The sequence below is a fragment of the Larimichthys crocea genome, chromosome I (assembly GCF_000972845.2).
Source record: "Larimichthys crocea isolate SSNF chromosome I, L_crocea_2.0, whole genome shotgun sequence".
Lineage (NCBI taxonomy): Eukaryota > Metazoa > Chordata > Actinopteri > Sciaenidae > Larimichthys > Larimichthys crocea.
In genome coordinates this window covers 12,799,191-12,869,532 of record NC_040011.1, presented here as the reverse complement: position 1 = coordinate 12,869,532, position 70,342 = coordinate 12,799,191, and the positions used below count along the sequence as shown (strand labels likewise).

General features: G+C 43.5%; 5 protein-coding genes across 6 annotated transcripts; 1 reads left to right on the top strand and 4 right to left on the bottom strand.

The window, feature by feature from the left end:
• Positions 1–13,631: 13,631 nt before the first annotated feature.
• Positions 13,632–31,607, bottom strand: arhgef37 (Rho guanine nucleotide exchange factor (GEF) 37). The gene is made up of 14 exons (XM_027277746.1): positions 31,491–31,607; positions 28,542–29,029; positions 26,989–27,118; positions 26,108–26,255; positions 25,822–26,021; positions 25,546–25,676; positions 24,451–24,555; positions 23,425–23,538; positions 23,075–23,244; positions 22,821–22,968; positions 22,578–22,706; positions 21,304–21,499; positions 20,760–20,929; positions 13,632–17,517 (listed from the first exon to the last, which is right to left on the bottom strand). Exons 2-14 carry the CDS (start codon positions 29,016–29,018, stop codon positions 17,311–17,313), a joined length of 2,325 nt encoding a protein of 774 aa, XP_027133547.1. The 5' UTR covers positions 29,019–29,029; positions 31,491–31,607; the 3' UTR covers positions 13,632–17,310.
• Positions 31,608–36,732: 5,125 nt separating this feature from the next.
• Positions 36,733–45,616, top strand: elp1 (elongator acetyltransferase complex subunit 1). Its single transcript, XM_019255274.2, has 36 exons — positions 36,733–36,865; positions 38,124–38,289; positions 38,371–38,523; positions 38,645–38,726; positions 38,791–38,871; positions 38,966–39,051; positions 39,135–39,325; positions 39,470–39,593; positions 39,712–39,805; positions 39,885–40,115; positions 40,198–40,368; positions 40,464–40,542; positions 40,631–40,786; positions 40,870–40,976; positions 41,065–41,168; positions 41,258–41,311; positions 41,409–41,514; positions 41,591–41,706; positions 41,784–41,857; positions 41,955–42,033; positions 42,213–42,292; positions 42,384–42,521; positions 42,655–42,740; positions 42,840–42,988; positions 43,076–43,199; positions 43,292–43,389; positions 43,473–43,674; positions 43,804–43,865; positions 43,949–44,011; positions 44,118–44,178; positions 44,300–44,413; positions 44,556–44,655; positions 44,747–44,874; positions 45,024–45,175; positions 45,274–45,352; positions 45,478–45,616. The coding sequence occupies exons 2-36, from the start codon at positions 38,140–38,142 to the stop codon at positions 45,543–45,545; spliced, it is 3,942 nt and encodes a 1,313-aa protein (XP_019110819.2). The 5' UTR covers positions 36,733–36,865; positions 38,124–38,139; the 3' UTR covers positions 45,546–45,616.
• An 80-nt stretch (positions 45,617–45,696) lies between these two features.
• LOC104937787 (probable carboxypeptidase X1) lies at positions 45,697–62,526 on the bottom strand. 2 transcript variants are annotated; one of them, XM_027277738.1, is made up of 15 exons: positions 62,138–62,526; positions 60,972–61,127; positions 57,947–58,056; positions 57,708–57,847; positions 57,518–57,602; positions 51,608–51,767; positions 51,418–51,509; positions 50,577–50,700; positions 48,076–48,272; positions 47,790–47,969; positions 47,483–47,680; positions 47,296–47,392; positions 46,822–46,961; positions 46,649–46,751; positions 45,697–46,567 (listed from the first exon to the last, which is right to left on the bottom strand). In XM_027277738.1, the coding sequence occupies exons 1-15, from the start codon at positions 62,463–62,465 to the stop codon at positions 46,263–46,265; spliced, it is 2,415 nt and encodes an 804-aa protein (XP_027133539.1). In that variant the 5' UTR covers positions 62,466–62,526; the 3' UTR covers positions 45,697–46,262. The 2 variants fall into 2 exon arrangements, with proteins under 2 accessions (XP_027133539.1, XP_019110820.1); XM_019255275.2 differs by lacking the exon at positions 60,972–61,127.
• Positions 52,588–56,009, bottom strand: LOC109137364 (uncharacterized). Its single transcript, XM_019255276.2, has 3 exons — positions 55,656–56,009; positions 55,021–55,229; positions 52,588–54,554 (listed from the first exon to the last, which is right to left on the bottom strand). The coding sequence occupies exons 1-3, from the start codon at positions 55,878–55,880 to the stop codon at positions 52,982–52,984; spliced, it is 2,007 nt and encodes a 668-aa protein (XP_019110821.2). The 5' UTR covers positions 55,881–56,009; the 3' UTR covers positions 52,588–52,981.
• Positions 62,527–63,185: 659 nt separating the features above from the next.
• On the bottom strand, positions 63,186–69,125 carry smu1a (SMU1 DNA replication regulator and spliceosomal factor a). The gene is made up of 12 exons (XM_019255183.2): positions 68,992–69,125; positions 68,075–68,285; positions 66,940–67,092; positions 66,609–66,719; positions 66,394–66,522; positions 66,186–66,305; positions 65,976–66,092; positions 65,678–65,805; positions 65,440–65,566; positions 65,177–65,344; positions 64,819–64,971; positions 63,186–64,100 (listed from the first exon to the last, which is right to left on the bottom strand). The coding sequence occupies exons 1-12, from the start codon at positions 69,015–69,017 to the stop codon at positions 64,002–64,004; spliced, it is 1,542 nt and encodes a 513-aa protein (XP_019110728.1). The 5' UTR covers positions 69,018–69,125; the 3' UTR covers positions 63,186–64,001.
• Positions 69,126–70,342: the final 1,217 nt, after the last annotated feature.

The following is a 70,342-nucleotide window of genomic DNA, read 5'->3' as shown; positions in this document are numbered from 1 at the left end:
TGATAAACTGTGCATAAGAAAACAACAACAACAAACAGCTGACTTTTGCTTATCCGACGTGGAGGAAGTAAAATGACCCAGAAGTATTAAAGCCATGATAAGAGCTGTGGTGGTAAGGAAAGGAGCTTTAGTGCTTCCTTATCTCCTTTAGCATAGGATACACTGGACCACCAGTGTAAAAAAAAAAAAAGTCTCACACAGTTTGTGCCCACGTTTAAAGAACTGGTGGCACAGAAAAAGTGTTACTTTTCACACTGACTCGGACAGAACAAATCCTTTGTGCATAGTTCAAATGTTCCTTGTGGATTTACTACCTTTTTCATTTGGAGTTCGAATTTTTGGAAATACACTGCGACTGTTTCGGACCCTGGAAACATTGGACATTTGGTGAGTGGACCTTTTCAGTTTCTAATTGAGTACCCCCTGATCTTAGATGTGAGTTTTGTAGTCCATCTTCTGGACATTGCAGTTTTACCACAGATCGAGATGAATTCATCACATCTCTACTTGACCTCATGACATTTTACATTGTAAGAGAGTTTAGGAAAGGACTTTTCCCTCAACAGGAAACACAAAGAACAGCTTCCTACATAAACCATCGATCTGCACCAGTTCAGCCGCCGACTCTGCATGTGGATCCTATTCGTGGCGTCGCCCTGCTTGAACTGCGACACAAACCAAAATAAAATGGCGTGTTAACATTTGATATGAGCCCATCAACAAAACAAAGTGAAGTTTTAAAAAGTTGAATTCAGGTCGGTTTCAAAAACAGACTTCTGTGAACCGAGCCCAAGTAAACAATACACAACGAGTATAAATAAAGTAAGACTGCCGACACTGTGACGCAGTGCAGTTATTTTTAATATTCATTCAGTTATATTAAATAACATAACAAGCTCAGACTGTATTTAGTTTCCTGCATATTTTAAACGAGCTCCCGTCCAGCTGTGCTCACCGTCTGTGTAATGTAACACACACGCGATGAAATGGTTAATGAAGAGTGACAGTTCGTAAGATGTGTGTGTGTGTGTGTGTGTGCAGAGAGGGAGACGCGGTAGAGAATTTATGTGTGTGTACGTCTCTGTATCCCAGTGTGTCAGCAGGACACTCCAGATTTAATGACAACAATAATCTGATACGAGTGTGAGAGCATGCAGGTCTAAATATAAACTGCATCACATCATCTGGCTGTCATGTTTTCTCAAGTGTGTGTGTGTGTGTGTGTTTGAAGCACTGTGGATCAGTTTACTGAGAACGTGTGTGTATTATTATTTTCTAACCTTTATTTACCCTCGGGGAGTCACGCGACAGCGCTGTATTTTTATATTCACGCAGTCATTAAAAAAAGAATTACACACTGCGCCTTTTGGTTCGACGTCTTCTGGCCTCCCCACACTTTCCCGACCTCCTGCATGACACTGAGGGAACTCTCCCATGAATTTAAGTTCTACCTATAGAGTTATAAACTGCAAAGACCGTTAACTTTTAAGATCGCAGACACGGAGAGGACGCCATGCAAGCCCGGGAATCTCCTGGATTTCATCCTCGTGGTTACGGTGTGATCAGGAGTTTGAATCATTTTAACTTTGCTTCTATGAAATGAAGTTTGTGTCTGAGAGAGCGTGTCAGTTTGGTGTGGCAGATGCTTCTAAATTCAGTTACGATACCCATGAGCCCTTTTGCTGCACTCGCTATGCAGAAGAAGCCGGTGTTGGATCAGAGCTGAAGCAGATCTGCAGGTCTCTCTGCCATCGTGGACTCACAGTAGTTTTACTGATTTATTCTATTCTAGATCTCTTCTGTGAGGGTCCGGCTGCCATGACGTACATCGTCGAGGTACAGCAGTCCAGTAACAAAACTCAAACAGACTTCTGTGTGTCTGTTCTTGGAGGTCCAGCATGCTGCTGTTTTAACAAGGAGAGAGCGATTAGACAACGAGCTCCAGCCGTGTCAATCAGCTCACCTGACACTCCTGCAGCTGAATGCCAAACCAGCCCGCCTCCAACCACCCTCACCTGTAAATATCACAGTCTTTTTTACCAAAATGCTCCCTGAATTAACTCCTGAAATAAGTTTTGCACCTCTTATGAAATCTATAATATTTTCTAACGTCTGTTTAACTGATCAGAGTGTTTCGTGATCCAAGGAAGTGACGGACACCTCGGTCAAAAGTATCAATACGGAGATACCTGGCTTCTTTGTCACAGGAGACAGATTGATTATACAAATAAACACTGTGGTTTCTTTTCTTTGTGTGTTGTGCAAATAAATTCGTAGCCTTCAATCTGCTGCATCCACACTCTGCGATCAATGTCACAGATATAACAACTGCTGAAGTGTGGCACTTTAAAACTTGGCCACACACACACACAATACATTGACCTACTGTACAGAAATAAAGTGGAGGTTAGAAGCACCGACCTCATTTCACTATGTTTATATATGTCACTTTTTAACATGACACCACCCGTGTGACCACACCAAAAGGCAAAACAAACACACTACAGCTGCTGTGAACGTCTACAGCTGTGACCTTATGGAGGAGATCAAGCTAAAATCTTCATGGTCAAATTATATTTAATGTATTAAGTCTGTGGCATCATCAGCCTCACAAATGTGGAGTTTAAACCAAACAGCAACCTCCACGTTTGTGAAGTGAAGTGCCAGAAACTGCAGTCCCTCAAACGCCCACAAAACACAACAGTCTCCATAAGCTCCCATATTAAAACTCAACCACTTATATTATAGTAAGTAAAGTTATGTGTAAATAAGAGAGTGGCTGCTTTGATTGACAGGTGGGCGCTGCTACAGGTGGCTTATTCGAGCAACCAGGTGCATCAAGGATACGAAGTTCATGTCTGTGACGAGTCATACTGTCTCCACTTTGTGCATTTGTCAGATCAGAATCACTTTTCTGTGAACACGTTTGTAAATTTGTTGCAGAAAATGATGTGCTCCTGTCAGAGGTCTGAAAATCTAAATTCTTCAGTTTGTTCAGTTGATTATAACAGATCTTTTTTTTTGCTGTAAAAATGTTCACTTGTCAAGCGCAGGCGTGAGTAACAGCATTAACTAATCACGGCTGTTTTCAGTGTTTAAGTGTCGGGTGCTGAACGTGCCGGCTCATTGACAAAAGGGTGCCATCGTTAGTGTTATTACACCTGTGCGAGGTTCAAACGTCTGCTGTGAGAAAAGAAACAGCGGAAAGGAATCGAGAAAGGAGCCGTGTGATTTAAACTGCCAGGTGACTCACAGAGCTGTCAGTCATCGCAGACACAGTCTTGAAAATAGGTTTGACCAGCCAATCCGCTGTGTGTGAGTCAAACGTCTTTAAATTGAGTCAAGTTCATTTTAAAGGTGCAATGTGTTTAAAAACTGACAAATTATCAACCAAACCGAAGAAGAGTTTGGACATTATGTCAATGACATGTATGTGTTGTGTTGCAGAGATATCTACTGACGTTACCTGACTTGTAATACCACTTTGTACCTCAAGAGGCGACAGTATACCTCAGACTTCAGTCGGTGATTTTTAGACTAATAAATTAACAAAATACACTCGCAAAATGTCAAGAGAGGAAATAAATTTGACACCTGTTTTACTTAGTAGAGCAGGAGACGTTCACCCGTCCACATCCAGACTGCAAATGAAGTGTGCACGCATGAAGCCGCCGCTGACTGATCCCAGAGGAAAATTAATTTTGTGGTTTTTAAACATATTTAGGGTGCTCCTTACTCACTTTTGTCTCTCCCATTACAAATACATGCATGTGGCCGATTATGCGCGTTAGGCAATGATGTCATTTAGCGACTTCTACAGACGGCCAATAGCTACTTTCCTTACTGAGAAGCTGGCAACTGGAGCTTGTCCCAGCTGACTTTGGGCGAGAGGCGGCGTACACCCTGGAGAGGTCGCCGGCTCATGGCAGGACCAGGTGTTACTAATGATACTATTCCATTCAGGTCAAACGGAGCACGCTGGTCCATGGTCGGTTCAGGCTCAGCTGCAATAAATGGAATGGAGCTGTAATTATTATTGTTGTAAACACCTGTGTTACTATTCAAACACAGACACACATGCTCTACTTTCACTTTCAAGCACAGCAGACTCCTTCACAACTATCGTCAACCGGCCTCTTTTCATTTAGGATTTTCACTGGGAAGCTGCTAAGCCCGGTTCTGGCTGCGTCCTTTGCCCGGCGTCAACTCACACCAGGTGCGTGTTGGCCGTGTAACGGCAAGCGTAGCGAACCGGCCGTATTCACGCGAGAATCCTGCACGTACGCGAGACCCCGTGATAAACTGTGCATAAAGAAAACAACAACAACAAACAGCTGACTTTGCTTCTCCGACGTGGAGGAGATTATAAAAAGCATCTGTTGTGTCATAAATGATTGTGTGTTGTTCCACTTCAACAATTAGTCTCTCGTTGAGACCCTTTGATCGATCTTTGATCACCTGGTGCCACCGGTCATGACGTAACGTTGATGTGAAGTTGTGATAAGCTACATGAACTGTGTATTGTGTTTTATTTTGAAAGGGGGCGGAAGTTTATTATGTTGATGCGCCCTGTGTGAGTGCTCTGATTGACTAGACTGGCAGCTATCTGCTCCGGTGACCACGCCGCAGCCGTTACGCGGCGCATACGCCTCCGGTATGAGCGGGCCTTTACAGTTCTTACACGTTGCACCTTTAAAATAAAGTCTGCACTATATTAAAAAAAGGGGGACAAAGTCTAAAGTCCCATTTCTCTGCACATTTGGAGGATTCTTTGAAAACGGGGACAGACATTTGCATTCCATAATGACATCTTCATTTTTCAAAGGATCCAGCCCCTGAAATCTTTTTTTACCGTTTCTGCAAGCTCATATGAACACACACACACACACACACTTCCTCTCACAACCTCAAACTGATTCATCCTGCAGAGTATGAGGAAGAAAATCAGACCAAACACGGTGTGATACACAGATGATTTATTCATGATAAAATGTGCGTGATCTTTAATTTCTGGTGACACAGATGTGACAGAAAGGAAATATTAATGTGTGTGTGGTGTGTGTGTGTGTGTGTGTCATGTCAGCCCCTCTCCATCTCCTCGGGGGGTTTGACTTTGGCTGCTCCTAATTTCAGACATCAGCTGTCACCTCAAACACACACACACACACACACACACACACTTGCACCTTGCTCTCACAAGTGTGTTGTGACGTTGTGAGAGAGTTTTGCCAAACCAGTGTGTGTGTGTGTGTGTGTCTGGCTTTCCTCTTTAACTATAAATCATGACATTCAGTAAATAAGGCAGTGACTGTGCAATGCACACACACTTCGTGTCACACACACACACACACACTTCTTGCATGCAGAGGCGCAGATGGCTTGCTCTCACCCCGAGGCTGCCATTAGCAACATGAACAGTTTGGTTGACCATCGTCGCTCTGAACACACACACACACACACACACACACACACACAGGCAGCTTCTGAACCAGGATTAAGATAACACATGCTGGTGGAATGAAGATTACAAACTACCGCCTTTAAACACACACAGGAACACTGATGTTATCAGCGTTACGTATGCCGTTATTCCTGACGTTTACTGGTATGATCGCCTGAAAATATGATTTGTTTTGATGTTTTGCCGCCTTACCCCCAAATTCCACCAAACTAATTAAGTACGTAGCACAGGGGTCCCCAAACTTTTTTCGGTGCGGGCCACATCAACTTTCAGTGATGGGGGGCCGGGGTCAGTCTATAACCGGAAATGATATCAGTCCCACCAGGATTTCACGGGCCTTTTTTGAAATAGTTGCGGCCTAAAATCCCTGATGTTGCATGAGGTTTTCCAAAAAATTGCGGTGAAAGTTGCGGTGCTTTTTACAATTTTGTTGCATGAGGAAGTGAAAGTTGCGATTCGACAGTCGCGGAGAGGGCGCAGCGAGCACTAAGTCCACGGCCCCGGGAAGCGGCGAGGTCCGGGCAGGAGGGCGCTGTAAAGCTCGTGACGCCGTGAGCCACCTTCGCCCCCGAGCTTTTCCAAACCGACCCAGAGCCGGTCGCGGCGCACCGCCGCGGAGGAAATGCGCCCGCGGAGGCCAGCCAGCGCTGGGGAGAGGTCCCACGAGGGGATCCTCCCGCACCGTGTGGCCGTCCCTGACCCGCCGAGTTGAATCCCCCGGGCAGACTGCGCGGAAGTTGATCATGAGCAAAGTCACGTCGGAATATACCATTGTGTGAGGGGATGAAAATTAGCTAGTACTGTAAATAGTTCGTAAATAAGGTAGATTTTAATTAGAATGCCAAGCTTAATCATTAAGTGTGGATGTTAAAAAGCAGATGTACCTTACAAAGAATAAAACATCATAAACAGGAATTTCTATCCTTTTTTTTACAATTTAATTTGAACAGTTTTTTGTTAGAGACTTCAAATCCAACATGTTATAACATGAACTGTAAAGTGAAATACATCAGACGCAGTTTTATTTGAGATGTCAAGTTTACATCTGTGATTTTTTATTTCAGATGGTACAATGTTTTTTTCAGCATATTGAGCTTGAAGGATAAACGGAGTTCCCGGAGAAAACCCACATTCACAGGAAGATGTTACAATGATAATGGGGATATTTAGATGGTCCAATGTTTTTTTTTCAGCATATTGAGCTGAAGGATAAACCGGAGTTCCCGGAGAAAACCCATGCATTCACAGGAAGATGTTACAATGATGATTGTGATATTTCAGAAGGTCCAATGTTTTTTTTCAGCATATGAGCTTGAAGGAATAAACCGGAGCTCCCGGAGAAAACCTGCAGCAGACACAGGGAGAGGCTCCACGTGCTGTCCGATGACCTTCTGATGTTACACAATCACACCTGGAATACTGATGGCATTGGTCCATCGTCTAAATCGGGATGAGTACGATCAAGACAAGGCAGGCGAGCAAACCTGCAGTGAAAGCAAAGACGCGGAGTGCATCCTTCCACCAGCTGCGGGAAGTGGCATTCTCCGCAAGCTGGGCAGAGAAGTTTTTGATGTTAGCCTGCAAACATTGGACGATGGCTGTGTCCACTACTGGATCCTCTAATGAAATTACAGTCTCCAGCAGCCGCTTGCTGCCAAACTTCTTCTGCAGGTCTTTCATTAAGATTTGCTCACTTTCTTGACGTTCTTGATGTCCGCGCAAAGCCTTCAGGAACAGCCAGTCCCTCCATCGTCTGGTTGATGAGGCTCTTTATGTGGGCGATCACCATCTCCTGGCTGCGATTCTTCAGAGTGTTGCACTTGTTCATCACCCTTGCGGTCAGAATAGCGACAAAACAGGCGGAGCTGCTTCTCACTTGCTGACTCGGTTGTAGGCTCACAGCCAGAGGCAGAAGGATCCACAGGCTCCGTGTTTGCCTTCAGCGTTCAGTCACATCTGCAGAGTCGTCGTCCTTCTCTGGGATACGGGATTCTGATGAAGTCTCCGTCATATCTCCAGTGTTGGTCTCCTTCTCTGCGACACTTGGTTCTGCTGAAATGTCCATGGTGTGTCCAGAGTCGACCTCCTTCTCGGTGACACTTGATCTCGTCAAGCTTTCCATGGTATTGGCTGGATTGATCTTGTTCTCCGCGATACTTGATTCGGCTGAGTTTTCCATCGTATTCGGTGGGTCAGTTTCTTTTTGGATTCTGTGTCTTTCGTAACAGAGTCTTGTAAAGAGTGAGAGTGGTGTGCTGCTGAGCCTGAGGCTATGACCTAGTAAACTTTGTGCCTTTGATGTTTCAAGATTCTGTTCTAGAACACGCCCACAAACAGGCGTATGCAAATGAGGTGTTTTTGTGGCCGTTTCCATGGTTACCGCTCATTGATTCTGAAGGCAGCATCTTTGTTTACTAGAGCTGAAGATGTTTGGATCGGTGTTACAGAGACTCTGTTGCATGTTTCAGTCATGCTCAGTGTTTCCCGTGCTGCACGCTCAGATTTTCCTTTTGGATATTTTATCATGTGCTGCTCTTTTAAAATGTTTTAATGAGCACTCTCGACAGTGCCCAGAACACCTGCAGTGGTATCATTGGTATCTAGAACACACACACACACACACATGCACACACACACAGGAAACCAGACACAGAAACAGAACAGAGAATCCAGTGGATTTTCAAAATAAAATACGCGGTGCAAACTGCCGGTCGTCAAAACAGACAAAAGCGAAACTAATTAACTACTTAGCATATTTACACATGTAGAAGCAAATTTAGAAGAACATAAACCAGAAAAATGACCAAATCCACTCGAGACAGGCTGCTGAAGTCAAAATAATTCAAATTAAAATGTCCAGTTTGGCAGCAGAAATAAACATGTTTACATAGTTTACAGTTTTGGTCTCTACAGATAATTTACCCGTTTGTGACAACTGTGCGGGGCGTGATTATCTATTTTTCTAAACTCGTTAACCTGTTAACTAACCCCTTAAATGAAATCAAATCAAGTTTATTTGTATAGCCCTTTACAATAGCCAGATGGTACCCAAAGTGCTTTACAACAAAGCCATAGAAACAAAAACATAACAGGTACAAAGATAGATAAATACAGTCAAATGAAAAAACAATTAAAATACTTATATTTAGATTAGACGGGAGGCGGCAGAAGCATACATCCAACAGTGTCGCATATTTTCAGCATTACTCATGTCCAGTCTTCATATTGTCACTGAGCGTGACTGAGAATCAGAATTTGTCAATTTTATGACTTGGGGATGATTACACCCTACTTTGTTGTTGTTTTTGCTACATTATGATTATTTTATTATACCATGTATATTCATGTAAATCCATGTTGTTTTCTTGTATATTGTTTTGTTTTTGTCTTTTCTCTTTTCATCATTCACCATATTGATTTTAGAGGGATTTGTTATTTGGAGCTCTGCCCATCCCGATCTCTCCAAACTGTTTTTATTTTTCACCCCCATTTCTTTTTAAGTGGATCATTTTTCTAATCGATTGTCTTTCCCCAGACACCGAAAGCTCAAATTTATGACCGAAAACAGAAATAAATGAAACACAAACTGTGCTCCTTGAGGTGTCAGGTGTGGATGCAGTTCCCCTGCCTCCCTCTGGGGGGCACTGTGATCTGCAGGTCTATTTTTAACTCGGTCTCAGAGAGCGGATGAGCTATTTATAGCCTGAGATGTGTTCACTGTTACACTGCTGAGGCTCAGCCACACACACACACACACACAGAGGCATGTGCATCCCTACGCACACTGGAAGGCACACACAAAACCAATTTAAACACACACACACACACACACACAGTCATTCAGAGGGTATCAGATGCCTGAAGGTGTTCTTCTGCATCAAACCACAGCGGACAGAAAAAAAAGCTTAGCTGACACATTAATGAGCAGCACACACACACACACACACACACACATGTGAGTGGACACATATGTCGAGTGCAGATGTTAAATGCACACAGGAAATGACTCACAACTACACACACACACACACAATCATATGATATTTATGCATGTATATGTCCATTTTTAACCCGACAGACACAAAACACGCGTCCACGCCCGTGCCAGCTTCGCTCGCAGCACGCCTCGCCGTGCCTCCGCACAAACACAGAGGCAGCGTTTGTTCACTAAGTGCCACTCTAAAAGCCCCCAGACCAGCTCTCCAGTTCACACTCCAGTGCCCGCCGAAGCCGGCTAATGCTCCCTGTGGAGATGCTCTGCACACTGACACACACTCACACACACTCACACACACTTACACACACTCACACACACTGAAACACACTGACACACACTCATCTGCTCAGATTCCACAAGCAACGCCAGCCTTAAACACAACAGACAGAACACACTCAGCGGTTAGCGGGCTGTACTGGAGGTTAGAGCCATTAACAACAACACAAACACACTTGTTAGATGATTTTAAATATAGATATTTATTCCTGGTTCTGGTTGTTGTCAAATCTTCATAAAATGTTGCCACATACTTCAAATATAAGTGGTACTAGTGGCTCTACGAGCAATGTTTTGTCCATGTTTGGTTTGTACGTGATGCTCTCCCAGCTTGTGTCACAGTTCAAGCTGAGCAGGAACATTCCAACATGAGGAATATGATTTTTTACCGAAGTCTCTATAAAATCGAATTACAGAACTCCGGGAAGTTGGAGATACAAAATTGACTTTTTCTTCTGATGTGAAATTGATGCTGTCCGTCATAATTCCGCCGCTCGTCACCGTTGAACTCTTGGCCACAAAACCCTGATGGAAAATCCTGGAAAAATCAGAGAGGTGTGCGCCGCTCGCTGCACAATCTGCCCAAGAGACTGCCGCCGCTCTCTCAAGAAAATAATTGCCTCGCCCGGCAAAATGTTACACTTGCACATTTGACAGTCGGTCGCGGAAACACGTCAAGAAATGCAGCAAATGCAGGAGCACAAGGCTCGAGCAGGGGGGAGGTGGTCCGTCGATGTAAACGTGGACGACAAGTCACACGTTTACAACGCAGGTTTGAAAATGAGCTGAAGTTACATGAAGCGATTTCTGCCAGTCTTTATGTGTTAAAGTGATAGTTTGGATTTATTTGACGAAGGTACTTTTCTATAGTCAGACTGAATATAGTCTTAGTTTGGAGGAGCAGGCAGGAGTACCAGCATGGAAGCGAACACTGTGCAGACGGGCAGCTGCAAAATGTGCCCTAAAATAAATAAATATAAGTGTAGGTGAATACTACATTTAGAATATTGTCACTGCTTCACCTCGCCATCCTTCTTCTAATGAGAAGCTGAAGCAGTTAAAGCGTTCTCTCTGAAGCCACCAGTCTGTGAAAGTGTTGGTCTACCTCTGCCATGAACCACAGAACAAACACAATCACACAAATAAATGATCAATGCATCGGTGGACCGGCAGCTCCTGCGTTCTGCGAGGTAAAAGGATTGTTTTTGTGAATGAAGTCTGGTGACTTTGAGGAACTTTGAGTCAGTTTCCTATCGGAAGGCTGTCTGACGGCGAGGTAAAGTGTGTGTGTTGGACGCCCCCCATCAACAGGAGTGTGTTGCTTAGCTCCCATGCTGCTTTTCCTGTCTGCTGGTGGAGGTGTGCCGCCGTCGGAGACGTCTAGAGTTCACAAATCAACACATTTTATCACCAAGGCTTAAATTTAAAAGAAAAACAATTGACCTTAAAGTGTCCGTCTTCATAGAAGAAGAGCCTCTCTTACTGTAGATACAAAGGGCAATGAAAACACCAACAATTCTTACATTCAGGCTTTTATACACTAATAAATATATTATTCCATTCCTGCAAAGAAATACTCCACACACACTCTAAATTCTACACACTGGACCTTTAATGTCAGTCCAAACGTCTTCCTGCGGTTCAGCAAACTCCTGGACGTCCCGCTGCTCGCAGAGACAAACTGCTGCTTCAGTCTCCGTCCCCTCCTGTTTGTGTTTTCGTGCCATTAATACTTGTCGTCTTGTGTTTTTCTCCCTTTCAGTACGAATCAATACGAGGGAGTTATTTCAACCCGTCTCTCTGTCAGTAACTGATAAATAAAGTGAACAGAAGTCATGCTAATAACAGACAAACGAGCCATTAGTCGTGGCTGTGTGTGTTCGCTGTGATGACGCCTCGGGGGAGGTGAAAACACAACTCACCAAGAAAATACAAAAACACATAGTATGTGGGGGATATATTTTAAAATAATCCCTGTCACTGTTTTTTTTAAACTTCTCTGGGAAATATCTGCTGCTGAGCTGCTTTACATTCACACAGCAGGTGATGGGTACACTGAAGGCAACGCTGAACTCAGCCCAAACAGAAACAAAGCTGAACACAGACAGCATATAAGTGTGTGTGTGTGTGTCTGTGTGTGTGAATGCTCACTGCAGCTTTCTATTTTGCACTCCACTGCGCCGAAGGTGTATGAAGATGAAAGAGGAGCGTATGAGCGCTTCACCTGCTGCTCCGGAAAACAAAAAAAAAAAGGAAAAAACCCCAAAATGACTCAGGAGTCTGGGAGAAAATGGGAATTTAAGAATTGTTTTATTACGCTGCTGTGGAGAAAAATAAGACAGGGGGTGAGGATGGGTGTGATTCTCAATCAATCCCAGGAATGAGATGAAAAGTTGAGGACAGAAGCGTGAACAGAGACAATAAAACAGAGAGAGAGAGGAGACGCAACCGGGAAACGTTTTCAGCTTGAGCCGAGGATGATGTAGTGACAGCTGCTGTGCAAAGAATTCACACCGCAGGGTCTGAAATGTGCGAGGAGGTTTTGTTTACACTGCAAACACGTTCGGTGGGTAAGAATCTGACAGAAGCAGAACTGCTCGACTGACACAGCTCGCTGTCGCCACGCTGCTGCTTATAGAGTAGAGCTGCACACATTAATCCATCAATCAATGGGTTTAAATGGATCACTTCAGGTCCTAAAGGTGAATATTTTATTAGTCCTTTAGTACAATACATAAAATTCATTGTATTGAAGGTACTTTAATATTTAAAATTTTAACATTTTCTGTCAGCGTTCTACTCTGAATCTTTTTGGGTTGTGGACAAAACAATTATTGCAGGGACAATAATTAATTAATTGAGAAAATGACTGATTATTGGTTCAGGAAGAAAGTTCAGAGTCCGTGGAGAGCGTAACAAAGAGGGAGGACCACACAGGAACCAAAAATCATTTATTAAATTGTGTTATGTCAGCACTCAGTGGTGAGCGTGGCTGTCGGACGCTGTGAAACTTAAACATGAACTAAAGCTTCACCAGACACAACCAAAACCAAAAGTGGGCGTCTGGAAAGCAGCAGCCTTCCAGGAGGGATAAAGAACGAGGGGCAAGACGCACAACGCAACATCTCTAACAGCCGTCAGACTGAAGGTGAAAGTTTGTCCTCCATAGTATCTGGAAGTTTTCATGTTTATGGAGGATCTTTGATTAAAAAAAGAAATAAATAAAGAATTCAAGACTTAACTTTATTTCAAATTGTGTATTTAGCTGGAGAAGATTGGACTGGACTCTTGGGATGTCCGCAGACTTGCAGATTTAGAATAATTGGCGCTGCAGAAATCGCCCATAGGTGTGAAGGTTTGAATGGTTGCATCAGTCATGTTGATTGACTGGTGACCTGTTATCCAGCCTCTGGCCCAATGTCAGCTGGGATCGCTGCCAGCTCTGCAAGATCCTTCAGGATACGCAGGTATAGCTAACAGATGAACATTTCTGAAAGTAGACAGAACCTGAACAGATCTCAGATCAACTCCACGTCCTCAAACTGAGCTCTGGTAGACGACATAAAGTCAGCTGAGACATGCTGTCTTTAAGTTTTACAGGTAAAACTTCTGAGGTTTGTGCAGTAACCATGTGCAGCTGTGTGACTTTTATTTTGCATTGTAGCATTTCTGGAACTGAGATAAACTCCCCCCATGGGGAAGATTAAAATACGTTCTATTTAATTCTATTTTAAGTGATCAAACCAGCAGATTAATACAAAAAATAATCAGTCAGCTCCAGGATGAGCATGGCAACCCGAACAAGCGGAATTAAAAACAGGAAACTGACGTCAGAGCTGTCGAGTTCCTGTTTGAACACCTGACCTACAAAGAAGTGACTCGAGAACACTCAACAGGTTTTCTGTTTAGGTTTATTGAAGCCTACGACCTCACACGCATGTGTGTGAGTGTGTGTGTGTGAGTTCAACATCATAACTTTGGCAACACTTCAAACACTTCATGATTCATGTCAGGTCGTAGCTTTAAGCTCCTGTGGCACCAAAATAAGTTAAAAGCATCGATATGACTAAACAAGAGTTACAAAACAATAAATTACATAAGAGAGGCGCTGTGAGAGCAGATCATCATCATCAGCAGGTTAGACACGTCACACTTCTTCACATGTTGGTCCGACAGCGGGTTATTTAAAAACAATATGAACAGAATGTACAGGGCTGCGTTCAAGGCCGAGCTCTAATACTGACACAGGTAAACACACTTTCCAGTTTCCACAGTGAAATATGCATCAAACCAACCGAGGTCTCTTCCTCCCTCTAGTGGTGGAGAGTTAGAAAAAATGTTTTGGCACACACACACACACACATTCATACACACACTTTTCTGTACAGGACATCATCTCACCTGGAAGGACGATGACGTGACAGTTCATCCTACATCATACACATGGACGTTTATTAGAAACATATTGCTTCTTTTTCAGGAGTGGGAGGTGAAATTTTTTTTTAAAAAGTATGTCACATTTTTTTGGCCACGTTTTCTCAGGGAATAAAAAAAAAATACTTTAATCAAACTGATCCAGAATCCTCACGCTGTTCGTTTGGTCATTAACGGATCCCGAAATCCAACTTTTAATGTCATTCGATGTTTGAATTGTTTCTTCCCGTCCTAAACTGACCTTTGAGAAGACGTGAGAGCAGCTTAAATGTTGTCAGGTTGGGGAATTTCCTTATTTTTCAACCTCGAGGACATTTGGTATTTTGCTATATTAGTAATATCTCAAACACACACACACAGTCGTCACACTCCTCCTGTCCCTCCTGCTGCTCTGCTCCGTCCTGACATTCAGACGGATGGGAACAGCTAAGCTCCAGCTGAGCATCTCTGAATCCCTCGGCCCTCCTCCGCTTCACATCCACAGCAGCTGATACAGCACAAACAAAAAAAACACAAAGGCTCCGTTTTATGGAAAAACATTCTCGCGTCACGTGGAGTTCACCTCCAGGACCGTCGTATGCAGCCAACGTTAAGTAGTTTTTCATTTGTAGAAAATGTCAAATTTCTTTGTTATGAAAGATTCAAATTCTCTAAAAGCAGATAAATATTATTTAAATCTAAATATGAGTTTAATGACTAAACAGGGAACATGTTCGTATGTCGAGCTGAATCTCCATATTTCACATTTCTAATCTTATTCTTGATTTGTCTCACTGTGCATCCTTCATGTCGCCTTGTTTTATCCATGCATCCCTCCTTCCTCCTTTATTGCTGCCTCCTCGCTTCCTTTCATGATTTTTTTTGTTCCCTTCACGTGGTTTCAGAGGATTTACATAAATGAAAATGATGATGTGTGATTATGAAGGGGGCATCTGGCTCGTTCTGAAGTATTTTTTGCTCAGCTGTGATTGGAGCATTAAAAGAAAGGGGGTGGGGTTTAGTTGTATAAATGAAAAAAAAGAGTTTGTGTAGTTTTGATTTATGAATATCGGTCGTGGGCCAAGCAGTGACGAATGATATTCATTAGTGTTTTAATTTATGTTAAATCATTGTGGAATAAAAGCACCAGAGTCAGGACTTGATACTTGATGGTGACACCTGATGATACTCTGGTCTTTTCACCGTTAGATGATGTTTGAGTATCTGTAAATACATACAGCGTATACAACAAACTCCTGGAGAAGTGCTGGTATGTATACAGGATGGGTAAATTATTTAACGTGACGAGATAGGAAGATGTTTTGGGAGTTATTTTCTTCTTCCTGCATATTTCAAGACGCGCTGCCTTTAAAAGCTGAACGCGTTTTGAGTCTATAGACGAGACGAAGAATTCTTCCTCCTGTCAAACCGCCGAGTCGTAAAAAGACAACAAAACAGCGAAGCAGCAAACGTTCACTAAACTGAAACAAACCCTGTCGCTAAACGTTTTCACAGTCCAGCCGACTTGACGAAACGCCACGACGAGGAGACGACGCGACCTGCATTGATTGGGAGGTTGCCGTGGCAACAGGCTTCATCATCAGGCAGCCTGTGAATACAGAAGTAGGTCGCCTTTAGTCATGTCTATATCGTTTCATTCTGAAAGCCACGATTAAAAATGTTTCTGAGATCTTTCCCACTGAGAGAAGGAAACAGCAGCGAACGGGAGGACGAGAGCGAGAGCGAATTTAAAATCAGCTCATGGTTACAGAGAGAAAAGAGACATCCACACTAACAGGATGACTCTGCTGAGTCTCCTGCCTGTCTGCCTGATAGTCCTCCCGTTTTACCTCCCAACACTCTCAGTGCTTCTCCCTGTTCCTTCCTCTGTCTTTACATCTCCCCTCCTCCCTCCTCTCTCCTCCCTCTCTCCGTCTTGGCCCTGGAGACATTTTACATTTACATCACATTACACAGTCTGAGATGATGAGAGCGCTGTGTACCTGTCAGTCTCGATACAGTGCTGCTCCTGCCTCCAGGTGAGGAGGAGGAGGAGGAGACTCGACACACACACACACACACACACACACACACACACACACACACACTCACCTGCCAGCTCGATTTCACGTCAAACAGATGCACACGCACACTTTTTGCTCTTGTTTTCGCTCTCTGTGCATCAAAGTGTTTGGGGTTAGCTCACTAACACGTGGACACGTCGACAAGAACATGCAGTCTCTTCATCGCTGAGGATCATGGGATATGGAGTCCCTCTTCTCGTACAGCTCTGATGATCCCCATGAGGAGCCTTCAGAGCTATTCACCCGTTGTCTCTGATGCTTTGTATCAGCGTCCTTCAGATCACAAAGTTTCTGTCACTGCTTTGAGCTTCATCACCGGAGCTGCAGCTTCCTTCGTTTTTCCAGTGTGTCTTATTAACAGCAGAGCAGAAAACACCGTCACCACAGCTTATCCTCGACTTCTACAGGTTGTGTTGACCCGTTTTTTCTGGCTTTGCTTCATTGAAACTCCTCAACACAAATGTTCCCGCAGCTTCTTCTCCTTCGAGTCACTGTTTTCATGTTCAGATAGAGTTTTGCAGTCAGGCGTCAGTGTTTTTAAAGCTTGAATTTGGTTTGTCCACATCATTAAATCTCCTCGCTCTGCAAAGCTACATTCATAGTGTGGGAAATCATCTTTTTCATTGATTAGAGTTAGTGCAGAAGAGGCCTACAAGCTGCCCGATGAGCCCTTACTTATATAAGGTTATAATCTTTCCTGATCAGGATCTAAGGTGCTGCATGTTGTAACGATTGTAAAGCCCGTTGAGGCGAATTTGTGATTCTAAAATTTCTGTGATTAGACTTGACCTTTTACTTTCTCTCCACACTGGTTTGCACAGGAGGTGGGTGTTAGTAAAGGTTACATTTAAAAAATTCAAGCAGTAAAATTAATTTTAAAAAAAAGAGTTTCAAGCTTTTGTATTTCATGGCTCTGCTTAAAAACACTGAGTTTGACTCTGCAGATTAAGCTGACTGAAGGTCACCTGTAGATGCATGCCACTGTTGGAGAAGCAGGTGCAGCTTCATTGCAATAAATACTGCTGTAAGCCTTCTAAAAGACGTCGCCGTCCTTCCTTCCTTCCTTCGTGTCCTCCCTTCTAGAATGTGCCAATTGGCCCAGTCCTCATCGGCATGATTGTGAGGTAGTTGGAGGGCACGTAGCCTCTCTGCCCGCCTCTCGCCTCCACTAGACTCCACTCGGGGTTCCCTCGCTTGTCGTGGGCCTCCAGAACGCGGACCGGCTCGCCGGCCCGGACAGACACTTCGTGGTTTCCTCTGGCTGTGAAGTCGTAGGCTGCGATCACCTGGAAGACAACGGATCAGTTTCAACATGAAATATCTTGTTTTTATGCTGTATTCAACTGATAACCGTTTGGAAATGATTTGTAAATTATTTATATTTCACAGGGTCCCAAACTTTTTTCTCCGAACCCTGCGGCTCTCGTCTGATGAAGGTGTAACTTCTCTCTCTCCTCGTGTTTCTGGACTTCTGGATTTATCTGAGCCAAGACTTCCTCTGTGGTCTGATTATCAACTTCATGTGCAAGAATGATGAGAAAGAGACATTTCTGCTCATTTCTATAAACACATTTACAAATGACTGCAGATAAATAAATGAAAAATCTAAAATAATCATCATCAGACGATAGCCGATAGGTTCCAAGACGTGTTTCTCTTCATGATTTAAAAGGAAAACCAAGGTGAGCAGATTATCAGTGAGGTTCATTAAAAATACAAGAACTGATTCTGTTTTATGTCTTTAGGACTTGTTTTTCTTTTTGCTGTGGTTCTGAAAGAGGTATCAAGTATATTTTTAAATATTTGTATTGTATAAAAGTTTAATTTCTAGTACTATGACATATTTGTATTGTATAAAAGTTTAATTTCTAGTACTATGACAGCTTTAGTCTATACGTCAGAACACTTCTGATGCCAAAATCAAGCTTACAGATTCTGCATTCATACACATGAATGACTTAAGCTGATATACTTAATATTTCTGAACCAGGATCTCCAGTTTTTGGATGAAATAACATGTAAGGTCAAGTAAAAATTAAGACATTGAGAAGAAAATTAAGAAGCTGCAGATGATCTTCCAACGTGTGAGACATATTTAATCAGCACTAAAGTGAATCTAAGTATCGTTTCAGACTCTGTATTGGCAGATGACCGATTTTAAATGAAAAAAAAAAACTTGGTTCATCCTGAAATAATTCAGCTACACATTGAAAATTCACAGCACGCACGAGTCACACTAACAGCCACAAATCATTGTAATATTCTCTGAAAAGGTTAAGCCCACTAGTTATGTCTTGACAAATCCCATCTCATCACCACACACACACACACACACACACACACACACACACAGAATGAAGATTTCCTAATGAGCCCTGTGTTGGTATGACAGAGCTAATAGCTGAGTTTATCCGGCTGCTCGGTGTCATTAACAAAGCGTCCACCTCAGCTCAGCTCTGCCCTGACGTCTGCACCAATCAGCATGCGGTTAGCATTTTGCCAGGCGGAGACATGCAAGAGGAAACATGTTAAAAAAAAAAAAGTAAAGTGACCATCAGCTGCAGAGTGATTCATGTTAAAGGAGCTGAGCGGATATTTGCTGACGAACGAGGTGAGAGGAGTGCGGCGTGGCTAAACGGCGCCTCTCTGTGTTCATACACCGTCATGACAACGTGGTCATGGTGGAGCCACAGAGGTGTGAACTGAGACTAGAAGATATCGATGGGATTATCATTTTATTGTTTTCCAGGATGTCTACAAGCTGAACGCCAAGCGTGAGGAAATGAGAGATCTAAAGTGTAAATAACTCTTTGAGACTATGGAAGGACAGATCATTTTACCTTCCAGTGTCAGTGTAACAGTAATCTGAGTATTGAAGATGCCACCACAGAGTCACAGAAACTTTTTGGACCTCGACGACTTCGACCCTTCTCGTAGAGGACGTCTGTGTCCGAACAGTTTATCGCCGAGGTGAACAGGCAAATATTTCTACGCTCCCACCATCTCAACATTAAACGTCGAGATATTTATGTGACACGACGACGTATCACAAAATGGTTTATGATACAAAATCAATATATCTTGTTAAGCACTAAAAATATTTGTCAAGGACTTGAAGCCGCTGCCTTCAAAATGCTGGATTCTGATTGGTCGACAGCAGGACACTCTCTAATTTAAAATCAACTGGATTTTTTTTTTATTTTCTACTAAGACAATTGAATGCACCTGTCAGAGAGAGTGGCAGTCAGGCTTCACAGGTCGACAGCGATACATCATCTCTGCATTATTGAGGACAGGACCTGTGTGTGTGTGTGTGTGTGTGTGTGTGTGTGTGTGTGTGTGTGTTTTGTATATTAACAGACTCGGGGTCACGGGGGATGGACGTAGGGAGGAGGGGGCATGAAAACATGAAAACACGCCTCTGTAACGTCACTGGAGCAATAACTCACTTTAACGGCCAGTGAGGAGGCACAACACACACACACACACACACACACACACACACACACACACACACACACACACACACACACACACACACACACACTCTACCTAATGCAATCCTGCTTTCTCATCCACTCTCCTAAATCTCCCTCTGTCTCTCTTTCTCGTACACATGAACATAAACCATCACAAATTTACAAGCCCTGACACTCCCCGCTCACATGTACATGTTACAAATGTAAATCAATCTCACAACACACAGACACAGACACACACACACACACACACACACACACACACACACACACACACACTATCTCAGCCTGCAGTGTCGTGTCGCATAAATTTACTCTTAACCTTTCACACCGTAATCCACTGACAAGGTTAAACAGCTAATTATGGACCTTTCCATTAATAACACACACACACACACACACACACACACACACACACACACACACACACACACTTCAGTCTCCTCTACACTTAACCATGAGAGGATTTTCTCTGTCTCAACACACACACACACACACACTTCAGTCTCCTCTACACTTAAACATGAGAGGATTTTCTCTGTCTCAACACACACACACACACACTCTGCCCATAACTTCCACTCGCCTCACCCAAACCTCACCAACTTTTCATACGTTTAAGGACGCGGCTTTTGTCCTCAGGTGGACCAGCCCGCGTCCAATTAACCGCTCGCAGTCAGACGTGTGACAGACGGACGCTTCCGTAGCAGAACGCTGTCACATCGATCAGTTCGAGCTTCAGACACACGCCCGAGTCTGCGGCGTTTAATTTAGGAGACGAAAACAGGCGCTCGCACTCGGAGTCTGATGTCAGATAATTTAAAGTCAAAGGAGGGAGCTGAGGTCGGTGTCACAGCCAGTCTACCTCTCGTGAAGGGCCTGTGGTCACTCGCTGAAGTCCCTAACAAGAGAATTAACACCAGTGCTGACGGTCAAACTTTTGTTTCACATAACTTTTGGAGCGGTGCGAGTATGAACTCGTTTCATTAACATGCAGATTTATGCAGAAAGCTGCTCCAGCATCTATTTAGATGTAAACAGTCAGATACCTGGAAACACGGCTGGCTCACGACCTTCATTGGTCGGCTTTCCGGGGTGTAGGAGTGTCTTCTGATTCCTGTCTTGCCCTCAGGTGGGCTCAGGTGTGGCGAGGGGGGCGGTTCCTCTGTTGGCTGGTGGTAGCGCAGCAGCTTGGAGGCGGGAGCGTAGCCTCTTCTACCTGCACGCAACACACACACATAAACAAGGTGGTTAACGTTACCATATTATTATATATTCTGATTATTTCCACTATCGGTTTTCTTTTGGATTCATTTGTTTTGTCCGTTCAATGTTCATCCTCTCTTTACTTATTACTCCTTCCTTACATATCTAAATCCTCATGTCTGTTTCTTAGTTGCAATAGCAACAAACACCCAAATGATGGCGCCAAAGAGCTAGAGTTAAAGTTTCACTGGAAACAAAATAAAAATAAAAATATATTCTACAGCACAAGCTGCAGCATGTATCGCCCCTGAAAGCTGAATGAATGAACTTAAACATATGTGACATATATAAACAAATAAAAATGACTGATCGTCTTCTCGTTCGTACCTCCTGCGTCCACCAGCCACCTCCGTTTGTCTCCACGGGTGTCCGCCTCACTGATAACGGCCACCAGCTCCCCTTTGGCCAGGTTCAGATCCAGGTCCCGGCTGCCCACCACCGCCCCCATCACCTGGTAGATCTTTCCAGAACCGTGCTTACCTGTGAGCTGCTTCAGGCGGCGCTGAGAGGATGGACTCAGGGGCTGACAAAATGAAACACGAGTTGAAATGTTAAAGAGGACAAAAACAGGCCTGAGCTGAATAGAAAATGATAAATTCATCATACATAGATACTTTATGGATCCCGAGGGGAAAACTTTGGACATTTAAGCATGTGTTTGGCTGTTTACCAGAGACTTGGACTGGTCAAACCAGTTTACTTCAAGCTGAAAATCAAACTTTGACAAATTTATATTTCTTTGTTTCTTTCTCTGTGGACTTATGTATTAATCTGTTGTCACGTCTCGAGCTAGAGTTTTAGAACCCAGGATTTTACAGACATGAATACAATGGTTGCTATGCTGCGTCACAGATTTATTGACAAAATCGAGGAAATCAATCAAGTCTCACCGCATTTGACCGTGTCACTGAATATTTGAACGGAGCGGAAAAAGATTAAGAAAGTAGCCAAACAAGAAACATTTATCATTCCTCTCATACTCAAGAGTGCTATGATATGTCAGTAATAAATATTGTATTTTATATATATACATATACTTTTGTATTCAGTCCATAAAGGAAGCTTTCTCTCTGGTATGAATATAAATGTTGTTTCATAGATTAAAGACTTATATCTTGTGATCAACGCAGAGGTGAACAATGAATCCCTCTTTTGTGTCTGTGTGCAGTTTTTAAAGCAGTTCAAACTGAAGAATATCCATGAGGTCACGGCTGAACATCAGCTACTGCTTAGGACATTTTGTCCTGCGCCTTCCACGACATGTTTGTGTTTTGTGCTCGACATGTTAATGAGCGTTAAGCAGCTCAAGTTTCTTGAGCACCTGTCGTACCTGTTGTAAAGAAAGCTGATGGAGTTCAGGTGTCCGATGGCAGTTTGAAGTTTCTTTAAATAACATTGTTCATTTAAGGTCTGCTGATCAACACATCTGACTTATCTTTGACTTATAAAACCAGCTGTGTGTATTTCATCAGCTGGTTTTATTCATTTTGATTATTCATTGCTTGCTAATTATTAGAGTGAGGCATCATCAGAGGACTGAACACGTCAGGAGGCAACAAAAATATGACGAGAGGATTGTTTTCCTTTTTAAATGTACCAACCTGGACGACGGGCCCGGTGAACGTGTCCTCTACGCTTCGACACAAAGTCTCCAGCCTCCTCGCTCCTTCCAGCACCGCAGACTCAGCCCAGCTCCAGAACGGACGGGGGTCCAGAGAGCTGTGAGGAAGCTGGAAGACGACAGCAAAGAAAAACAGACGCACAGAGGAAGAAACAAATAAAATCTTTCAAATAAAAGGTATATACTAAGTTTGTTTAACTCTTATTGGATAATACATCATTACCTGTTGTGCAAAGCTCTGGAACAGTTGCTCCATCTCTGAGGAGAGATCTTTATGCAGACAGCTGAACGTCCCCAACATGCTCCAGATCATCTGCAGAGCCAAACCGTTAAACTGAGGAAGCTCGTTGAGGAGCAACGTGTTGATTGTCCTGTGAGGAGAGGAGAGGAGAGGAGAGGAGAGGAGAGGAGAGCTTTGCATTAGCTCTGACTTTAACACAACTTTAAAACAACCTCTCCCTCCGTCTCTGTCTCTACCTGTACGTGTTGGCCACAGCTTGTTCGTCGTAGTTCAGACTGGATTTGTCACAGATCAGCTCGTAGTCCAGCAGCTTGTCCAGACGTTTCCTGATCAGGTTCCTCGGGCCCACCAGGAGGTCTCGGAGCGCACACAGTGGCTTGTGAATTAACGTCCTCATCCTCTTCTCCTACATGGAGGTACAGATGATTCTCCTGGTTAATGCAGACTGACCTTTCTCTTACTTCCGTGCAGTTAATGAGTACAAATCTACCTCTACTGCTCACTGTGATTTCTACTGAGGTGCTGCTGCTTTAACTTAAGTAAAGACCTGTACTTATATCTGATGGAAAATGTCGAGTCGACTCACGAATGCGGGAAGAATCCACTGTCTGAGCGCAGTGGTGATCTCCTTGTAGCATATCGGTGCCTTCTCTCCGTCCATGTCGAAGTCAAACTCCTCTGTCTTGCAAGCCAGGAAACCCTGCACACCAACAAAGAAGAAGGAGCTCAGGTCTCGTCTGACGTCAGCTCATTTTTAAAAGATTCTAATTGGTTGCCCCGTCCTAATTAGAGGTCATTAAGTGATGTTGTTTTGTGAACATACATAGAAACGGTCTTTCCTGGCCTGACAAGAAGAAGACAGAGCTGATCCTTGTCGGGAACAGAAAGTGGAAAAACTTTTTAAACAGGATAATTTCGGAGTGGAAACAGACACTGCTGTGTTCGACCTCAGGGACTTAAGGAGCCTCTGAGGTTACACAGTGTGACTCATGAACATGTACAAGAATAAATTCAACTTTGTTCCACTTATTCAACTTCTCCACTGGAGACCAGTTCTCGTCTTTGAGGAACATATATTTCCTCTCTTCAACCTTCGTTTAAGACCTAACTCCACCTTGTTCCGCTTAAGTTTGAGAGTTAGACACCGAGGCGGTTTGTCTGAGACGTGTCGGCATGTGAAACAAGACAAACGAATAAGAAACGTTCACAAACCGAAACTAAGATGTGTTTGAAACACGGAAGCAGAAGAAGCACTAACACTCAAACATCTCTGTGATATTACACCACTGTCACGCCAGTCGCTTCCTAAAACAGAGAGAGGGATATGAGCAGCAGTTTGTAGATGATGATGATGATGATGACATGATAATCTACAGTGTGAAAACATTTGTTTTCTGATGAGCAGCGTGCAGCGACACTGAAGAAATCTGAGGTAAGTTCTCTAAACTGTCCAACAACAAAACATCAGAGCTGCCCAGAGAAACCGCTTCAGTTCATGATTCATTTAAAAACGTCACCTGACCTGATCTCTTGATCCACAACACGCAGAAAGAAAACACAGTCAACAGCAACGTGTTAAACAATAGTTGAATATCATTATTTAGTGTCAGACCTGGAGGTGGTGCAGGTATATCTCCACGTTGTCAAGAAGCTGCAGGATCCCGTGCTCCAGGACATAAAAGAAACCTTCCAGGGCGTCGAACTCCTCGTCCACCAGCTGGAGAACAACAGAAAAGTGTCATACAATGAGATGCATTCTTACCCTTTATGTTATTTCACGGGGCTTTGATCAGCAGGTTGTAATTACTCTCATTACTCTATCTTTAGCCTTTATTTTATTGGTTTTTATTAGGATTTATTTAAGGACAGACAGTACATCTATTCTGTAGATGCTTCACATTCTGTTACCGGCTTTAGTTGTCAAATGTCGGCTTTCTTTCTGGATCAGCACCTGTGGAATGTTGCTATACATAATTTAAGAACCTACAATTTGATATAATCACTATAATCACCTCAGAATGCCCCTAAACTCTGCTGCCCATGTGCAGTCGTGCAACACGAGTCAACATTGTTTCTCTGTTTGAGCTTTACCACTTTCCTACAAAGTCGTTTTCGGTGATACGCGCATTAGAAAAGGTGCTACTGCTCCACTCTGTTCTCTAAGCCTGAGCTTGCACTTGTTAAATTATAGAAAACAGCTTTAAATGTGAGATAAACACACAGATAAGTGTGATGTGCTATATTCGAGGTCTATACGATGCAGCTGCAGCCTACAGACTACATGAGGAATATAGAGAGATCAAAAGACAGAGTAGAAAGATGTAATCCAGTCTATAACTATTCAAAATAAAGCCACAGGAGACGTGTGAGGATGCTCGTGGAGGTGAACGCATTGTTCAGACCTGACTACTGTAACCATGGCAGCAGGCCAGAGCAAACAGCGGGTTCAATAAACAATCATATCAGAGGTTTTCTGTGCAGTTTCATAGCTGCTCAGATGAATTATTAACCACTGTCTTGCTGCTGGAAGGTGTGTGTGTTACCTTGAGGTATAACCATGCCTGAACCTTCCTGTAACAAGCTGCTTCTCTGGTTCTTGTGGGTCAGGTTCTCCTTTCTAATGCCTAACTCGAAACTGTCGGTCAGGGTCAGGTATTGGTCTGATCCCGTGCTGCACTTGAAGGTGTTGTTTGAACTTCTGTCCTACCTTAGTTGCCATGCCGGTCTCGTGTTTGATGTACTGGCTGATCCTCGCCGTCTTCTTCGCGATGCTGTGGGTGTTGAGGCGGTTGATTTTGTCCTTTATGCTCAAGGTTTCTGTCTTCTTGTATTTGTCGGCTGCAATCACAATATAAGGTACAGTGAATTATAGAAGCACTCCTCGGCCTGTCGACCACACTGGGGATTAAATCTCTGATGTGTCAGTGAATCGCTGCACTAATGAGATCACAGAGGACTCGATAAGGTCGGTAACACGTCTTACCGACTTCTCTGAAGCGTTTGTACTCATTGATGCGACAGTTCAAGGCGATGGAGGTGTGAGCGGTCTGCTCCAGGAGTGAATAATCCGGGTGAGTCTTGTCCGTGTGTTTCTGGATGGTCTGCAGGAGGAGGGGGTAGCGGGCGATCCGCTGCACCGGCATCACCAAGAAGAAACTCAGAGAGGTGGCGTTGACTTCAGGCCTGGAGAGACGAAGGCAACAATGGACAGGACTTCAGGACTGAAATCAAACAGCTGTGTCGAACGACAGGCGATGACAGAAACCTACGCTGAGCTTTTGATGATTCTAACGATGTCGTTCCAAAGCGCCTCCTTCTGTTTGTAGCTGTTCTCCAACACCGTAATGTTGTTGTAGTTGGCCAGGTACTCCCTGTAGGCTGTTTCAATGTCTGACGACAGGCTGAGGAATGAATCACCTGTCAGGAGAGCAAAAAAATATCAGAAACATTACCACAAATTGAACCATTTTCTACCATTATTCATGTTTTAATGACTTCATAATTCTTCACTCTGTGGCATCAGTAAAAGAAAATCTCTCTCCTACCTCCAACTTATCCAAAACTCTAGACTTTATTTCACTGATTCCTTCCTTACACAGGCTGCCCGATGCTTTCAGAAATGACGTCAGGTTATTTTAATGACTTACAAAGCCCTGAGTTATTTATCATTTCTTTTATTGCCCTTTGTCCCTTCCCACTCCCTGAGATCCTCGGATGTGTCGTTTGTTTGTTCCAAGGTCCAGAGGCGACAGAGTCTTTGCAGTTTGAGCTCTGACGCTGTCATAAACTGCAGGACAGTCACTTAAAAGGTGTGAGGGGGAAATATGTTTAGAGTTCTCTTAATTTGGTTGAAATGTCAAAAATTCAGACACATTGCAAGAACATTTCCAGGTACACAACTGTGACTATAGACTCTGGTATGTGTGCATTAGTTTGCAGATGCACCCTAGTCCAGAGATCTAGCTGCATCTTCTCGTGAAGTGAAAACCACATCTGACAAGAAACCATGTGAACATTTTATTTGTTTCCTGTCAGTAAGTTTGGTCAGAGCAATTCAACCTCAAAGGAGGAAACCAGCAACAATTCTAACACAGGACAGCCCCGGTGTATAAGGTGAGAGATTTGAGACTCATCCGTCTAAGCCCCTTACAGAGTGTCTGCAGGAAGCGAGGGTCTCCGGGCTTAACCTGCTTCTGGTCCAGCAGGCTGATGAGTCGACCTGACACGTCGATCACGTCGTCTATGTAGAGAAACATGCTGTCCAGGTCGGCTGGAGGCGGCTGTGGCGAGACGAACACATACACAGATTAATAAACCTGAACACAACAGACCTGTGACAGGCGTCATTAATATCAGCATTGTGTGATTCAGTCACACATTTAAATGATGAAATGTTTATCTTGTGTAGCACACTCGTGTGTGTGTCTGCTCCCCGACGAGACAAATGCTAATTCACGGCCAATGAAGACGCGTTTTGTTCGGCTCCATTCTATTCTAATGAGCGAGTGGGCGCCGCTGGGAGAGCGAACAATCAGCACATTGCCACAGAAAACAAACCGACATCTTTCCCGTCTCACAATGGCGCCGTTCATTCACAGATTTATTCCACTTCTCCGCCGTCCTGACGTCCAAGATTTTTTAATTTTCACCTTCTCCGGTGTCACATAACGCAGATCTGCTCCTTAATGTCTCTGTCATCAAACATTCACATATTCAACAGTTCATATTTTTTCCCTGAACGGGTCATCAGCCCATAATTTAGCTCCTCCACTCCTTTCTGTTTTCATTTCATTCTCTCTCGCTTCATCTGCCGTGTTATCGTCTTCATGCTCACCCACGGCTCATAAAGCCAGATTCCATTATGTTCTACGAGGCCTCATTTCATTACCACATCAATAATAAATGATTCTTTTCCGGTAATAAACAATACCTCCAATGCAATGAAAAGCAAATGATAATAATCCAGCACGCATCCTCTGCATGGTAACTATCTCTGCGGTGATGCTGCAGTGTCAACTCAACATGTAGTGATTACTTTTTACTTTATTGAAGCTGCCGTCGCTCCTCCAGCACTAAACTAAGTCTACGTGTTTCCTGACGCTGTTAGAGGTTTGTTTACTTCACTGTCGCACTGTACACGAGGCCGAGCTTTCTTTTTGTGATGGTAACACAGCCGATCTCAACTTTCAGACTCTTTCTGAGCAAAAATCATGTAGGCGTGAGGCACATCAGTCTGGAGACTGTAACTAACAATTACTTTCATTATATGATTATGAATGAAGTAAAGTAAGAACGGTAAGAGCAGTTACATTTAGACATCGTGAAGAAAATGGCTTTCAATCATCTGTTAGAAAACTAAAGTAACCCTAACCTGAGTTTAAAAAGATGCAAGCAAATCATTTGTTTCCTGAAATAGTCACAACATGCTGCCACTGTCAGTCACTTTATACGTAAAATAAACCTTTTAATTTTAGGTTTTGATGTCGGGATGCAAGAATTTTATTCATTCAATACGTGCATCAAACAAAAATGTTAAATATTGCTAAGCAGTAGATCTCAAAATGTAAAAGTTGCTGCCTTTATTTGTTTATTATTGTGCGGTTCATCTAATGTTCGACCTCCACGATGGGCTTTCACAGATGAAGTGATACTGTGAAGAACTGTTAGGTGCAGCCATGACAGTGCCACTGAACTCATTCGTACCTGTAGTTTCTGCAGACTGCTCCTGATGGTCACCGTGCTCACTTGCAGCAGTCGAAGGTAGTTCCTCTCAGACTGGACCAGCTCCTCTATGGCCATCAGCTGCCGCTGAGCTGCCCTCTCTTTAGCCGCCGCTTCCTCCTCTTCAGACTTCTTTTTGGCCTCCTCTGCCTCCTCTGCCAACCTCTCCTCCGAAATCGAGCTCCCATCTGAGAAACTGTCCCGTGAGGAGAGTCTTGAATTTGTATCTTCAAGTTCTGAGGTGTCGGCCGGCGCCTCCACAAACACAGACACGGCCGACTCCTCCTCTGTGTCGAACGTCTCTTCTCCAAACTGATCTTTGTCTGCGCTCCTGTCCATTTTCTCCTGGAGCTTCTCTTTTATTGGTTCTTTCTTGGCGAGGGGAGACAGAGCAGATGAGGCCGGTTTAGGGAGAGGCAGCGTGAAGGAGGAGGGCTGAGGCCTCCTGGGTACCTCCATGTTAGAGATCACTGTCAAAGACAAACATGGATTAGAGTGTTTTCATGTTTAAACGCTATTTTTGCACTTACAGGTCATATGTTTTCATGAGCAACAGGTTATTATGTCGTCGTCATAGTCACTGTTGTTGACATTGATGAGCTTAGAGTATATAGAGCTGAGTAAGATAAGATAAGGAGGTGGAAACAGATGAACCCATCCGTTTTTCTACTGCAAAGCAGACCCAACTTAACAGGCTATGAGTCTGCTGCCATTACTGACCGTCTCTGCTATCAGACTGAAGGGAAACTGCTGCGTCGTGTCAGATTTCTCCATTTCAGTGTGGACCAGATGGGACCACACTGGATGTGCAATAATACCGGATGACAAGAAAGGGTCACACAACTGTGGCGACTGTGATATCAGCTGAATGAGCCACTTTAGCATCGACCGCAGACTTTAAAAAGTCAAAATAGGTCACCCGTAGTTCAGATCTGAGCCAAAAACTGAAAGAAAACGAGTTGTGTTGAGTGAAAAGAGTCAGAAACTGTTTTAAAGATTGTAGGAGCTTGACAAACATACTACATATTACATAAACCTTTTGAAATGTATGTGTAATAAGTGTTGTAACAAGCTGTTTACAAGTTAGTTATTGTCATAAAAACTTCCCTTTTCTACTTTCTTCTATTCTTCTACAGATGACAAAAGTGAAGAGAAGAGTTCAACATCTGGCGCCAGAATTCTCCTCCACAGGAAAATTCCAGGCAGATAGTATTCCTGCTTTTGATTCGAGGTTTAATCGCTTGCCAGCGAAGTGCACTCACATGAAGACATCCTTCGTAAAAGCAGCAGACAGTTTGTTTTATTCTGTTTGCTTCACACAAACGTGCAGACAGGGTGCATGTATTGTGGGTCCTCTGAGCTGGAACACCAGGAGGCTGGCAAGCTGCTTACAGAGCGACTGATGCTGACACCGCCGTGACAATTAGCCACTACGTGGTCCAGCTGAACAGACGTCTGCGGCTTCAGACTCGAAATGACTGAATGTTTTATTTGGGACTGATTCAATTATGATATCTGTGTGAGGAGTTACTCATGACAACATCAGCAACGAGGCACAGAGTTTCCTCCATGCATATTTTCCAATATGTTGCCAGAGTTTCAGGGTTATACCAAAACAACACCTCTGTGACACTTTACTTTGAAAATCTGTCTGCACTCTTTATTCCCTGTGCTCTGTTCTACAGACACGCTTCAGTCAGCGCAGAGAATATGATACTGTACCACCATCTGTGAAATCTCACCTCCAGCTGCACCCTGCAATCATAAAACTGTTTTGTCTTTCACTGTCTGTGTCTGTATCTATTTTTAAATCACTGTACTTTTAAATGATACATTAAATCAGCTCTAAAGATTCCGTGTTATTGAAAAAATATTCTCTTATTTCTCATACAGTCAAGAAAAAATATGATTTAGACAAAATCATCTTCTCAAACAGTATGTAGGATTTTAAATACCAAAAAGTGGATAAACTCTAATTAAATAAATATAATTCTGATTTACAAAGCTACACCTGTGAAATACTTTAGAGTAGCTGATTATGTCCGGATTAGGAGGATCTGAGGGAAAGGTCTTTTTAAATAGTTTCATTCTTGTTTCAGTCTCCTTGTGTTTTTATTATATTCAGCCACATTTCGCTTAAACTAATGCTGACACAGCAGTCCTGCAATAATTCATACACTGTGCAGTTTTCATTTTAGATGTGTCGACTCAACTTGCGGTCAACACTGACACAGGAAAATATTTTCCACAATCTTTAACTTACTCTTCAGTCTTAAGTCTGTGCATGGCTGCATTCGGTTGCATCGTATCGTTCAGGTATCCATAACCTGCGTGTTTGTGTGTCTGACCTAATCTCACCACACAGATTTATCTTTTCCCTCCAACAAAAGGTTTAGCTGCAGCATATGGTGGCCCAGAGATGGGGATAAGTGAGATTTACAACCGAGGAGCTGCGTGTCAAACCTCAACATGTTTTAAATAGAACTGAAAACCTGCTTGATCAGAAAGTTCCTTATTTAAATCTGAATTTTGACGTGAACTGTTTTGTTTAGGAAAGCTTGTGTTCATTCAGATTTTAACATTTAAAAACTGACTTCAGTCTGAAATACTCTAAAAGTTAAGACATGCAGAGCAGCATTTTGCTACTGAAACTCAAATATCACATTGCAGCTACCTATGAGCTCTTCAGAAACCTTTACAACAATGACGGCTCACAAACACACAGCAAAGCAGGAGACTCCAAATCCAAACCTGACGCAAAAAACTTTCTTTACACCCCAAAACAAGTGTGTCAGAGCTCCAGATGAGACATCTGCTGCCCACAAGATGAACCAAAACCACGGCAAACATCACCCTCCTGACGACAGCGGCGTGTTTTCCAGTGACAGAGTACCATCAAGAAACATTTGCATGACCTCAGGCTATCATTACCTTGTGCAGAGTCTCTGATCCAGCTCCGGGGGAACCTCGATCTCTCCTCTCCTTGTTGTGCTCTGTCCCAAGTGAAGCAGAGATCTGCTGCAGAGACGCTGCTGCATTGAAAAACACACACACACACACACACGCTGGTGTAACTTTCTCCAGTGACTCACACACATCAGGCTGCTGCTGCTGGGCCTCATGTGGCAGGAGTGTGTGAGTGTTTATTCGTGAGTGTGTGTGTGCGTGCGTGAGAGAAAACTACAGTGCATGAGTGTGTTAGGAAAGGGGGGATGGGAGTGGAAAGGGAGGGTGGGCTGTTTTGTAGAGGAAAAAGAGGGGAGGGGTGAGGAATACACACACACACACACACACACACACACACACACACACTCATGCTGCTGAATAAGCTGATTGACTGCAGCAGCTGGTGGGAAGAGGAAGTGGCACTCACCCAGACAGTTGCCGATTGGCTGGCAAGTCTTTCACAGTGAAACGAAGGGCCAATCAGACGACACCTGGAGAGGGTTCATGAAACACTAAATGGACCAATGAGGGCGGAGCGCTGAAGTGATTGAAGTTTTTCCTCTCACAGGAAACAAAAGCACGGCGGGACGGCCCATCCTCTTCCAATTGCAAAGGGATTGTCTGCACTTTCTGTTGAAAGGACACACAAAAGAAAAGAGATTTACAGCTCAGTCCTTTGGATGTTTTCAGTCGGAAATAAAAGATTCACGTGGGGCGTAGATTATTTCAAACAAATCGAACAATTAAAGGAGGCGCATGTCCACAGAGGAGCAACTAGTTAAAGTTAAGAGGACCGTGTACTGTGAGAATCACAACTTTCATTCAATACTAAAGGACGAGTTCACCCAAAAATTCACCTTTGATTTTGTTTTGCATGTTGGCTTCTTCTGCCTCCCGCCTAATCTATAAATCGACAAAGACGTGGATCATTGGCCTTGGTATGGATGAGGCTGATATGATGGGAACGCGTCAGACTGAAGTTTATCTCTGAAGATGAACATGTTGCCTGCAGGCCGATAATATCCCGCTTTCATGACGTGAGACTCATGTGAATACATTCAAACTGAGGTTGAACTTTTGAGCAAGTATTAGGCGGTCAGTTTCACACCGTCACATGATCAGTCTGTTATCTCTCACAATAAACCCTCCTTAAACAAAGAACATCTGTTGTTTCACGCAGTGCCGACAGGAGATGTTACTGCAGATCCACAGAGCAGGGTGGAGATTTAACACTGACAGCACGGATGGAATCTTCTGTCATCTCTGTTTTATTAGAAAAGAGACAGATGTCAACACCGGACCTGTCGATGAAGCGATATTGGGTTTTATGAAGGTTAATTGATCCGAACCATGAGTATTATCAATGTTTCCTCACGTACAGCTGACTCAACAGAACATCCGTTCATGATTTCTCAAAGAAACGAAAGAAAAACGGGAAAATGATGCGAGACAATGAAGGAATTTGTTGCAGTCAGTCAGGAATGAGGGAGGCAAGCAGATAATCCGGTTCATTAGATCGGCACGTCAGGGAGGAATGCTGCAGGACGGGATTCTTTTATCAGCTGACTTGTGTTGACAACTTAAGGTGTGTTGCAGGGAGACTAAAGTTTCTGCAAAGTGACGATAGACTTCAGGCATTTGTCTTCGTGGTGACCTGTTAGAGCCGAAACCTGCCTTACCAAAAAGAAAAATTCATAGCTGTAGGACTTTTCCCCAGGGATTTTTTAAAAGGAACTCCACCTCATAGAACAAGGTTTGAATTAAGTTCTGGGGACAAGTGCTGAACATTTCACAGCACTCTATTGCACCATTTTTAAAAGTCTGCAGCTGCAAACCAGTTTGTTTTTTGCTCCCGGTGGTTCGACAGGTCAACACAGAGTTACAGAGGTAACATGTAAAGGGGACTAATTTGCCTAATCTTCACTCTGCAGGTCCACCTTGGTGGAAGTAACAAAACCTGACGTCCTGTAAACTGAAACAGACGAACACGTCGGAAACTTGTTGAGAAAATAATTAAGTTATTTAGATTTCACTGATCTCATACTGTACGCTGCATTCCAGAAAATTTCTGCGGGTGGAGCGCATGTTGACATAATTAGAATAAATTACTTGCATAACGCCTCTGGCGTCATTTCTGATTTAGTATGATCTGTTAACCAAAGTGGGAATGTCATTACAGTCATGAAGTGTCAGAGCTGGGTGGAGTCATTATTAGATAGTAAGAAGGCTAAACATAGAGTCATTTTTACAGGAACTGCAGGGTTGGTCCAGTTCCTGTAGTACATGCACGTCTTCCCAAACTACACAGCTTTACTTTGGTATTGGTGTGTACTGTGATACAAGCTGCAGGATAAATATTAAGATCTTCCTGCTGCAGGCTTTGTGACAGAAACTGCTGAGGGAGGATGACTTGAAACGAAAGCAGCGATGATTGCATCCTGTCTGTCAGCACCCTCACTCTCAAATACTGAGTGAAGAACTATGTTAGGATGACTGTTCATGACAGCAGATTAAAGGTGCAATCACACCTTTACTCCAGTTTCTGCTGGTCTGAACCAGAGGGGGTGTTATGTTGTTTGGTTTGGCTTGTTTCACGCTGTGAACTCACAAGCTGCTTCATATATTACAGTTTTAATAACTTGGTATCGCAGCACAGGGCAGATTTTTATATACTTTTATTTTATTTTGTTAAATTTTGTTCATATAATTCCACTTTCTCCTTTTATTCTGATTCTGTTTTACTCAATTTTCTATCTTATCTTCCCTCTTGAGCACTGTTATTGCAAGCACATGCTCCTGATGCAGAGCCTGTTATAAAAATTAAAAATACTAGGGTGCAGATGTCTTAACTCATACAGATAGTGTGTGTCTGTCCTGTCTTGCATACCTCCCTCAGTTGACCTCTGATTCACTGAGGCTGGCAGGGAGGGACAATTATAAATTAGTGGTACTTTGGACAGGAGAGACAGGCTAGGGTAGTACCATGTGGATATAAAATATAGTGCTTATTATTGAGCAGAAAACCAACTAAAGGAATGTTATGATATTATCTGTATCAGTGGGGAGGTGTCCGAGACAGCCCATTGTTGAACAATGTATAAAAACCAACTGTTAGAGCTCCTTCTTGTACAAGAATATTAAATTCAACCTAAACTTTGATACTCTGAATCCAGTCCTCTTTATTTAAAGGGAGCCGACCTATCTTTCTTGCCATTGCATGCAACTGTTGACCCGGTGTTAACCTACATATAACAAGTGAAACTGAAAACGTAAGTTTACTGTGACGTGTGCTAGAAGATAAACAACACTTTACAGTTAATCCTTAAAGACGTCCTATACTAAAAATAACTCTGACGAGGTGAGTTATGCAAGAACTGAGTGTGACTTTAAAGTGTGTGTTTTTCCACTTCATGGCTGACCTGTGATGTGTTAGAAACTGTAGTATTACCTATGTGTGTTAGGTTTCTTCTCCTGGCGTAGTTCCACTCAGCAGCAGCAGCAGGTGGAGGACGAAACATCACGGCAACCTGTTTGTAATCACCGGAGAACTGAAAGAAATGAAATGCAGACAGACTAAACATCAGCGAAGCATTGGATGTGTTTATGTCTGGGTCTTGATAAGAACACCAGCGATCTCTCAGCTGTCTTTCCTGTCTGTCTCACTGGAGTTAGCAGATTTCACAATAAGACAACAATACTACACAATAAAATAACACTCTAAAAAACTACAAATACAATAATTTATGTCTGATTTCACATGTATGTATTCTATAAACTCAAATAAATATAATTTATAAGTAAATCTGACACACACTCATATGTTTATGTGCTCCATGTGCAACAGGTAAACACATTACAGTCACATGTGAAGGACACCTGATTGACAGGTGTCCCCATGAGACACCTGATTGACAGGTGTCCCCATGAGACACCTGATTGACAGGTGTCCCCATGAGACACCTGAGCGTCCAGGCCTGACAGCATGTGTTCATGTTTGGGGTACAAACACACACACACCCATGCAGCATGGAGCTGACTGAGAGCAGACGGGGGCGTAACCCAAACATGACGAGACATTTTTAAAATCATGTTTATGTCCTCGTGTTCTCACCTGGAGCCTTCATGGACACGTCCGTCAATGCGTTTTTAAATATATTTATATATAATAAAGCCTCGTTTGTTTTAAGGTAGAGGAATAACGCGCTGTGTGTGTGTGTGTGTGTGTGTGCTGCCTGTGTCTGCATAACGACAGCACACACCGACAAACACAGGTGACATCAAACCTTTACCTGTCCGCCGCCGTCCTCTCCTCGCGCCTTTAATCCCGCCGTGACGACGCCGTGCTCGGTGTTTCTGCCGCTGAACTCTCGCTCACCTGCAGTCAGCTCTGTCAGCTCTGTCACACCGTCAACCTCCCGGTAATAACGACTAACGTGACGCCCGGGGAATGTTTTACAAAATAAAAGTCTCAGAAAAGCGACAACGTCTGCGTGGTTTTCAGAGTAAAAGCACGAAAATGGTCACGCTCGAGATAACGTGGTTTACCACGTGACACTATATAAACATATATTAAAATAGATCTATAGCACAGTAAACATATTAAAATAGACCTATAGCACAGTAAACATATTAAAATAGACCTATAGCACAGTAAACATATATTAAAATAGACCTATAGCACAGTAAATATATATTAAAATAGACATATAGAACAGTAAACATATATTAAAATAGACATATAGCACAGTAAACATATATTAAAATAGACCTATAGCACAGTAAACATATTAAACTAGACATATAGCACAGTAAACATATTAAAATAGACCTATAGCACAGTAAACATATTAAAATAGACCTATAACACAGTAAATATATGTAAAACAATGTCCTAAACAACCGTGCAGAACTAATAATGCTGTTGTTTGATATTCCATATCAAGTATATTTGAAATTAATATTTATATATTACACATATGCATAATAAAAATAAGCACCTAGTTTTGAAGTTAGGTTTTAAAGTGATAGTGTTTCTGTCATACACTCCATTTATACATGTTTTAGGCATAAAAAAGTACATTTAAGTATTAATTAATGAGCCTATAAAAGCTAAATATATTTGAGGTTCAGCTCCTCTCTCTGCAGCTCACACAGATTAGTTAATAATCGACAGATTTCAGGTAAAGTTTGAAGTTTGGACACATTTCATTTGGTGTTTCCTCCACGGCGCCAGGGGGCGACGCCGCCGCCGCCGTTACCTTTACGTAAGTGCGTCATAGGTGAGAGGTCAGGAGCGTGACAGCGCCACATGCGTGATGTTGTGTTGTTGATGTTTGGACATTTGGACATTTGTCTCCTCGGTGAGTTTTTGCACTTTTCTGTCTTTTCTTTTAAATAATAAATCCGGTTCGGTTCTTTTAACGAGCAGACCCCTGGTTCCATTTTCGGACACACTGCAGCTGACTCTGCAGGCGTGAGTGACTAAACCTGCAGAGTGCAAGGGAATAAAGAGCTGATTTACTTCAACTTTAAAGATACAGTTGTTGTCGGTTTATGTTGCTTAAATTCAGACTTTTGGAGGATTCATGGCTCGTAAAGAGACGAAGCTTTAAGAGTCTAAATACTCCAATTAGCGTTAATTAGAAATAAAACAGATACAGAACTTTAACCTTCCTGAGGCAGGTTTATAAATATTGTATATAACATATAAAAGTGATGATCACCTCTTTTATTGAATTTTAAAGTGTTTTTAATCAACTTTGTTACACCTGTGCTGTTACCCGGTCAAAGGAAATGAATGGGGATCCAGGTATGTCTCAGAAGTGGAAGACAACACACCTGAGGAGACATTCCAGTCCAAGAGTGGACAGGGTCTTACAGACATTAATATGTGATGGAAAGCCAAAACAGAACAGATTGAGACAAACGTCATTTTACCTTAAGAGCAGTCACAGTAAAACAGACACTAAACACTAAATTAAAGGGCAGAAGAATGACACGAAACAAGAGAGACACATGTGTGAGTCCCAGCTCCTTTCACAGGTGTTACCAATGATACTGATTTAAGGTTCCGTTCCATTCAGCTCAGAGTCCATGCTGCAATAAATGGAACAGAACCTTTAATTGGTGTCATTGGAAACAATACCTGTTATGGAATTTTCTATCCTTAGGTAACACAAGGTCACATGTGGGCCTTGAAGTCCTCTGCAGTATTAGTTGTTTGGCTTTGACTGGGTGCCAGTCTATCCCAACACTGTGTCCAGCGTCAAAGAGACCTGTTGCTGCCTTCATAGACATAATAGATAGCTGGCCATGGACCAATCTGTGTCTCCAGACTAGAATTTGCTGACAATAACATAAAGTATTTGTGTTGTTATCTTTGGGTTTAAAGTCGATCCACCAGCTCGAGTTCAGCAGAACGTGAGACCGACTCAGGCACTTCTGATGAACTTTGAGAGTGTCTCTAATTCTCCTTGATCAAGCATCAATAAATAATACAGCATAAGACATCATCAGACATCATTCCTGACCTCACCACTGACCTTTGACTTCAGCAACTTCTCCACGACTATCCTGAAGGTGTATCAGTCAGTAGTTGTAGTCTGTGTTTTCTTTCAGTCTGTCCTGAGGTGAAATGCGGAACCTGAAGCTGCTGAAGAGCCTGCGGAGCTCAGAGCTGCAAGGTCCGGGCTCCCCGCAGTGTTTGGCCGTGCGGGCTGACACCGGCTCGCTGCTCGTCGCTTCTCACTACTCCATCACAGAGTATGACCCACGGACAGGCCAGGTGAGCTGCTGTTGACGTGCTGTTCTTGCCCCTTTTTGAACCGAATAGTTGACTCAGTCATCAACAACTGTTGTTCTGCAGGTGGTCAGTGAGGCCTCGTTGACAGCGGAGGGTTTCCTTCCAGAGGACGGCAGCGGAGTGGTGGTCGGGCTGCAGGACCTGGCTGAACTCGAGTCGGCGTGTTTGGCCACAGCTGGCGGCGATGTCGTCCTCTTCAACCTCAACACCTGTCAGGTTAGAAACACGGAGAAGTTTGGATGTCTGGACTTGGGAGTTTAACATGTTATAGTTAACGTTAGGATACAGTGCAAAGGGAATGCAGAGTGTTAATGAGGTGTGTGATCACGTTCTGCAGTTGGAGTGTGTTGGCAGTGTGGACAGCGGTCTGACCTCCATGAGCTGGAGTCCTGATGAAGAGCTTGTCGTCCTCACTACTGGTCAGTATGTTACGAAACCGTGAAGTTTAAAAATGAAAACATTTCTAATAATTTGTGTCCACAGGCCAGGAAACGATCATCATGATGACCAAAGACTTTGAGCCGATCACGGAGGTCGGAATCCACCAGGATGACTTTGGCGAAGGTGCGGTGGCTTCACATGGACTCATGTTCAGATAATGGTGCCCAGTTATTTGTAATAGGGCTGATTTGATATTAATATTTTATGTGTTTTGCAGGGAAGTTCATCACAGTGGGGTGGGGAAAGAAGGAGACTCAGTTCCACGGCTCAGAGGGGAAACAGGCCGCGCAGAGGAAGATCCAGGTCAGTGTTCAGTTACAGAAACAACACGACCTCCAGACAAAACCTGAAAATATTCAGAGCGATTTTTAAACATGCATCCACAGGAGGTGCAGCCGGCCGCACCCTGGGACGACCGCAGGCCGCGGGTGACCTGGCGAGGTGATGGTCAGCTCTTTGCCGTCAGTGCCGTCTGTCTTCAAACCGGAGCCAGGAAAGTCCGAGTCTGGAACAGAGAGGGCGTCCTGCAGGCCACCAGTGAACCCGTCAACGGCCTTGAGCAGGCGCTCTGCTGGAAGTAAGAGTGCTGACGAAGCAGAATTCATTTTTGAAAGATCATGATGTCCCGGATGGATTATCATTTACATTTAAAAACAGAAATAAGCAGCGTCAGCTGGTGTTAAATGACCTCTGTGAACTGAATCTTGTCCTGGTGCTGCAGACCTTCAGGCAGCCTGATAGCGAGCACTCAGCGTCATCCCAACAAACACAGCGTGGTTTTCATGGAGAAGAACGGACTGCTGCATGGAGACTTCACCCTGCCGTTCAGCAAAGACCAGGCCAAGGTACGTTCAGCTGAACCCGACTGAGTTTAGAAACATCAACTGAAGTTCAGCGAGTTTGAAACCAACACTCTGACTGTGTGTGTGTGTGTGTGTGTGTGTGTGTGTGTGTGTGTTTCAGGTGAAGGATCTGCTGTGGAACACTGACTCCACTGTTTTAGCTGTCTGGTTGGAGGACATGACTGCAGGAGAAGACAAACAAGTCAACACTTGCAGTAAGTTCAGCCAAAGTTGAATCGAATAAATAAATATGAAATGCCCAACTTTATATTTCTCTCTGCCTTCCTCTTGCAGTCCAGCTGTGGATGATGGGGAACTACCACTGGTACCTGAAGCAGAGCCTGGACTTTGGCAGAGACTCTGAGAAGGTTCCGGTTTGTGTCTGCTGGGACCCTGAACGCCCCTTAAGGCTCCACGTAGTGACCCGCAGCTGGACCAGCATCACCTACGACTGGGCCTGCACGACTGAGAGGAGCCCCGGGCTGGACGCCACCGACAACGCCAATGTAGCCGTGATTGACGGAGGTGAGAGCCAATGAGACGAGAGGACACACTGAACTGTGGGATGATTCCAGCGTGATCTTAATGTGTCTTTAAACCCCCTCAGATAAAATCCTGGTGACGACCTTCAGGCAGCATGTTGTCCCTCCTCCCATGTGTTCGTTTGAGCTCCAGCTGGCATCTCCAGTCAACCAGGTGACCTTCCTCTGCCAACCTCAGAGGACCAATCAGCTGGCAGCGTTGACTTCTGACGGACAAATCTCAATCTACTGCCAAGGTGGGTAATCATCAGAACGAATGTGAAGAAATCTTGGATACTTCTTCCGGGTCAGATAGTATTTTGATAAATTTGTTCTTCACCAATCTGTCCAGATTCAGCAGAACAGGCCAACAAAACAGCAGATGGATTCCGCACGATGTCACGTCCCCCGGTCTTCCGGAAAACCTTCAGGTAACACAACATCCTGCGGCGCTGCAGCTCGTGGGCCGGCTGAATGTGCTGTCAGTGTTCTCTCAATGATTTTTCTCTCCTGTCTCAGAGTGACGGCTCTCCAGAAGGAGCCTCTGTCCCTGCGGCAGCTGCTGTGGCTGGAGGACGAGCTCTTTGTGGGTGTGAGCTCCGGCCTGCTGCCGACCATGTCCACCCTGCTGACGCTTTGTCCTGCCCAGGACGCTGATGACACGCTCACTGTCAGGTCAGCAGGGCTCATCTAAAAAAACACAGACACAACATCCACAGCTGTAAGTCAGAAGTCAGCTGAGTGTTTTTATGTTTCAGGTCTGAGGTGGAAGTGGACGGCGTTGTGATCGGTATGGTGCACAGCATCCAGACTGGCACTGTGGCGCTACAGCTGGAGGACGGACAGATCCGGAAGCTGCTCTGGGGTCAGTCACCAACACACTCATGCTGCCGAGTTGCAGAAATTGTGCTTTGCTCTGTGATGTCTTGTTGATACAACATATTTCTGTGCAGACTGTCCTGAGCTGTCAGTGGAGGATTGGCGTGACTCCAGCGGCTGTAGCATCAACTTCCCTGTCCCCTGTGTTCAGACAGCCCTCTGCAGCATCAGCGGGGAGGTAGAGACGGATAGAAATGTGCTTACAGTTACATAACTACTTATTAGTGAGCTCTTGTGTACAGCTCTCTCTTTGCATTATGTCTCCAGGAGTGTCTCCTTGGCCTGACAGACAGATCCCACCTGTACGCTGGAGACACAGAGGTCTGCTGTCAACTCTATTTATTTCACCAGCAACATGTTCATTATGAGACAGGGTGGATGGGAAATATTTTCATTTATGTCTGATTCTTTTTCCCAGCTGGCCTCCAACATTTCCTCCTTTGCCATTTGCAACGACTTCCTCCTCATCACCACACACTCCCACACCTGCCGCTGCCTCCAGCTGAGTGCGCTCAGTGTCAAAGGTGAGATGGACACACACACAGTTACACACAGGTTGTCTGTGTCAAAGAATTGTTATATGTTAATATTATCTTAAAGGGCTGCAGGTGGCTTTGGCTTCAGACGGAAGTCAGAATGACGAGACGCTGCGGCGGGTGGAGAGAGGATCCAGGATCGTCACTGTGGTCCCACAAGACACCAGAGTGATTCTGCAGGTCAGTAGACATGAAAGCGTCTGAGCACTTTCAATGATTAATTTAGAATAATAATAATTTGCTTTGTTTGTGTCCAGATGCCTCGTGGAAACCTGGAGACCGTGCATCATCGAGCGCTGGTGTTGGCTCAGCTCAGGAAGTGGCTGGACAGGTGATGAAACATCAGTTTCTTGATTTTCTGTTATCGTCACAGTTTGTTTATATCGTTTATTTTAGCAGTGTTAAAATCCATGTTTTGTTTTTTTCAGTTTGAGGTTCAGAGAAGCCTTTGAGTGTATGAGGAAGCTGAGAATCAACCTGAACTTGATCTATGACCACAGCCCAAAGGTACGAGTTTTGTGACATCACGTCTTTTATTTAGTCAGAAGCAGACGCATGTTTCGGCCGAGATGAAGAACAGACTGTAAATAAAGAAATGTAATACATTTGTAGTTCTTTAATTTAGCTTGTGAGAGCAGTTAACACTGACACCTTGTGTGGTTCCCACTGTCCATCTCCTCCTGCAGGTTTTCCTGGAGAACATAGAGACCTTCATCACACAACTCAACTCCATCAACCACATCAACCTCTTCCTCACCGAGCTCAAGTAAGACCCAGCAGTAGATGGCGTACCAGCTGGTTTTAACGGGTTCAAGCGTTCACACATTCTGCAAACTGTTTTTGTCTTCTGTGCTCAGAGAGGAGGACACGACCAGTAGCATGTACCCCCGTCCTGAGGGCAGCCCGGTCCAGACCCAGCCGGTTTCCGGGCAGAAGAAGGTGGATGTAGTTTGTGACGCTTTACGGAGCACCTTGGAATCAATGGATCCAAACAAGTAATTCATTTTTCTGTTTAGGATACAAGTGGTCAACCATGTTAGAGAAAAGATTCAAGGACAGAAGAGGGTTAGGGTTAGGCGTTAGACGTGGTGAAAGCCTCAAAGAATCATGTCGTTGTCATCCGTCCAGGTTCTTTCTGTCCATCCTGACGGCTCACGTGAAGAAGACAGTTCCAGAGTTGGAGATCGCTCTGCAGAAAGTCCACGAGCTTCGAGGTGAGCATACTGATGACACTCAACGACACAAACACACACAGCAGCAGATGTTTTTAGTTCCTCATGATGTGCTGTGTTTGTGTTTGTGTCTTTGTCCAGAGAACCCTCCTCAAGCTGCCGGTGCTGTGAGCGCTGAAGAGGCGTTAAAGTACCTCCTCTTCCTAGTCAACGTGAACGACCTGTACGAACACTCTCTGGGAACGTACGACTTTGACCTCGTGCTCATGGTGGCTGAGAAATCCCAGAAGGTGCAACGAGCTGTTATAACTAAGCTGTGCTTTGGTGGAGTCATTCGTCTGCATGTATCAATAAATGCTTGTCCACACTCCCTGCAGGACCCCAAAGAGTACCTTCCTTTCTTAAACATGCTGAAGAGCCTGGAGCCAAACTACCAGCGCTACAGCATCGACAAACACCTGAAACGCTACAGGAAGGCCCTGCATCACCTCAGCAAGTGTGGTCAGTCTGAATGTTTCCGTCTTACTCTCCAATACGGTGGAACCTCAGGATTATTGGCATCACAGGGAGTTCATGACTGGTTTTGTGTTCAGGTAAGGAACATTTCCCCGAAGCTCTGCAGCTTGTGAAGGAGCAGAAACTCTACAACGAAGCTCTGCGACTGTACACGGCGGACAGCGTTCACTACAAGGTGCAAACACACACACACACTCACAAGAAACCTCCACATGGCCTCTTTAAGCAATATGTGAACCCCTGACCTTTGACCTCCAGGCTCTGAGCTGTGCTTATGCCCAGCACCTGGTGGAGCAGCAACAGGCGGAGCAGGCCGGCCTGTTGCTATGGCGATGCGGCGAGCCAGCCAGCGCCCTGCAGGCGTTCGCCGGCAGCCTCAGTTGGAGGAACGCCATCTGCGTGGCGCAGCAGATGCCTCTGCCGCCGGACCAGTTAGCTCTGCTGGCCAGAGACCTGGCAGGTAACCATGGCAACAGGTAGACTGATAGATAAAAATGCAGGTGGACAGGTTATATGGTGAGACACGCTGCAGTTCCACCACGGTGTCATCGCACGAAGACGCTGATATAGTTTCCTTTCTGTCTTGTAGAGAAGCTGACGGAGCAGCGGCGGTACTCTGAAGCTGCTCTGCTGCTGGATCAGTACGCCAAAGTAAGATCCCCCGACGACAGACTGCTTCTCGTCTGTCGCCGACTGTTGAGGCTGAACGTCTCCGTTTTTTCTGTTTCCAACAGGACTGTGAGGAGGCCATCCTGGCTCTGATCACTGGTGCAGTCTGGGAGGAGGCGCTCCGATTGGTCAGTGAAAACATCGCTCCTTTCTTCCTCTTCTTTTGTTTCCTTTTATTTACTCATATATGACTTTTTACATGATGTTCATGAGGTGTTTTCTTTGTCTGTTCAGATTTACATACACAACAGACAAGACATCACTGAAACGAACCTCAAACCTGCTCTACTGGAAGGTAAGGATGATTCAGACTGCTCCGTCCAACTATGTGGCTGATCAGGAATAAATCCAAAGGTTTTTTTTATGTATAAATGTTTTGTGGAGTTGTTGACACTCTCATGTTTTCTTTGAGTCAGCTGTCAGCAACCAGACGTCTTTCCTGGAGGCTCAAACGGCGACGTTCACGCGGCACAAGACCCGACTGGCTGTGGTCCGAGAGCAGAAGGAGAAGGCCAGACTGGACATGCTGGGTGAGAATAAGTCCTTAACCACAATGTATACTGTAGGTAGTATAAAGAAAGGTGTTAAGCAGTGAATGAAGTAGGAAACACGTTCATATTCTGCTGTCTCATAATAATAATGATGATTAAAACCTAAACTTGTCTCCGTCAGATGAGGACGGTCCAGACTGTCCTGATGCTGAGCTTTACTCTGAAGCCAGCAGCGTGATGACCGGCTCCAAATACTCTCACAGTAACTCCCGCATCTCTTCGTAAGACAAGCTCACGCAAACGCATTGCAAAGTTACTCGTGATAAACGACCTCATTTTACGACCGGTTTGATGTTCTCGCTCTGCCTGCAGGAGATCCTCAAAGAACCGCCGCAAAGCCGAGAGGAAGAAGTTGAGTCTGAAAGAAGGAAGCCCGCTGGAGGACAAAGCGCTGATGTATGCTCTGGGTGAGATCATCACCGCTGTGGACAAGATGAGAGGTACACGCACTGTACTGCACGTTTGATAAATGACAGTTCTATAGTGTGCATTGTAGAAAGGTCAGGGATGATGGGAAATGTAGTCTTATACTGGAGAAACATTCACAAGGCACTCACAAACTCTAATCACGGCGGTCACTGATTTGCAGAGGAGGTGCACGGCCTGCTGAAGGCGCTGGTGCTGTTCCAGTTCGACAAACAGGCGGAGAAGCTGCAGCTGGCCTATGAGGAGGCTCTGCACATGGTGGAGGTAGCAGTTCCCGAGGTGTGGCCTGAAAACCTGCAGAACACTCAAGCTCCGGTAAATATAGTACAATCAGATTTTCAGAGAGAGGCAGTATTATTCATCATATTTTGGATTTTTAATTGAACTCTGGTCTCTTCTTCTTGCTTTTTTAGCTCACCGGGCCAAACTCGACTGCAAACAGCATCATGGCTTCATTCCAGCAGCAGCAGAGTCCTGCAGCTTCACAACAAGGTCGGCACAGTTTTTAATGTTTGTCATCTCATTCTAACACACACATAAACACTAACAAGTCACTGTGTGCCACCTTCAGAGATGACGGTAACAATATTTGTCTCTCCTGATCTTTTTCTTTGCAGCTGCTGAGGTCATGACGCCACCAAAGATGAGAAACGGTGTCAAGTGGAAGCTCAGCGTTCTCACATAAATGAGTTTTTGTTTTTACTGTAAATTCAAATAGTAACAATTATGTAACAAATAAAGATTGAGTCAATGTCTCCAAAGTGTTCATTCTTGAGTTTAACGCAACAAGATATCACAGTCCAAGGATTGGTCTGATACTTTTCTTACCATAGGACAACTTTCCATACTGTTTACTTTCTTTCAGGCTTCAGTTCAGGAAGCAAAACATGAATTCATCCAGAATTTGTAGCTCAGAGACAGTTGAACAGTCCTGAAGTGTTTAGACAATGACTGTATTGAAACATAACTTGAGGACATCCTGTTGACATCATGACCTGCTGTGCTGTCATGTAAACACTTGAAAGCTGAAAGTCAACACCTCACACTCCCTGCTTTGTTTCAAATCCAGCAAGAACCACAACACTGTGCACGCTTTTCTTCCACAGCTAAATAAAGAAGTTGTTGGGTCAACAGTTGTTGGAGCTGGACTCTTGACCTCGCTGATAACAGAACAATTCAGCCTGAAACATGGGAAAAAAAAAAAACATTTAATGTGACCATGAGAAGAGAACTGTTCCTACAGACGCTCTGCTGCTCCACAGCTGAACATGAAACTGTTCTCGTCTCAGGTGTGAGACAGCATGCTGTTCGAAAATAAATAACAGCATTGGAAAGAAGAAAAAGTGACATAAGTGTCTCTGAACTAAGTCCTGCTTTGTTCACTTTTCTTTCATCATCATCATCAAACCCTCTTTGCCCGTCTGGCAGCGGCGGCACGCCTCTGGTTCATGGCCTTGGTGGTGATGCGGAGCTTACGCATGCGTAGCTGTCGCAGCCGGAGCTGCAGGTCTTTGGGGATTTTCCCTCCCTTTGCTAAAATCTCCTTCAGCCTCTGTTTGGGCATCTTGGTGAGACGGAAGTCGCAGATTGTGGGGTAGTGGTCGTACATGACCTGGCAGTTCCGGGAGGAAGGGAAGTACCCCTCTGCGCTGGCTGTCACCCGGTATTCACCGGGATTCAGGAGCCGCCAGTAGTCACCATCGGCGACTGGAAAAGAGAAAGAGAGCAGAAGTAAGACTCAGGATGAAAAACTATTTCAATAAAAGACTGCATCTCATGAGACTGTACCTGATCTAATATGATGATCAATGTCATCAACTTTAATGATGGCATCTGCTATACCAGCCTCTGTGTCTTTGTCACGAACCACGCCTTTTATTCCACGGTGCACCTGGAACAAAAAGTGTGACATTACTGTCTTATTAGATAACCTTTTAAATAATGAGAAGACTCAGCCAGACCTGCTCCATGTAAACCAGCAGAGATTCTCTGTTGTTCTCCCACTCGATTGGAAGTTCGCTGGCGTGAGGGAATTTATCGCAGGACAACTCCACCGTCACCTCGAAGCAGTTGGTGTGCAGGTAGCTGAAATCATTCATACCTGCAAAAGGAAAGGAAGACAGAAACTTTAAGCTGCAGGGACTCTACAGGTGAACAGATGTTCTGTTTCGAGATGCAAATGAAGCATTATCTCATTAAAAATGTCTCCATAAAACTCCATAAAAGAGAAAATACTGTCAACAGTCATTTAAAAAAAATCTATTAGTCATTATTTAGTGTTAAGTTGGTGAAAGCTACAACCTTGCTACACTTTTCTTGCCGTTTTATGAAAGAAAAACATCTTATGGAAGCCCAAAATCTCAAAACTAACAATGTTTTTGTCTCTCGTCTTATCACACTGGAAGTTTATTTTGAAAAAACACACACATTCTTACTTCCTGGTACGTTGTGCCAGTCGGCTCCATTGATGATGTTGTTGTATCTGCGGAAGTCGAAGTTGTGACAGGGCCTCCGGTCTGGATTGGACATCACCTGGTCAGGTGAGATACAGGAACACGTTCAGTACCATGTGCGTCACTTTCCTGAATGTATTGTTTAAAAAAAAAAATGAGGACGACTAACCTGATTGGTGCTGGCGTACACTGTGGCCAACCAGCGGAAGAAGCTCTCATCAGAAGTGGGTGTGTGCTCCCGAGGTGCCCAGTCTCGGGTCATGTCGTACGGATAGGTGACCACCAGCTCTCCCCCGTGGAGGTTGGCGCTGAGAACAAAGGGGATGTTCTGCATCCAGTTGATGACAGCTCGAGTCTCTGACGCCACCTAAAGTTAGAGATCATGGAGCACAAGTTTTAGACATTTAGCTGATGACCAAAGCCAACACGTCTTTCCAAAGTGTGTGTGTGTGAGACACGTCTACATCCAAACTTACAAAGGCTTCCTCAGAGGTGTACTGCTCAGGGATGGGGAAGTAGTGGTTGATGAGTTTGGACTTGTCTGTCTCCAGCTCGATGGCGTTCCACATCACTGAGTTGAGGTCTGCAAAATTGTGGTTCATGTCGATGCCTTCGTAGCTGTAGCGACCCAGCGCCCAACCTGACAACTCTGAGCCCTGCAGATGAAAGAAACGGGGTGTGATAGAGCCGGTTTATGGTCTCCAAGCACTCATGTGATGGAGATCGCAGCATAACTCTTGGACTAAATACGTTTCCAGGCACCTTCTTAAAGGCCATCTCATAACCGTCAGGGTTCATGGAGGGCAGGAGGTGGATGCGGGTCTCTTTGACCAGGCGGACGATGCGCTGGTCTCCACGCTTGTACTCTTGGCACATGTACTGCATTAGATTGAGCAGGAGCTCTCGGCCCAGCACCTCATTCCCATGCATCCCTGCAACGTATCGGAACTCTGGTTCTCCTGCAGGGGGCGCCAGGACACAGACAGAGGAGCACTTGAGGGCACTGGTTGTGATATATTACAACTTTGGATATGAACAAGACTCCAACAGGTAAATCAAATATCTCCTGGAGGAAGCAGCGTGCTACATGATCTGACATTTACTACCAGATACTCTAATCATATCAGAGTGTGCATGAGTCACCTCCTGTACAAACGGTGGCACAGATACTCTTTGACTGACCCCGCTGAAAAACCTGGACCGGGTTCCTGTTTGGTCTACATTCACTGAACTGACAAGCAGCTCTGAAATCTCACACATCCTCCTCACAAATGTTTATGAGGAGAAGCTTTAGCCCACTCTCTTCTGAAGGCATATAACAATCAGCATGTGTGCATACGGCGATTGATTTTAAACGGACGAGGTCTGTGCGGTCAAAAAATTTCTTTAGAACTTTAAAAATAGTTTGGAGGCCATAAAAGCAGTGCTTCCTTTTCAGTATTCAAAGAGCTTCTAAGTTCGGGTCAGCGGGTCTGAATCACTGCCCTTTTTTCTTAGCAATTCAATTTAGTCTGATTATCAGGCTGAGAGCAACTCTGTAGGAATATTTTTCTTGATTTACTCTGGGTTTTACTTCAATAACTGCAGCTGGAATCACTACTGAAGATCTTGAATCTGTGTTTTGGTTGAACCTTACTGAAATGAATGCTCTTTTAGGCTCAAACGTTGTAGTTTTAGTCAGTCAGTTTGTTGTCAGTAGCTACGCTAAGGTTTCTTTGGTTGCGTTGTACAACTTTGACTTTTGACTGTTAACTTCCTTCCTCCATCCTTGTTTGGATGTATTTGTGTTAAGTTGTACGTCTTGTATAAAAGCATGTTTGTATTCATCCGTTAGTTTGACATTCACACAGTTTGTAGAACTCTTTTGGAAGGCCCAATACAGATACATTCATTTTATTCCTGAAGGCCTAAAACGAGTAACGGATCAGGTTCAGAAGGGGACCCTAAATGTTGATGGAGGAGGTCCGGAGAAATGTGAAGGGTTTCCAGATGTGGAGTTTGCCAAACGTATATAAAAACTGTATCTTTCTATGTTGAACGAGATTGTCTGTGGTCTCCTCAGCACTGATATTAAACCGTCAAGTGAAGATGAACTTATCGTCTGTTGTGTGTATTCAGCTGCTTGTCTCTCGATAACAGAAGATCCTACCTATCACCTTATTATTTGATGTTTGTCTTGGCTGGACAGTTTGATTGTTTAACATCAAGGAGGAAATGCTCTTCGCTCACGGTATGATAAACTGTCTGGGTTTGTTTGTCATACCTGAAAGGTCACAGCTATTATTCAAAGTCACAAACAACAGTATTTTCTTATGATTCTTCTAGTTTTGTTAAACTAGTTTATCTGATCTCAAATTAGAAATACTGAGATACCAAAAAAAGGTCATGACAGCAACATAAAACGTTTATAACATTTGCATGTTCAAACTGTAACAACTGAGATGGCAGAAAATACTGAAAACTCTGTCACATAAGATCGGTCCAACATGTGGAACATAAGATCGCACCAGACCGACACTGGCACAAGACTTTAAGGAAAAATCAGGCCACAGACTGAGACAGAACAACTGATACTTTCCTCTGTATAGACTACCAATTATCCTGACGTGGCAAGATACTCGACAGACGGTCCTAACAAAGCCAGTTTGGTGATTTTTGGATTTGAGGAAGTTTCACTACAACAATCCAACTTGAAACATGTAACTGCACAGAAACAAGATGAAGAAATCCTTTCTAAATATCTAAAAATTAGCTCAATCTTCCTCTCTCTCTCTCTCTCTGCTCCTCCGTGTTGTGTTTTTGGCGGGAAAAACCTTTCCACTCCACTGCCATGTGGGCAGAGCTGACGAGGCCAAAGAAAACATTGCAGACCTCAGAGCAAACGTAGAGGTGTGTATCGGTTTACGTTTCACACAGTGGTGCACTGTCTGTGTAATACAGTAGCAGCCACTGTACAATCCCCTCAGACCCTTTAGATTACTAAGTCATCTGTCCCTCGTTATATTAATGAACCGTCTCATTGGAGCAGAAGCAGTGTGGCAGCAGTGCAGCATGTGCAAGACTGCAGTTCAAACCTCACCACAGGGGTGCCCCAGGACTCGATACTGGGGCCTCTTCTCTTTACTATTTTTTTAATATTTGGTGGATGAAATGGATCTTCTGCACACAAAGATAACCCCGCTGAACCTTACAATGAGTTGTTTTCCTTTAAAAACAGATGTTTTGAAAGGTTACTCTTCACATCCGTCTCCAGTGTGTCTTACCCAGTTCGTGTTTTCCTGGGTTGTCAGAGATCTCCATGACGTAGAGCTTCAGACCCGTGTAGCTCTTTCCGATGCTGTAGATGCGGGTGATGTCGGGACACGCCTCGTTCACCGACTTCATCAGCTGAGAAACGACAAATAAAATTGTTTAGAGAAGTGAGATTGTGGCTGTTATCTAACTACAGTAGAAACTGCTCGAGTTTGTGAAAATCTCTTATATATATGTTGTAGAAGAACTTGGGGACATGGATTGAAATACCAGAGAGAATAACTGTAAAAAGCCCAAAACACCTTGAAAAACTTGAAAGCATGCATCTGTGCATTTATTTATTCTGAAAAAGTCTCGTATTTCTTTGTACTTAATACTTACAGTACTTAAAAGTACTTTGTATTTGCTCACTTGTGATTTTAACTGAAGGCATTTTAAGGAGGGGTGGCATGTCTCCTAGTCCCACACACACACACACACACGGACTTGTCTGACCCGTCAAAGTCATGTTAAAAATGCAGAATGTGATTCCACATGTGGAATGTGGATCTGTGTTTGTTTCTGTGGGCTGTTTTCTGACCATCAGATGCAGGACAGTGTCTCCAAACAGACCGCTCGTAGTTGCAGCACAGTGAGGACGCTGCCACGAAGGAGTGAAACCTCCCATAATATTTGCTTTATGGTCAAACTGAGACCAGACCACACACACACACTGTGGGAGCCCGGACCTGCCAAAATCAAGAACTGGTAGGTTTGTCAGCCTATCCGTCAACATATCTTGATGGCAAAGGTTAAAAATGTTCTACTGGTGAGTTGAAAGTTGAAAAAAAGCACATACACACTCTGTCTTACCTTTCTCATCTCCTTGTAGTTGTGGTGTCTGAAGTCCAGTTTGTCTTTGGACCCGGCTGGCTCTGTCTGCCATGGGTAGATGTTATTTGGATCTGTAAAATAGGAAAGGTGTGTGTTTACAGCAACGCAACACAATGCAAAAGCATTCAAATTAAATCTAATGTTGTTTCCAGATGTTGGCTTCCAATACCTGGGAGTATGCAGCCCAACACCTCGGCTCTCAAGCAAATGTCGCCCTGTGTCCCGTTCTCATACCAGGTCTGTGGATTGATCCGGATGTAACGGGCAACGGTGGAAGTGTTGAAAAGGGCAAGGACAGGCGTCAGTGAATCCTGGTTTCCTTCAAATATCTGCAGCACAATGACAGAGTGAACTATAAAGGATCTGGAGAACCTTGTGGTCCGAGCAGCTGAAAATACAAAACATGAAATTCCCTCTCTCTGCTTGCCTAATATTACCTGTGTGGACGTTAACAACACATACCTGTACAATATATGGCTCATGTAAATCATCTTTGAGCTGTGATGCTAAGATTTGTGCTCGAGAATTACTTCTATATCATTGCAAATGATTATTTTTAGCTTCCATGTGGACATTTGCTCAACAAAATTCAAAAATACCTTTAAACTGACTCATGAAAAGATGTATTTTTTACTCATTATAATATAGTCTGCGTGATTGGCACCTCGTGGTCAGCTGTGGCAGTGGCACACATGCCTTCAGACCACTCAAATAAACAAACCTAACCAAGGCTGCGATGTTTCCAAATCGGTTTTGGTATCCTGAAGCCATGGTAACAGTTTATGGATGAATTACACTGTAATGACTTCCCCTTTGTCATTTTATTCCATAAACTGAACTGGAAGTGTTCGAATTTAACTGTTTCACAATGAAAAGATTAAAATTAAATTAACCACAATAACATCCCTCTGTAATGCTCATTCATGACTCAGCACATTCCTTCAGTCTTCAGTGGAAAAGCTGGTAATCATCTGAGCAATTCTTCCCACCTCCTCCTTGTTTCTGCTTTGTACATTTACCAGATGCATTTTCAAATAAGCTATCTTTAAAACATTGCTTTATCTTTATTATTATTATTATGAACCACCACCTCTGTCAACTTCAGACAGAACCAGCTGATTAGGAATATACAACAAGATGACAAATATCTGAGAAAATGTAAATGATATTTATTCAACACTCGTTTGTATTTAAGGCATAAAACTGACATAAAGAAAGGTGCAATGTCGTAGATGAAGAGCCAGATGGAAGTGAGACCACAGGGTGAGGTTTTGGATTAGGGTGGAATGGGTGGGTAAAAGGGTGTGGCGGCAGAGGTGATTACTGGGGTTGGGAGAAAGGGGTTTAGGGTAAGGGGTAGGGGAATGGGGGAAAGGGAAGGGGTTGGGGTTAGGGACAACTAGACTCTTTGTTGGTTGGTGTCCTCCATTCCCTCTTGATCTTGTTTAGAAGTTCTTGGAAGAAACGGATGGGGGTCTTCTTTTTCTTTGGCTCTGTGATTCCATCAAGCGCTTCATCTGGAAAGCACCCCATGTTCTGCTTGTCATTGCCTTGTAGACCTCCGACTTCCTGCCGCATCTTTGAGGCCGATGTGTCCCATCACCTGGTTGACCATGAGCTGAGTCAAGCTACTGACGGCAGCGTCATACTTTTCAACTGACCCTGTGTACTTAGCAGTGGGTGAAGCGCTGCTTTGGACTTGGATCATGTGACCCATTCCCCAGGATGGTGGAGGGATGATGAATGATGACAACAGGTGTTTCACTGATTCCTCAACGAATATGTACACCGACTCGGGTGGTGAGATAACACGAACAGGGCGTCTTGTTGGACAGATGAGTTCAGAATCTGACCAAACCTTTCTGCTGGAAACCGGCAACTCAGTCCGACTCAGCGGTTGGTAAAACTCGCTAGTGATCTTGTCAGTCAGCAACTTAGAGAAGACGGACAGCCTGCCCAGGCTGACCATCTTTTCCAGCTTGGTCACTGCTGCAACACCACACTGCACACCGTCGTCTTGTTTCAACAACAGCTCTGTCTCAACCAGGAAAGACCTCACCGCTCTTGCCATGCTTTTGTCCGTGGATTCACAGAAACCAGTCACTGGGCTGTGGCTACTGAGCATAACATTGCCCTTCTGGGTGTCCTCAGCTCTTTTGTCAATGCTCCTGGACAGCGAAGCCCTTTTTACCGTCTCTATTTCACCCTTCTTCAGTTTGTCTGCAGCATCTTTGTGGAACTTACAAAAAGAATTTCGCAGTTTCTTCTTCAAAGAGTGTTTGACCACCAACGCTGCGGAGGCTACTTGGTCCTTAGACACTGTGGTCATTTCAGAACTTTGCCATGGGAAGATATACTTCCTCGGCTGTGGCCGGGACAGTTGGTATACACTGTTTATCACAACGTCCAGCATCTCCTTGGCCAGAGAGGACGTGTAGGGTTCACCTGAAATAGCCCTGGAGGGAAACATGAGAGATACCGTCATGAGGTATTCATTCAGTTTCATCAGGCTGGTGCGATGAAACCTCTTGCTTGAAAGGTCTATCCAGATCGCCCGAGAGCACAGAGTCACTGGATAAATTGAAGAAGACCCCTGAGGAGGTGAAGAGGTCATAGGAAGGTACCAGCAGCAGCAATAGGACGTCACTGCAGTCTCATCCAAACTGGCTAGATCAGACATGTCTTCATTTTCCTTTGGGAATCTCAGTTGAACGGCCAGGAGTTTCAAGATTTTCTCAACATCACTGACTGTCTTCACACCTGCTCCTGTCTTCTCTTCACAGATGTCCAAGCTTTTAATGATAACCGAGATCACCTTCCCTGGCACTGTCTCCAAAAACTGTTCGACATCCTGCCGTGATTTACGTCTCAAGGACTTCATGGCGGTAGACGTGACCTGTTCCTGGGCCTGCTCTGCACTCACTTCGGCAGAGATCTCAAGAGGAGGGGTGCGGGGACTGGGCACAGTCGGGCTCTGGTTCACCTGCTGCACTACTTCTGGGACAGACACCTGGGAGTCGGATTTGTCCAACCGGTCGTCCGCCCTTTTTTTAATGAATGAAACATTCTCCTGGAGATGATCTTCAGCGACGGGTCTCACCATTATGGGGGAAGATCTGCAGACAAACAAGTATTGATTAGTTTAATCACACGAATTACACAATGGCGACTTCTTTAAAGGGTAACTTTGGTATTTCCCATGTTTTTTGTGTCTAAGTGTCTAACGAGGACAATTTTTTAAATTGGTATTGAGTGAGAGCAACAACTGCAACTGGCAATTTAATGTTTAATTCAGGAGCAGCAGGAGTATATCAATCAACGCGTCACATCCATCAGTCACTTTAATTTAGGTAATAGGAAATCCATGTTAAATATCAACAGGTTAGTCAGTATTAATAGACACAATGTATGATCATTTGGGATTCGGAGGCTTATTTAGGACCCTGCTTGGTTTTCTTTGCAAAGCTTCAACAACAATGTGGGGGGAGGCCCCTAGAGGCAAAATCCCACCCTAAGAGAACGAGGCTACCCCTGCAGGGAACTGTTACGAGGTGTATCTGTTTGAGAGGCAGATCTTCGTACCGGTTGTATGTGCTCTGAGCCTCCTCCTCCTCTTCCTCCTCGTCTTCCTCCTCCTCCTCCTCGTGACTCTGCAGCTCGAAGGATCTGATGGCTGCCTCCTCTGACAAGACTTGGTCCTCCATCAGGGCCGGGACCCGCAGCTGAAAGACCAGCTCACACACCACACTGATCAGCCTCTTAAACTCCCGGATCACCTCGTTCTTTGTGAGCTGGATGGGAAATGCACGGGAGAAGCCGTTTAATATCTGGACACGTTTTTAACTCAACAGCATCTTCTAACTTTTCAAACAACAAAAAGAACTTTTTTTTTAAATGACTTCAAGTGGAATCTGCATTAAATTCTTTAAAACTACTAAATTAGATCTTAAGAAAACAACATGAAACCTATAAAGGTGTTAGCATATGAATTCATGATTTATTTATTTTTAAACCAGTGCCATAATATTGTAAATTAATGGAAAGGAAAGCCTTGGTTAAGATGTTCATGCTGCTGTTAAACAATAACAAGGCGCAACTAAAGCTACTCCTGCAGACTTCAGCCTCTCTCTGTGCAGATAAATGCGTCTTGGCTGTTTGCGCAGATAAATGCGCCTAGGCCTAGGTTTGCGCAGAGGCCACAGGTTTCTGTCACTTACTGGCTGTCTCATCCTCTCTTGTATGCTCTCCCACGCTTGGTCCACCATGTTGTTAACAAAGTGGGAGAGGTCCTCGTCCTCCTCCATAGCCCTTCTGCGCGGCGTGGGTCGGCGGTCCTCGTCATTACGCGCGGAGCCGGTGTTGGTGCCCCGGGTCTCGCTCGTCTTTGGGCGTACATCACCTCTGCCATCCATCATGTCGTTAACGCTTTGGTGGTCGGTCATAATAGTCCAAATATTTAAACTAATAGCGGATTTTGTTCAGCATAAACCAAGACTGCTGTTGAAATTGCAAACGTTGTTTTGGTAACTGTAACCGCATCTTCGCTGTAACCATGACGACAAAATAATCATAATTCTACTTTGAACCATATCAAACCATGAAAACGGTTTATTTTCCAACAGTCAACAGTCAAACTGTACTGTAACCGCCTGTTTAAAACAAATTATATTATTATTTATACAGAGCTTAACAAATCTATTAGACCACCACCAAGTTTATGCCACAGCTGTCCTCAATTCACAGCATTGTTTATGCTTCTGTAATGATTATTACACCAATATGTAAAAACTCTTTAACCAAAAAGATTTTTTTTTTTTAAATCCTAAAAAGTGATTATTATTGTTATCCATGAACTTTCAGATTCATGCGTAACAATTCATGGATTCATAGATAAAGCACGTTAGTATTATTTCTTAATTAAGATGTCAGTTTGTTCAGAAATGTTGGCGTAAAAAGGTGAATTCAGTTTGAAATTCCTGTTCAAAATGGTAAAACGTTGAGCATTAAAGCACTTCATGATGCTGGTGGTCTAATAAAATTGTTAAACACTGTATATATTCTGTATATAAGTCCTTCTTTCACAACTACCTTTCCAAGTATTGGAATATTAAGGTTATTGAGCTCAGGCTGTACGTGCCATTTATTCATATTTACAGGAATTATATCATATATGAACATTTTATACACCCAGACACTTTACATGCTGTATATATAAAAATTGTACTTATACATATTTTTATATGTGCAACTATCTTTACACACCAATATATGTTAGATATCTTGGTATAAGGTATGTATGTATGTTATAATATATAATCTTTGTGCAGTTTATTAAATTTTTTTCTACAGTACCAATCAAAATTTTGGACACACCTCCTCATTCATGGTGTCTTTATTTTCACTGAATCAACAAACTTTAAAACATCCAGAATTATGTGGTAAACATATAAAATAAAATGAATAAAAATAAAAGGATAAATGATGCAAAAATATGTTTCATACTTCAGATTCCATAAAGTGCCGTTTGCTCTCTTTTGACTGGTACTGTATATATTTAGTATCATGTGTGTGTATTTAATAATCGGAGGAATAATCCATCACAAATCTGTATATAGAGTATATAACTCTTATTTTCCTTTCTATATATTTTTTAATTACTTATTTTATTTTCATTCAAGTGTCTTTCCTATAGTTCTTTGTGTGTTGCGTTGAGCTGCAGCGTAGAATCAACAAAAGTCAATATTATTGAAAAAACTCAACTAGTGACAGACCAACTGAACACTTTCCCATTTTACTTAAATTACAGCATCTTTTCAGGAAACAACCTAAAACGTTACTGGCAAAATGATCTGCAAAATGTTACAGGTTTATTATAAAACACTTTTTTACCCTGAGAAAATGAGAAAGGAAGAAAGTCATTAGAGTGTAATTCCTCATGACGTAAGTCTTTACAGACATATGACGGAGCTCCTGACCAGGACGTCAATGGTTTGAATACCAGACGAACTTGAAAAGTGAAATGTGAAGGCGGGAAACGTGCACAGGAGTACAGAAACATAAAAACAACATGTTCACTCACGGCCTCCTCGGTCCCGTTCATGCACGGCTTCCAGACGTGCGAGTCGTTACTGAACTGCACCTTGTACGTGTACACCAAGTCCCAACTGTGTGTGAACAAGACACACGTTATATAGTGCATAATTATAATCCTGCTCTACAAAACTACATTTCCCAGTGACACTATATGAACTTTGACCTTCAGTACTGACCTCCAGATGGAGCTGCGTCCCTGCAGGATGACGCCTGTGAAGCGGGTCAGACGTTTGGCGTCAACCTCCAGCCACTGCTTCTTATCTCTGTACTGAGCGCACCAGGCTCCATCATAGATATCACCGTCCTCTATGCCAGACTGCAACACACACACACACACACACACACAGATATTACTGCTCTGCACGTAGCAAGAAATAGATTACATCTTTGGTTTGCTGTTGGTTTGTGTTCGTACCTGGATGTTGAGCCGTCCACGGTGAGGGCCCAGGCCTCTGCGCTTATAGGACGACGCTCTCAGCTGGTTGTCTTTGACCTTCAGTGACTCCAGACCCAGTGGAGGACATTCTGACACAGTCAACAGGGATTTACTCACTCATTGTAACATTATTATCTCATGACAGGAGAGGGAAGAGAAGCAAGGTAAGAAGAAGAAGCAGCCCGTGTTCCAGAGGTGTTGAAAGAGCATCTGTTTGACACAACCAATCATCAACATCCGATGATTACTTTATATGCACTCTAAAAGAAGACGTTTACTGAAGCTCTATACTTCTTCCAACACTGATGGATTTACAAATGAAGCAAACTAAAGTTAAGTTGAGCAGGAAATAGAAAAAAGTCCTCGTCTCTTGTAGAAGGTGACATTTCTTTCAAACCTGTCCAGCGTCCTCGGCTGCCTCAGACAGACTCACTTTGTCTGGAGGGTTCAGCTCGGTTCAAACTGCCTCTTCCTGCCAGGAATCTTGACTGGCTGCTAAAGAAAAAGTCTCAAATGGAGGTATAGACGCAGCGTCAACGAGAAGACCCTCCACCCCCCTTTTGCCTTGTAGTCCAGCTGGATCTGCGACTCGAAATATTGTTCGGCTCTAAAAATGTAACGTCTTTGTCTCTGTTGACCGGTGGACTCCTGCCAAACCACAAAGTTCTGAAACTACTGAAGCTGAGCCAGAGAGACTTGGCAAACTGACCATGGTGCCCCCCCCAAAAAAACCTATTGTATATTAAAAGGGTCCATAACCCAGCTGATTATCTGTGCAAATAAATTCCAGAGGGCAGAACCTCGAAGCGGTCGGTGGTCTTGAAATCCAAACAAAGAAAAATGTGGTTTTGTGTGGAGAAGAGTGTTTTTCAGTCTCCACATTGATCCCTGCCTCAAACTGAGGACGTTTGCTTTCTCTCTAAATAAAGTTTTCATACAAAACAACAAAGACCACGAATCATATTCAGTCCTGCAGTAATTGGGTCTATCTAAGTAAAAAACATTTTTATTTTCTTTTGTCTTCTTTCCTCTTAAAAAAAGAAACCACCGGGGGAAGATGGTGCCGAGATATCTCAAACAAACGTTCACCTCACTGGGTTCCTTGACATGACCCTCCCTCTTCATAACTGCTATTCACGATTCAAGGAGATGCTTAAGTATGAATTGTGCAAAATACATTCATGAAAATGCATTTAATTTCATGGTATTTTCACCTGTACGCAAAAACATTAACAAACGTGTAGGACCGGTTAAAGCTGACGGGCATGAAACATTAACAAACGTGTAGGACCGGTTAAAGCTGACGGGCATGCGGCATCTAAACATATAGAGCAAACTATTACATGAGTACAATGTGCATGCTTTGTTAAGGGCTCACCTACATTTGGTTATGATTACATGGATGGAGTTACATGACTTGTTCCATGCCAAACTTTGTACTACTTCAAAACGTGATGAAACCTTCTTGAAATATCTGCTAACGACCACATTGGACCCAAAACATTCTCCGTGGACGAGATAGGAAATGTCTTACATATCTCATAGAGAACAGCAAACAGCAGCGCCTCTTACTAAACTGTTGATTCTGTTATTAAATCATAACCTGAAGAACAAGGAAACCAGGATGAAGTGACACTGAAACAAGGGAACACAAGACTAAATAAACTGGTGAGGGATAACGAGGCACAGGTGAGAACTAATCAGAGCGGAGCAGCCAATCAACACTGGCAGAGGCAGGAAGTGAAGTGAGGGGAGAATTACAAAATAAAACTTAAACGTAACTGTCCAATTTGGGTCTTTCTTCTCACACGGACAAAAAATAAACAGATGAAGCTGAAACTGTAATTTTTTTTTTAAGCTGTTTGTGATTTGATCTTCTCAAAAAGTTCGAACTGTGGCTGCCAAAGCACTAAACTATTTAGTTAAAGAGGAAGAAGAAGTGTTATGAGTTTAAACTGCCACACTTTTACTTTCCCAACATGGAAACTTTTCTGCTGTATCACTCACAGTTAATAAAACTCCAGCGGCGGCTGACAGGCCTGAGCGGATTTTTAATGAGCGTCAGCTCTGATTTGACATGACAGGTTGCTTACTCAGCGTTTATTTCCAGCCGAACTTCCACGAGCTAATCTCTCTGCTTCACATACACACATTATATATACAGACACACACACATCCTCAGTCCGTCGGCTCAAATCCCAGTCCAGCACTCTCACAAACATACAAATATGAATGCATATAATTATGTACAAGAATTTGCTTGACATGACACGTGTATACATTTGAAAGGATGTATACAGAAAGCAGCTGGTAGATCGAGTGCAGCTCTGGAGGAGGAAACAAACTACGCTAGTTGGTTTCAGGGCTGAAGTGATAATAAATGTTTTTATATGCACAATAGTTCAAGTTTGTGAGTTATAAAGTTTTAGAAAGAGAAAGTTTGGAGAGACAAAATGAAGAAAAAAGACAAAGATGGACATTTAACAATGTCTGCAGAGGCCACCGAGTAAAGAAATGAGACAACAAACTCTCTGATCGCCTCATATTACATATCAAGAAGACTGGCAGCTGTTCTATTTGTAAAGGATTATAATGTTCATGCTGAACATAAAACTTCTGAAGGAACCAATGAAATTATTACGAATGAAGTTTGTGTACCAGGTTTTTACAAATATTTAAATTCAGATCAGAAATATAAACGTACAATGCTGTGACGTGTTGCTGTGAAGCTTCCAGTCTTCTCGTCAACAGAGATTTGTTTGTGTTTGTCTTCCCTACAGACAGTAGTGAAGGTTGAATTTGTTTCATTATGACACACGGGTTTAGATGTACAGTATGCGCTGCCTCAGCATGGGGACCCCATGAATCAGATCTGGGTCTGGTTTTAGTGTTAAAGTAACAAATAGTTTGTTCCAGCGAAATGCATTAAAAACTATTTGCCACAAACGTCTGACCCTTGTCTGATTGACATACTGTATACATCAGGGCTCAACCCCATACATACGTGGAACGGTCTCCGTGGCCACTGACTGGCGCACGCTTTGTTTGGCCTTAGGTTTGGCTTTCTTAACAACCTTTGGCTTCTTGGCGATGAGTTTGGGTTTCTTCTGGATTGTTTTCAGCTTCTTTGCTACCTTAATGCTCCTGGTGGATCTCCGCTCTACAAGAACGCAAACCGTTTAATGCACAGTAGGAAACATGCGTACCTCGTAGACCAAAACAAGACCCTAACCATGTGACTTCATTGGTAAACCATTTGTAGGCGCTCAGGCACGTTGATGGTCCATCTCAGGATGCAACTTTGACAGAACTCTGTATTTGAGCCGGTAATGGAAACCCAAAGGGACTCTGTATGGTTTGACTTGGCGGTGCAAAAAGTCCCAATGGAAAAGCCCATACCGGACAAAACCAGGCCAGCTGTTTCCAGTCTTTATGCAAAGCTAATAGACCCGTCTGCCGGCTGTGACTCAATATTTCACATAAAGTACAATCATCAAGTGGCAAGATGGTAAATAAGGTTGTTAATAAGATATTTTCCTGAATGTAGAACTACAGCAAGCAGCACAAAGCAGCTTTCAAACGAGAGATGAATGTAAACGCTGCTGAGCTGCAGATTTTTGGCCGCATGTGTTTCCATCTATTTACATTTTAACCATTTTGGCTTTGCAGGAGCAAGGCCACACCACTGGTTTTGAGGAGTGTGAGGGTCTGAGGCATCACACAGCCCATCTGGTTTTCATCAGTGGAAAACACACAGCTAAAATGTCTCATTGCACACGGGCTAGAATGTAGAACATCCTCCCCCCAACCCTTGGACACTGACTCCCTGACCGCACATATGCAAAGACCAACAGAGCTCTCTTTACACTCTGTGACAAACCTATCAGGCTCTGAGGAACCCTGAAGAAATCTTTGACTTATTTAAATCCAGAGGACTGCAACTCCTTAATCAATGAGTCATGGACCTTTGATATGTTGGAGTTTGGTCCAGAACACCAGCAGCACTGAGTTTGCACATTTTTTGAGTCTATCTTCTAAGGATGCAAACTTAAAAACACAATTATTCTCCAACATAAATGAGGTTATGCTTGTTTTCATGTTAACTTTATTACTGTTTCTGTAGGGAAATAAAACAATGAGACAAACCAGTGAACAATAATATCTACTCACCTAATTCCAGTGGACCTTCTTCTTCTTCTTCAGTGTTTTTTCTGGGTACTGCTCTCTCTGCTGTTTTACCCGTGTCTTCAGTCAGACGCTCAGTAGTTGTGGTCGTTTTGGGAGGTTTAGTTGTTGACTTACTATAACTGCTTGTGAATCCTGTGGTGGGAACCTCAGTGCCGTTGGTTTTCCCTGCAGAAAAAAGGCTCTCAGTTGTGGTTGTAAAAGCTGCATCTGAATCCACAGCAGTGGTGTTCTGATGAGGTCCGGCTGAAACGAAGAGAAATGATCCACAGTGCAGAAATAAAAGCAGAATGAAGCGCAGAACTCCTGCCATAGCAACTCTTTCCAGCAGACACCAGTCTAACACTGAACACTCATTCAACCTTCCTGACCTGCTGCTCTGCAACACCGTCAAGTCTTCCACAATGTGAAAGCGACTTCCCATCACAGATTTCAAAAATAAAAGCTGCGCTGACAGACAGTCATTTCATTTAAAGTTTTAAACAAGCAAATAGCCACAAATATTCTGATTTTTAGCATCTCAGACATGCAGATTGGCAGCTTTAATTCATTAAATAAAAATAAAAAATCAAGGTATTTAAGGATGGAAACTTTAGCAATAACTATTTTCTTTTTGTAGAGAAAACTGTTACAGGGGTATATCATTCAATAAGAATGATTGCTGGTAAAGAGAAAGATTGTTTTCATGGGTCATTGCTTCTGGTCATCACATGTTGAATCTACTTTAAGACCTACATACCAAATGCAGAACAGTGGTGAATGCATGCTTTTATTTTGAAGACAGTAAGCTAAATCCTGGTATGTGTGTTTGAGGTCAGCTTGACACTCGTCTCTGCAGAGCTGCTGTACTAACAACCATCCAACCAGAGTTTATTCAGGGATCAACTCTCCCGCTTTCTATCACACAGAGGAAACATGCATGGCTGGAAATTTAGTTATTAAGAGATTTATAAAGTTTAAAGTCCCCAGAAAATGATGTTTAGTCATGACTACCTTCCTCTCCTCCGATTCAAAGACGCTCACTTCACGTTCGTGTTCTGGTTAAACAGCTTTAATGACACAGATGAGATATACTGATGGGAAATGGTACAAGTAAAGTCTCCGCGACTTATTAGACTGAATGAATTATCTGGTTCTCCGAGTTGAATGAACTCAAATCATTTCAAAAAGGTTTACAAAAGAATTCTGGATGAAAAAAGACAAAACAACCACCGACTATTTAACCAGGTCTTCTTGAAAAAACAAAAAATGCAAATAAAAAATATATTTACAAAAAAGTGGAATTTTCAAAACAAGAACTGAGTCTAGTATCTACACCCCGCCTCCCCCTGACAGCTCAAGATAATCTGAGGTTACTGTCTGAAAGGTTCAGAGGCTGGAAAGCAGAACCTCATTTATTTATTTCAACTGAAACTAAAATTATGGAGGAATTATTTGAGCTTTTTGTAAATGTGGGAATATGGAAGAAGTATTTTAAAATAATCCTATGCCTGGTTCACATTTTGAAGAACGTGCCACTTCTTCTAAATCCATAATTCATAATAACATAGCAGTGAAGGAAATGTTGCTTTGGGAGATTCACTAAAATCACTTCTGATGGACAGTTTCTGGTAAATGAGGCTCTTCTGTGCAAACACTCCAAAACCTTTAACTTCCACAGCTGCGTAATTTTAATTTAACAGTTTTATATCGAAACACGCAGCTGAATGTGTGAAACCCGTGGTGTTACTGGAAGGGAAAGATTCCCTCAGTGATGTAAAAAGGCAAAAATAAAAACGGGCAGCAGTGTCCAGAGCGAGGAGAGCGGTCGCTGTGCGAGAACGTCCGATCTCGGTTCGCCGTCGACACCTCAAGGCTTCCAGAGCTTCAGCAGACCGTCCTCACTGTAGGTGCTGATGAGGTTCTGGTGGGGGTGGTGGGCGATGCCGATCACGTCCTTCTCGTGGACCTGGACGGAGGGAAAACAAGCGGTTTAAAAGTAAGGAAGCTGTACAGAGCTAATTAAAGTTAATTAAATAAATCTAAAAATGATTTTATTCATGATTAAATTAAGTTACAGGCCACGGCTACGAATTCTATTTCTGTGATCAAGTATGATTCAGAATTTTAATCAATTTTACCAACTACAAGTGCTGAAATAAACAGCAAGCATAAAAGAACATATCACATTGTTTTTGTGGTATTGTTTGATAACAAATTAATCATTAAAAATCAATTTTTAATGCAGAAATTGCTGCTTCCACTCAGATATGAAGAGTTCCTGCTTTTCTTCTGTCTTATATGTTATTAAACTGAATATCTCTGACAAACATTTAGACATTTAAAGTCTTCACTTTGGTTTCATCATGCAGTGTTTGCTCATTAATCAGGCATATTAAATTAAAACAGACATATTGGTGCAGTATATGTTACAGTCTACTGCGTTTACAGAAGTACAAAAACACTGAGCGGATCCAAAATGTTCTGTGACTCGTGCTGCAGACTTTCTTCTAGAAATACTGATGAAATACTGCAGAGATCATCGAAGACCAAAGAGCTTCACCCTGCAGACTTGAATCTAAACTTTACAGTCAGACCTTTCTGTAGCAGAAGCAGAGGAGGCAATGAGCTGCAATATTTTTGGACACTTTGATCCCGAGCTCGCTTCCCTGAGCTCGGTAACTTACCGTCAGCGTTCTCTCCAGCTTGCCGGTGACTGTGCTGAAGCAGTACAGCACAAAGTCTTCGCCCACGCAGTAGATCCATTCGCCGCGGGGTGACAGAGTGCAGCACACAAAGTCACCGCCTTCCCTTTTACCGGAGCTGAAACTCCTCACGATCTGCACGAAAGCATTCAGACACACACACAAAGCATGGATGGAAAAGGGCAGGCAGGTAGGCAGCTTGAGTTTCAGAAGAAAACACCTTAAAAATCACAACAAACCAGACAAAACCAGTTTATGTGATGGACCATGGGCTGATTTCTGCAACATGTCACTCCTTAAAGTGCTCGTGGAGTGACACCGTGCTCTGGACTGAACTCACCTGTCCCTGCATGTTCATGATGACCACCGTGTTGGAGCGGTTACACACTACGAAGTGCTCGGGGTTCTTGGGCAGCAGGATGACGTTGTTGACCGTGATGTCGGTGCCGGCCGACGTGCCCAGAGGCTTGAAGGTGTTGGAGCACTCGGTGGTCTTCATGTTCCACACCTGAAGCAGACGGGACGCACGGCATGAGTACACGGACACTGATTCCAGTAAGGTTTTTACGGGAAGTCTTTTATTTTCGCAGCTGCTTCTCTCACCTTGACTGTACCGTCTGAGGAGGCGCTGATGATGTGGTGGCCGTCTGGAGTGAAGGTGGCCTCGTTCACGAACGAAGAGTGACCGCGGAACTCCTTCAGAGTTTTACCCGACTTTAGTCCGTGGATTCTTCAGCAAAACAAAGAAGAAGTTAATACACGTTAACAAAAAAACATACTGAGTAAAGAGCAAAGATGCCCCATCAACTAAGATAATGAAGTGTTCGTCAGATGAGTTTACCTGATTGTCTGGTCGAAGGAGGCGCTGAGGAGCTGGCTGCTGTCTTTACAGAAACTGACGCACGTTACTCCTTTACTGTGGGCGCGTTCGAACCTCCTCAGACACTGACCGCTCTGGATCTTCCACACCTGCACACACAAAAACATTCATTCGTTTTTGCAACACGACGCTGCGTCTGCAGGCAACCATCAGACACACTGACTTCGGTGGCTTCCATGTAATAGATCAGAATGTGACGTGGCTTTTGCGGCGTGAACGTAGTTTCGTGTTTAGATCAGAAGGAACGTCTCTCGTCTACCTTGATCTTTCCGTCCTGAGCTCCGGTGGCCAACATCTCCGTGTCTCGACTGAAGCACATACACAACACCGCGTCGTCCATCATCATGAAGTTATCCTGAGCCTGGTACTTCAGATCCTGCAGGACACGATGCAGTAAGAATAAGAGAAAGTGTAAATGTAGTGCTTCGTTCAACCAGACAGTAAATCTGATTCACTCTGGATAAATCACCTTTCTGATTTTGCCGGTGGTGAAGTTCCAGACCTCGATGAAGCCGTCCACAGAGCCAGTGACCAGATACTGACCGTCAGGGGAGAACCGGGAACACTCCACGTGAGATTTCTGTCCAAACTGCAAAGGGAAGAAAAACGAGTCACGTCAAAACATTTTACAGATATTCACCTTTTTCACGGGCCATGCTCGGGCACAGTTTGCGTACCTTGATGTGTCTGCTGAGCTGGGTGGGGAAGCGCTCCTCCTCTACGTCTTTAACAGCAGCTTTACCCCTGAACAAGTCGATAGTCATACCAGGAGGCAGGAGACCCTGATGCTGCTGCCACTTCAGAGACTGAAAGAGGAGAATGCTCGTCATTATTAAATTCCATGCAAATATGTCGGGATTAAGATGCAGCTGCAGGTTTCTCAATCACTCACCTGTCCCAGCAGAGCCATGAGACGAGAGGGAGGCACCACGCTGACCTCCCCTGCCAGGGCCTGGGCGATGGCCGCTCGGCGCTTCTCCTTACTGCTGCCGTCTGGATAAGCCTGGACAACGAGAAACACAAACATCACGACATCATCTACACAACTGGAAGCTTTGAAACGTTCTCTTTATGCAACATTTAGACAAACTATTCTTCTTGCGAGGACGGAGAATCCTACTAATCAAGTTATTGAAGGACTAAGGCACCAAATAATCCAAACATGATTGGATGGATGGCTGAACAAAGGCTGCATCTCGTCACAGGTTCCAGTTTGGACTCACCTCTCTGGGATCGAAGTAGGAGCGAGCGAGCAGGTTCTCCAGGTGGATGTATCTCTCCGGTTGGGTCTGTTTCAACATGATCATGGGGTCGGTCTGCCTGAGGAGCGAACGGGCTGCACCCAACTCTCTCAACTCGATCAGCTCCAGCACCACCTGGTTGGGGAAACAACGCAAGAAGTTTTAGAGGAAATACGATTTCAGACGTCAAACCTCCAGGTTCGACTGGACTCATCTACAGATACGTTGCAGCTGGTTTGTGCAGCTCCCAATAGGTCAGTACTATCAATATCTGCACACAGAAAGCTGGCATGGTAGAATAAGGAGGATTTGTGCTGGCTGTTCTCTTAACCTTGTCACCATGGGCATACTGCTGTAACTTCTATTTGGTTTGATGCTGTTTTTGTAGTTTTCCATCTTAGTGTTTGATTTCCATAGGTATATATTTCCTTTGTTCCAGATCATGTCTGCTCCTGCTACATCTCGTCGTAAACGCCTAAACCACCCTGACTCCTTTTGCTCTATTTGTGGTAGTTTCCATTCCAAGTCAGAGGAAAGCAAACATCAGTGCATTTGTCAAACGAGAATATTTTGCATATTTTAAAGTAAAACTCGGAGATCAAAACAAAAAGCCATGGGCCCCTCACAAAGTGTGCAAGCAGTGTGTCGAGAGTTTACGGATGTGGACCAAAGGAACGCGTGAAATTTGGTATCTCCATGGTTTGGCAAGAGCAAAAACATCATTGCACAAACTGTTACTTTGGTTTAGTGAAAACAACATATCTGTTAAGTAGGGATGTAACGATGCATCGTGACACGATTAAAAATCGGTACAGATGCGTGACGATTCGCACAGAAGATTCGTTGACAGAAAAAATGACTCGCGATTCTTCGTGAATGCGAGAGAAGTAGGATCTGTTCTTTTTCTTACGTTATCTTGAAAAAAAGTCACTGGTTGGTGATTCATTTAAATAAAGTATTAACTTATCTTATCGCACCTGTTCATAGAGGTCTATCGAAGCTCACCTGTTCATAGAGGTCTATCGAAGCTCACCTGTTCATAGAGGTCTATCGAAGCTCACCTGTTCATAGAGGTCTATCAAACCTCGCCTGTTCATAGAGGTCTATCGAAGCTCACCTGTTCGTAGAGGTCTATCAGGGTCTTATCCGGCAGCTTGAGGGACTGGATGGCTTGCAGGACGGTGTCCCAGTGTCCGCTGTTTATGTCTGCCACGAAGCTCTCGATGCTGTCCACGGTGTTGAGGGACACGGTGGTCTCCTCCTGGAGGGTGACCAGAGTCCTCTGCAGGTTGTTCTCCTTCAGGTACTGCATGATCAGACGGATCACGCTGTGGAGGAAACACAAATATAAAAACCTCAGGTCACACACAGAAAGAGTCACAGTCATAGTCATGGTATTGGTTGAAGATGCAGTCACACCTCCCTTAATGAAAACTCTGATGTGAGACTTTTATTTTGAAAAATAGATGTTAATGATACTTAACTGACTTCTGCTGCCTTTTATTTTGAAAAATAGATGTTAATGATACTTCACTGACTTCTGCTGCCTTTTATTTTGAAAAATAAATGTTAATGATACATAACTGACTTCTGCTGCCTTTTATTTTGAAAAATAGATGTTAATGATACTTAACTGACTTCTGCTGCCTTTTATTTTGAAAAATAGATGTTAATGATACTTAACTGACTTCTGCTGCCTTTTATTTTGAAAAATCCAGCGACCAACTGCCGCTGTAGCATTAGCTCATGCTAACTGATCTCTACTCTTTTTAATTCCAGTTTCCTCCATAAAGAAACACCTGACGTTTACTGTAATCCTTCAGACACTTCACGCTGACATTAAAGCCACCTCTCTGGAACAAACAGGAAAAATAAAACCCACAGAAAAGTCTGCGAGTTAGCTGCTTTAGCTTAGCTCAGCGCGCTAACCTAGCACAGGCCGCGCCGACAGAAGAGGTTTATCAATCAGTAATTAAGCCGATAATTAATCACAGAAACATCCAGGCTTCAGGTGTATTTTACTAGAGGACTTACTCTGCGGATTCCACCTCCAAAGACATGACTGTTTGTCTCCAAACTGAAGCTAAAGGACGCGAAGAAACACGCACGACGCACACACACGCAAACACGGAAGAGTCGGGGAGGAGTCGGCGGATTTTCAAAATAAAACAGTGTGAAGGTTGAAAATAACAGTATCACCGCATACAGAAGTTTTATGAACACGAGATGGACACATGACATCTGATAGATAGATAGATAGATAGATAGATAGATAGATAGATAGATAAACATAAGAATGAAAATATAAAGAACAAACTATACATAATAAAATACTAAAATAGCAATAGTAAATAAAATATATTGTGCAAAAGTATATACAGCAAATTGGCAGTGTTGATTTAGTGCATAGTGCTAAATCAATTTAGCTGTTATTATACAGTGTAATGGCATATGGCAGGAAAGATTTCCTGTATCTGTCCCCTGTATGTATGTATGGATTAATGGATGTCATGAATTTTTTCTACATGACCTCCTGATGGAGTAGCAGAGCAGATTCACACATCATCTCACTCTGTGCAGACTCAGATCTAACTAACTAACTAACTAACTAACTAACTAACTAACTAACTATCTATCTATCTATCTATCTATTCAAGTTCAAGTCAAATCAACTTTATTATCAACGCTGCCATAAATACAGGACATGCAGAGAATTGAAATTGCGTTTCCCTCTTATCCCAGTGCAAACAGCATTAAACATGAAATATAAAATATAAGTAGAAGATGTAAAAAATATAAATATAAATATACACAGGCTAAAAAACATCCATCCATCCATCCATCCATCCATCTATCTATTGCAGGGTCTGAACTCACTCTGAAATGCTTCAGAATTGTAATTGGAAATATTGAAAATATTGTCCTTTAAACCTCATATTTAACCATCTAAGGAAAATCTATCTGACCTGAAATATTTACCTGCCGTAGTCAACATTCGCCCTGTTTTTACATGTCAGTTTGTTTCACCTGAGGTCTGTTATATTCACAGTAATTATACTCCATCCATCCATCCACAGGAATAAGCTTTCATGCTACCTGAGATCAACCAGTGTCCTTGAAGAGGCCACAATGGGGACTATAACAGGATCTCAGCACGAAATTAGATGAGTAAGAGAAGAGAGCAGGGTGATTCTGTTGACGGTGATTTTTCTTTTTCCCTCCTTCTGTATGGAGTCAAAGCATAGACAGCTCTGTGTCCTCGGGCACTCAATAAAGGGGCTGATATCATCACAAGGCTTTTAGCGTGCACAGACATCCTCATCTGCTTTGATGTTATTCCTTGTTTGTTTTTCCCCCCTACAGGATGATCAACAGAGGGCGCTCT

Coding starts and splice junctions, on each gene's coding strand:
- LOC109137364 (XM_019255276.2), bottom strand. CDS start 55,880: ATGACCGACCACCAAAGCGTTAACGACATGATGGATGGCAGAGGTGAT. Junction 55,230..55,655: donor AAGAGAGGATGAGACAGCCA/GTAAGTGACAGA, acceptor TTTCCCATCCAG/CTCACAAAGAACGAGGTGAT. Junction 54,555..55,020: donor GCTCAGAGCACATACAACCG/GTACGAAGATCT, acceptor GTTTGTCTGCAG/ATCTTCCCCCATAATGGTGA.
- elp1 (XM_019255274.2), top strand. CDS start 38,140: ATGCGGAACCTGAAGCTGCTGAAGAGCCTGCGGAGCTCAGAGCTGCAA. Junction 41,707..41,783: donor ACACCAGAGTGATTCTGCAG/GTCAGTAGACAT, acceptor GTTTGTGTCCAG/ATGCCTCGTGGAAACCTGGA. Junction 42,293..42,383: donor CTCTTCCTCACCGAGCTCAA/GTAAGACCCAGC, acceptor TTCTGTGCTCAG/AGAGGAGGACACGACCAGTA.
- LOC104937787 (XM_027277738.1), bottom strand. CDS start 62,465: ATGGCAGGAGTTCTGCGCTTCATTCTGCTTTTATTTCTGCACTGTGGA. Junction 51,768..57,517: donor TGAACGGGACCGAGGAGGCC/GTGAGTGAACAT, acceptor ATTGTGCTGCAG/ATATTTGAAGGAAACCAGGA. Junction 47,970..48,075: donor ATGAGATGGCCTTTAAGAAG/GTGCCTGGAAAC, acceptor TTTCATCTGCAG/GGCTCAGAGTTGTCAGGTTG.
- smu1a (XM_019255183.2), bottom strand. CDS start 69,017: ATGTCTTTGGAGGTGGAATCCGCAGA. Junction 67,093..68,074: donor TGATAGACCTCTACGAACAG/GTGAGCTTCGAT, acceptor TTCCCCAACCAG/GTGGTGCTGGAGCTGATCGA. Junction 64,972..65,176: donor TCATGAACATGCAGGGACAG/GTGAGTTCAGTC, acceptor GCTTTCGTGCAG/ATCGTGAGGAGTTTCAGCTC.
- arhgef37 (XM_027277746.1), bottom strand. CDS start 29,018: ATGGAGGTACCCAGGAGGCCTCAGCCCTCCTCCTTCACGCTGCCTCTC. Junction 23,539..24,450: donor TATACCTGCACCACCTCCAG/GTCTGACACTAA, acceptor GTTGGTGTGCAG/GGTTTCCTGGCTTGCAAGAC. Junction 21,500..22,577: donor TCACCGGGCCCGTCGTCCAG/GTTGGTACATTT, acceptor TCATTTTGTCAG/CCCCTGAGTCCATCCTCTCA.